We start from the raw sequence: 72,089 nt of genomic DNA on the forward strand, positions 1-72,089 counted from the left end.
ATCCAGTCTAGTTTTATCCTAAGGCTTCATGCTTTGTGTGAAGTAGCTGATCAACACCAACATGTCAATCATGTGGTGGGGGCATGCGTCCAGAAGATTCCTGAAGCGCTCCCAATACTCATAAAGGGTCTCTGACTCGCCTTGGATAATGCAGGAAATCTCCTTCCTCAGTCTATTTGTAACTTCAGCTGGAAAGTATTTTTCCAAGAATTCTCTCCTGAGTGTATCCCAGTTGGTAACAACTGCTTCAGGTTGAGTGTAGAAAACGGGAAGGCGGTTAGCAGAATAGAAGTCTCATCTGCACTATGACGCCTAACAGTAGAACAGGCTGTCTGAAAATTCCTGAGGAGCTTGATAGGCTCCTAAGCATGTAAGCCATGAAACTTAGGCATTAAGTTAATTAGCGCAGTCTTCAGTTCAAAATCTGCAGCCAAATTTGGGTGACGCGCTTGATACGGTTGCAGTGTAAAGTCTGGAGCTCCTGCTTCCTAGAGAGTAATTCTCCTGGGCTCCGCCATGTTACCTGTACGTAAATCAACCGAATTAGTAGAAGAAGAGCTTGTTTCTTCCTCAGATGGCGCTTCAGATTTGCCTTCAGAAGAGACTGCTGAATTGGTAGTAACCACTTCACCACCCTCAGAGGCTAACCAACGCCGAGCTCGCCTAATACGTGAAATAGTTCTTTCAATTTGAAGATCAAACGCGGCTAAGCTCGGATCAGGTAGTGAACGCGTCATTCAATGAAAGAAACATATAGCTCATGATAGTAAAATAAAATAAAAAATATGCAAAAATTAAAAATATGTACACCAACTAATAATTTAGCACGCTATTGCAACTCCCCGGCAACGGCGGCGAAAATTGATGGAGGCAGAAATCAGCCAATTAAGAAATTATAGTAAGAACAACGTTGTAAGTACAGATCTTAATCAACAAAAATCCGCTTATCAATTTAGAAGGGTTGTCACAAAATTAGAATAAAAATACTGGGAGTAGGAATCCCAGATCGTCTCTCAATGAGTTGACAAAAGGGTGCTATTTTATCAGTCAGAAATTTTCCGAGAAATTTTGAGAGTTGGATGACAGAAAAATAAAGGATTATGAATTAAAGCAATGTAAATTAAAAGAGATTTATATAATCAGATAAAAAGCCCTGACCAGGGGAATGATTAATTGGAAGTTCTATCCTTGTTGGATTTCTCTCAAGTGTAGTATCAAGAGGTTGTTGTTTTCACTTAGTTAACCCTTACTAAATAAAGGAAAGTCAAGTGATTGAGCTAACTCTTATTCACAAGTCCTAATCCTCTCCCTTGGGAAGGACTAGCGTTAGTGCCTAGAGAGTTAGCCAACAACTTCCAATTTAACTAATCACTTGAGCATTCCAACTCAAGGGTCTCCTTTTAATCAACCCCCAAGTCAAGTTGGAAGTCTACTCCATTGACATGAATATAACGTTCACAGAAATATAAGAAGAAGACATGATAAATTAAATAAAAGAGGAATTGAAAATTAATTAAAAGTAAAAAGAATTCTTTGCATTAATAAATCCCAAAATACAACATACTTATCTGAACAAGGTTAATAAGTAATCAAAAGAGTAAAGGAATAAGAAAGCAAAGTAGAATAATAGGAACTTCAACGGAGGTAGTGACTCTTCTCAATATCCAAAGCAAAAGCATAAACTATAAAAACTATGAATGTGTAGAAAACCTAGAGGAAGAGTGATTTCTCTCTAAGATTCCAATCTAAAACTAAAAACTATGCGAATGAGAATGTGTGTCGAGTCTCTGCTTGTCCCTTGGCTCTAGTCTGTGTTTTTTGGCCGAAAACTGGGTCCAAACTCAGCCCAAAATCGCCTCCAGCATTTTCTGCGTTTTCTGCAGGTGGCGCACACGCACGCGTCAGGCACACGCACGCGTCGTCGTGCGAACTCCAATTCACGCGCACGCGTCGTCCATGCGTGTGTGTCGCTGCTCGTTGGTTGTCTCCTCTATTTCTTGTGCTCCTTCCATTTTTGCAAGCTTCCTCTCCATCCTCTAAGTCATTCCTGCCCTGATAAGCCTGAAAACACTTAACTCACAGATCACGGCATCAAATGGTTTAAAAGGGGAATTAAAAATACACAATTTAAAGGCTTAGGAAGCAAGATTTCAATTATGGAACAAAACTAGGAAGGAATTGCAAAATCATGCAATCTGTGTGAATAAGTGTGTAAAGACTTGATAAAAACTACTCAATTTAGCACAAGATAAACCATAAAATAGTGGTTTATCAATACTCTATACTCATTGTAAATTTAGATGGAAATTAAATATACTTTAATTTTCACTGTTAAATAGGAGATGAAATTCATTTAGTTTTGTGGGGCAAGTATATTATTATTGAACATCTCATATGATTTAACTTCTGATTAATTATGTGAAGATTTTTTTTATTTAAATATGTATGGAAAAAATCATTATTTTCTAGAATGTACATGGATAAAAAGATTGCACAAAATGCGCATAACCATCTCAGGGGTAGCACCCACGAAATGGAATTACACTCCATTTTAAACCAGGTGCACACGAAATGGAGAGTCCATATCACCTTCATCAGCCACGAAATGGAGCTACCATTCCAGCCAGTGTAGATGCGAACTGGAGCCAGGGCAGATGCGAAATGTCGCATGTCAAGACCCCCTTCCAAGCCGTGGAAGCTACACACGAAATGGGCACCAGATTCTGGTGTACCACACGAAATGAGCCAACTAAGCGTGCACCGCACACGAATTGGAACCAAAGTTAGCCTATATAAACCCTGCTCCAACGAAAGTGATGCCACAACTCCATTCCACCCTTCTTCTACTTTCTCTTTCTCTTCGTGAAGCCCATTTTCATACAACTTGATATAATCAATTTTTGTTGTGGAAATGGCTTCTGAACACATATATGTGATCGTATATCCGAATAGAGAAATTTCTCATACAGCTGAGGGTGTAACATTTATGTGTGATGACCCACTTTGGATAATGATTCTTTTGCAATCATCTTTGCAACAACTGAAAAATCTGATTCTGATGAACACTAGATTGATTGGAAAAAAGGAGATGAGTAACCTGGCTTACAGGATGCCAGTTGCGGTAGTCAGTTCGTTTGCTTATTAGAAAATGCAGATTAAATTGGACCAGCATGTGATGTTTTCGTATCATCGGAGCATTGCAAGCATCTATTCGATGGAACTTTGTGTGAAGCTTCAAGATGTCGGTGGCAGCTCATCTAGTTCGAATAATGTAGAGGAAATTCGAAATTTTGGTACGGCTGAATCCATTTCCTTTCCGAAATTGGTAGGGCTCATAGTCCCACTTTTAACGCCTTCTTGACGCCGGAACAGAATGCAAAAAATCCTCACGGACGTCCCTCCCTCACCACCCATGTTGCATCCCCGGAAGGTATTGCTGACGGATTGGCAGACTTGTCTGATGAAAATGAGATTGAGGATGATGGGGAATAGGGTTATCCCAACACGGGCTAAACTGGTAAGTATGATGGGGGTAGGCGGTGTTTCCAACAGCACTCCTGACCATTTTCTTGCACCGAGTCTTGGTGCAATGAACTCGACAACCGGAGAAGACATACCGAGCAACTATGCTTTGACCGGTGAAATAGAGCTGGAGATTGGCTTGAAGTTACTGAATAGAGAAACAGCGATGCTTGCTGTTAAGAACTACAACATGCGTAGAAGTGCAGAATACAAAGTGGTAGAGTCAGATCAAACTCGGTATGTATGTCGATGCAAACTTTTTGGTGACCAATGTCGTTGGATGGTAAGGGTTGCGAAGACGAAGGCTTCAAGATTTTTGGAAATCCGAAAATACCATGGGCCTCACAGTTGTTTGGAAACTGCGACGTCGCAAGATCATGCTCAACTTGATAGTAATGTCATATGCCAACATATATTTTTCATGGTTCAGGCAGACGCGACCATTTGCGTAAAGGTGTTGCAGGGTTCTGTACAGTCAGTGTACGGATATAAGGTGTCTTTTAAGAAGGTTTGGCTAGCGAAGCAAAATGCAACAGCCAGAATCTATGGAGACTGGGATGACTCATACAACCAGCTGCGGAGATATTTCAATGCGTTGCAAACTTTCATTCCAGGTGTGAAATACACGTGACATTATTCGGTTTTTGACCTTGTTTGCGTTCGTTACTCTGTTTTGATAACTAAGCGTAATCGTGTTAGGTACAATTGTTGATCTACAAACTCGGCCATACTACGTGGGAAACACGCTTGACCGTGACAGTGTCATGTTTCATCAAGTATTCTGATCATTCCCTTCGTGTGTTGAAGCATTCAAGCACTGCAAGCCACTGATTTCAGTTGACGGAACACATTTGTATGGTAAGTACACGGGCACCTTATTAATGGGAATAGAACAAGATGGAAACAACAACATACTGCCCATAGCTTTCGCTCTTGTTGAAAGGAAGAATACAGAGTCGCGGTACTTCTTACCAACCTAAGGAGGTATGTAGCGACAAAGTCGGGGATTCTATTTATCTCTAATAGGCATGCATCTATAAAGGCTGTGTTGGAGCGAGATGGGTGTGGATGGGAACACAGTGTTTATTGTGTCAGACATATTGCCTCTAACTTTGCAACAAACTTCAAGAGTAAGGAAGCCAAAAGGTACCTCGTCAACGCAGCATACTCGAAGACGCAAGAGCAGGCTCAATACTACTTTGAGTTAATCTGTAGCGAGGATCCGGCCACGTCTCTAGCAATGATAGCTTGGATTAGAAGATTAGAGCCGGCTGAAATAGAAAAGGATCGAAACACAATTATTTAAAATAAAGTATCAAAGATAAAATAAAAATAAATTTGCCACTAACATAAGTACTGATCAACAGAAAAACATTCACATGACACCCTAAATTTATACATTTTTCGAGCATAACAATTATTTTTTTATTAATAAAAAAACTAACCTTCAGATGTAAATGCGCAAAAATAAAAAATTCATCCGACCTATTAAGATTTTCTTTCACATTGATTCCTCTATTACTCATTTTAATAAATAATAAATTTTTTTCACCTCAATATAATTTTTTTTTACCACACCAGAAAAACAAAAAAAAAAAAAAACACACTTCTTCTCTCATATTTTCTTACCATCCGAATTGGTCCCCTTCTTTTTACCCATTTTATATTGATGCATCAACAACCCTCCAAGCCATTGCCTCCCAAACCCCCCCCACTGCATGCTCGTACGGAAATTGTCACTACTGAAACTTGCCGCCATTACTGCACCATCCTCATTTTGTGTGCGCTAGTCTAGGAGTGGGTCATTTCGTAGCCGTCGTCATTGAGGTCTCCACTTCGCGTGTGTCAGCCTAGAATTGGTCCATTCGTGGTTGGTGACCTTGGCTTCCTCCATTTTATGTCTGCCTCGCTTGGAATGGAGTGTCAGACAATTAATGGTCATTGCATCTATTTCGTGTGTACTTGGATTAAAATGGAATGTAATTCTATTTCGTGGATACTATTTTTAAAATGGACATGCGCATTTTGTGCAAACTTTTTATCTATGCGCATTCTAAAAAATAAAATTTTTTTTATACATATTTAAATAAAAAGGTCATTACGTGTGTGCAAACAATAATAATAATTTCGTTCTAGAAAACTTATTTGGTAGAATCATTATTAATTCGGTTGGTCAAACTTCAATATATGTGTATGTTCACTAATGTTGTGATGTTTGACAAGAAAAGAAATTATTAATTATATAATTTAAGTTTATTTCAAGCTTTTCATTAAACAAAAATCTTCTACTTGCTCTCAACTATAGATTATTATATTGGATTAGATTGGTCCTTACTGAGATCAATGGATGAGAAAATATATTAGATTATTATCCTTTCCCCTTCTCTCATTTTTTCCTGTTCTTCATAGTCATCTTGGCGGTTCAAATCATAAATGCAATAAAACTATATTCAATACATGGATGTGAATGCATAACTAACTTTGAAATTAACATTCATAAAATTAGGTGTTAAATTTTTTAAACAAATAAAAATAAATTATTTTTATATTTATTATTTAAAAATAATATTTTTTTATTATATAAAAATATAATTAGATATTAGTATAAAAAATTATATTGATAATTATAAAATTAATTTAAAATTAATTTTTTTAAAATAGTTAAATCTTAATTTTAATTTCTAATTATAATATTAATATTCTCTCTAAATTATATATAATAAATATTTAAAACAAGAGAAATAAAAATATTGATTAAAAAGATAAGTGGTAAAAATTTAAAATTAAATAAAAAACTAAAAAAATGTGTATAATAATAATAATAATATTTTTATTTGAATTATATTATTTTGTTAATTTTAATTTTCTGTAGAACAAAAAAATAGAAAAAATAGAGAATGAGACAAAAAAGAGAGAAAGATAAAGATGAAGAATGAGAGTGAGAGTTTGTTAATTTTGAAAGAAAAAATTTTATTTTAATTGTAATAAAAATATCAAATAATATATTTTGATTTGTCAAATTAGTAATATAAAATATAAATTATATATAGAGTGAAAATGATAAAGAAAAATAGAAAAATGGAGAGAGGTAGACGAGTGAATTTAGAAAGTGAGTTTATTAATTTTGAAAAAAAATATTTTTTTAATTTTAATTAAAGAGTGTCATATGACACATTTGGTTATTAAATTAGATAGTAATATATGATACATAATATAGACATATTTCAATTTCAATTTTAATTTCAATATTTTAATTTTAATTTTAATACAATTATATAAAGAATGTCATGTTACACATTTTAATTGTCAAATTCGTAATTAGTCCTTGATAATGATATATAAAAGAGATAGAGTAGTTGAAAGAATGAAAAAGATAGAGAAAGGAAGAGGGAGGAGGGGAGAATTCTTTAATTTTGGAAGAAAAGATTTGATTTCAATTATAATGAGAGAATGACATGTGGTATATTTTGGTTGTAAAATTAGTGAGGGGAGGGGAGAATTTTTTAATTTTAGAGGAAAAGATTTAATTTTAATTATAATAAAAAAGTGATATGTAGCATATTTTAGTTGTAAAATTAGTAATATATAATAAATTATATGTTAAATTTTTTTTAGCTTCTTAGATATTTCTTAATTTGGCAGACTAAAGATTAATTTTTTGTCAATCAAAATTTAATTTAAAAATTTGTAATTAATTAATAAGTTGTTGCATACATAAAAAAAAAATTAATATCAATATTTATTTAAATAGACTAATAAACTAATCATTAAATCAATTAAAATTGGTTAGAAACTAATGTTAGATCTGAATTTGGAAAAAAAAACTTTTAAGTTCCTATAAATAAAATAGATACCCGAGGCCTATTAAAACAAACATGAAACATTAGAAGAGATGAGTTAAGAGAATATACCTAACAATATATTGATTTGGCCAAAACTCGACAAAAATTGAGATTTTCACTATATCACAATGATACAAGATAGTAGTATTTATATGGTTTATTTATTTTATCGGTTTTTACAGTTTTATTAAATTTTTAATTAGATCTTTATATTTTTTTTATTGAATCTGTATACTACATCAGATTTTGTAATTAAGTCTTTATCGTGACAAAAATATTAAAATTAATAAAATATTCTATTAAACAAAACGAATATAACTAACACTTGATTGAATAATCTGTATATATATTTTAACAGAATATTTCGTTAATTATAACATTTTTGTTACGATAAAAACTTAGTTACAAAATCTGATATAATATATAAATCTAATTAAAAAAATATATAAAAACCTAATAAAAAATTTATTAAAACTAGTACTAACAAAATATTTAAACCTATTTATATTAACCTTCTTAGTTATTACAACTAAAATTTATTGATCTAAGATTTTAAAATATTATAAAAATTAAGTCTTTTTAGATTAACCATCGACTCATATCACAAAAATCTAAGAATTTTAGATATGATTACCTCGAATTTTTTTAAAGTAAGTCGTGATCATCACTATTGAATCGGGTTACAACTTTGAGTACAAAACTTTTTTTATAATATAAATAACAGAATTTATAATTCCGAGATATTATCTAATGTGTAATAACTCTCAGTTTTGTTGTTAATTTAGAGTATAAAACGTAAGTCTTAGATTAGAAACAAATACTTTAAATCTTTTCTAAAGTAAGAACAGTTTTTTGAGTTAGAGAAAGAACATTGTCCCAACTAGCAAAGAGTAGTTTAAATTAAATACTTCCTTTGTCCAAAATTTTGAACTTCTTCATAATTTTGTAATATCTACGTTGCATGTATCTATTTTCTACTTCCTTCTTTTATTTTTCTTGATGTGTCTTTATACCACAAATTTGTAAAATTAACTTTATAATCTCACATAGAGTTGGTACCACTTATTTGTCACAGATGAGAGAGACTTCTTTTATGATGATAATAAATAAGTTGAGCAAATTTGTTTTTCGTAGACAAAATATTAACATTTGAGATATTTTTTTAAGAGAAAGTTAAATTAAAATATGTTTCTAATTTTTCAGAATTACGTGATGATTACTTTTAGTTTAAAATTTTTTATGTTTTAAACTTTACAATTTACACTTAAGTAATTAATTATAAGTCATAATAAAATTTTTAAATTAAATAAATCTCATTATATTCACAATTTTAAAAGGCATTTGAATCTAATAATAAATAGACGAAGAAAAAAGTAATAAAGAATACTTTATAATATTGGATGAATATATATCTTTTATATGATAAAAAAAACACAAAATTAACTATAGTATAATCTCAAAGCATCATATTCGATTCTTAAAAACATTGATTATTTATAAAAGACAATTCACATTAATGCTAGGAAATCAACATTATAGTATCATTTAATTTTAACCAATACTATTTTAGGTTGCTAACAAACTCAGAATGAAATCTATTAAAAAGGAAGTTTTTGTTGATTTTGAATTTTAAATTTTTTTAAGTTGAATACTTCTATGAAAATATCTTCATGTAAAAGTTGTATTGTGAATAATTAGATATTCATATATTTTGACTCAATATGTTTAACTAAATTATCTAACGATTTATAATACTATTTTTATATGAAATCATCTTCATGAAATTAAAGTAGCCATTTTTTTAATGAATTTTAAATATTCTTATTTTTAATAGTTTTAAGTTTGTTTTTGCGTTAAATATTGGCTACTATAATATTAGTTGTATAATGTGGATAATATATATATAGTTTAATTATTCTCTTAGTCACTATAATTTTATCAAATATGTAATTAGATTTTTTATATTTTTTTATTGGATCTCTACATTATTTTTAATTTTATAATTAAGTCTTTTTTATATAAAAAATATTAAAATTAATAGAATAATATTTCTCTCAAAAATATATAGTCAAAAATCTAATTAAATTTTTAATTATGAATATTTGCAGAAAAATATTCTATTAACTCTAAGATTTTTTATGGTATAAGAATTCAAATTAAAAAAAAAAGTAGTGATAGGAATTCAAATAAAAAAAATATAAAAATCTAATTATAAATTTAGTAAAATTATAGAAACTAATAATATATATATATATATATATATATATATATATATAGAATTCTGCCGAATCCGGTTATTATTATTTGTAATTGTAACTAAATCATACTTTCATTGTTATGCTTTGCACATAATTGAAAAATTATATAAGTAGCTATATATATCCCCTTCTTAATAAACAGGACAAGTGAAGATCTTGTCAAGAACACACAGTTTTCATGTCTTGATTGATTGTGATCCAAAATTTGTTGATTCCCAATGGCTTCCACTTCCAAGCTTCTTCTTGGCTCATCATTATTTCCTCATCCTACTCCATCATCTCTTTCCATCACAACTGGTACCACTTTTCCTTCTCTAATCGTTATCAGCTATCAATTTTATATAAAAATAACTGCACTTGAGTTTTACTACATATATAATATAAAATTGGGTTGGTTGTTTAGGTTCAATTGCAAGAAGAGCTTTATGGCACAAGAAGAGAAAACTCCAATCCTTGGAGCATAACTGGAACCATTCTTACAAATTCATTCATGGAGGATCCACACCTCATAAACCCAAGACACGAAATTTTCTTATGAAAGCAACTTCTGAACCGTTTGATACACAAACCATTTGGAAGTCTACCAAAGATATCTTGCATACTGTCCAAAAGTTTACTATATCTTATTATTTAATTACTGTGGTTAGTTCACAATCAACCTTAAATAATGCTACTACACACTTGTTAATATTAGTGGTTAGGTTGGAATCGTTGAAAAGATTTTTTTAATCAATATATTTATTTAACAAAAATATTATTCGTACACCAAAATTAATCACTAAAATCAGTCACTAACGTGTGATTTAATTTATTTTCAACGTGTATTTTATATTGATGACTGATTTTAATGACTAATATATTTTAACATAGTTCACAATTTAATTAGCGGGTTGAATGACTCATACACTCATGAGTCTAATAATCTTTTTAAAAATATACATATATATTTAAGGAAATTATCTATCAAGTTTCATATAATTAAATAAATTTCATGATCTAATTAGTATGATAAAATAAATTACGGTAATTTTTTTTATACATTTAAAAGTTTTCATAAATTGATGAAAATATTTATAAATATAAAAAACATTAATAAATATAAAGAGTTGGGTGAGTTTTGTGTTTAAAACCAACCAACCCTAATTAATAGACACTGTACTCCTAACTTCCTCTAAAAAAAAGACAGAAACAAAAAATAATTTTATGTCTTGTGGATGAAGTAACTTTAATTTGTTTATGTCCGGTCAGATAATGTGCATATCTTCGACATCGGTCCTTGCAGTGGAAAATTTATCAGATATATCTCCAAAATTTTTTATTGGCTTATTCAAGGTGAGCTTCATCTTTCTATATTCACAATTGTTTCCAAATTAGATTTATATTTAGGATCTTGTGTACAATAGTCAGCAAAATCTCTTATCACTTGACCCTTCCTATATAGCATAAATAATGTCATCTTGCATCCAGAAATAATTTATTGCCTTTTTTATTAATTCGCACTTATTATCAAATTGTAATTTTTTCAAATTACTTTTTTATATGCCATTGTTGATTTTTTTCTCATATCTTCACATTTCTTTTCATCCCCCGCAGGAGGTGCTATACGGAAAAGCATTTTTAACTTTAAAATAGCAACGTTTTAAAAATCCAACCAATCGTTAAACTAATAGAATTTGAGATAAAAAAATTTTTTAAAATTCAATCGAAATTCAATTGAGATCGAGTCAGATATAAAAAAATTATATTTATTTAGAAAAAAATAATATTTTGTATTTTATTATTTTAAATCGATTAATTGTTAAAAAATTAGACCGATTTAAATAATTAACCAATTCTATACAAGGATGGCCTTGAACGGGTTGAAGGGAGGATCAGAGACCTATCAGCCTTGGTCACAACGTGATCAGACCTCTCGAGCGGTGAGAGATGGTACCTGCAAAAAAATTCTGACGCTCAAATCAAAATGGATCTGAGAGGTATAGATAAGGTTTTGGAATGCGTAACATACCTGAGGGAGCCCCTAGCTCCCCTTATATAATTTGTGTTGTTATATTATCTTATCTTGTTGGCTAAGATAAGAAAAGTATTTAAATTTGAATAGTAGTTAGAGATTTGCGATCTCTTAGCCGGCTTGGGCTGCAATTTAGGTCTAGACCCAAGGATTCAGGTCATGGCGAGGCCGTTTGGGGATCCGGAGGTCAGGTCCGGAACATTTGCCCCCGAAGTAGGAGAGTATCCATGCTTAGTTTCGTTGTTGGGTTAGCTTATTTCTTCGCGGTATCGGGGTCCGTGATCCTCGTGTTGGCAAATGAGACGTTGATTCTTGTCTTCTTGTAGGGTCAGGGTTTCGTGATGTCTGGCGTGTTTGGTCATGTCATCGTCCGTCCATTGCTTTTCTTGGTGATGGGACTTCAACCGTTGTGATTCCCAAGGCGTTATTATGCCGTTTAATGGGAGAGAGAGGTTTGGCATTTTTTCTTTTTTGCCTTTTGCTATTTGAAATGTTTGGGGTTTTGCTTTTCGTTTTTCTTTGTTTTTCCTATTGTAACCGCGCACTTTCCCTTCTCCCTCATTTCCTCTTCTCACACTGTTTTCCCTCTCTTTTGTTGTTGTTGCTGCCGTTCGGACTATTCGTTTCTTCCTCCTTTCTTCGCTTCTGTTTTCCAGCACAGGACAGTGTCTTTCTTCCTTTATACATTTACTGTATCTTGGTGTCTCCTGTTTCTGTGTTTTTGCATGGTTCTGCATTTAATGGTAGAAAAAATGTTGATGAGGGATATCATGTTTAGTGTAGTTTTAAGTGTTTTGGTTGTGGCTTTGGTATAGGTAGGAATTTTTTGTAAGTTTGCGTTTCTAGGTAGTGGACTGATAGTGAAAAATCCTATTTGGATATAGGTATGGTGTGACAGAGGAGTGTAACAATCCGATTTTTGGCAGGTCTGGATCACTGCCAGTCGTCAGGTGTTACTTCCCAGTAGCCCTATAATACTCTAGACTCGGTAATACTTACTACATATGAGCCTTTCGTACTAACGGAATCGCGTATGTTAGCTTATTTTTATCATATGTCTTTCTTAACAAACCTATTAGCGATCTTCAGAGATATACAATATAAAATAAACACCAAACTAACAGCAAATTAAATTAGTAATGAGATTACAGAAAACTCTCATGCATGTATAACATCTCAGGTTAGTTCATACAAACTTGACATATATATATATATATATATATATATATATATATATATATATATATATATACCTGGTTCATATAGAAAATCCCTAAACTGGTACCCAGACTAAAAGAAAAGAAAATATCTAGTTCTATCCCTAAAAAATACTACAGAAGTGAGGGAAAGCAAAATCTATGGAATGAATACCATCTATCGTACATTCTTTCTACCGTCGAGGCACAAGTCTGCAACCATCAGCTCAAGACTAGTTTCGAGCATCTCCTGTAGGGTCTGACAACACGTGAAACTTAGAGTTTTGGCTCTATCATAATAACTCGCTTACTAAGCCTCTCGACTACTTCTGTATCGTGGGCTCTAACATAACTCTTTCTTGGCATCTTTCTTTGGGATCACTGTCGTTCTCACGCTATTCTCTATGACTATAATTCCTAACTTTATTATCTTGTTCTAAGTTTTGGAGAAAGTTAAATCATATAGTTTTAAAAATACAAACAAGAAATAGAGAATAGAAAATTAACAAGAAGCAGATAGCACATAGCAGAAATAATGAACAGTAAACAATCACAATCAAATGCGCAAATAATTTATGATGTATGCCTGTACCTAGTGCAGGTCATGAGCTCATGCGTCGGTTGTCTACCTGCATCCTGACGTTACTCGGGGGGAACCCCGAATATAATTTCTTTACCGTGTCAGTCAGGTACAATTATCTTCATGGGTATGTCAGTTAGGATATCTTGGCATCACGGTAGAAACAAGCTATCAGTTAGGCGAACATTTCCGCATTAGCAATCTCAGGCTATCAGTTACGCGGACACTTTCGCATTAGCAATTCGGCACAAGGCCCATTCAACATACAATATGCTATCAGTTAGGCAGACATTCCTACATTATTAGTAATCTCAGGCTATCAGTTAGGCAGACACGTCCGCATTAGCACTTTGGCACAAAGGCCCATTCAAACAAATAGTTCTCATAATTCATTATCCATTCATGGTTGCTCATTTTCTTTCTTTTCATCATGCCTCCGCATCACCTTATAAATACGCATACCTCTGCATCACCATGTTACTAAACATACTTTCGCATCACCATGTTACTAAACATACCTCCGCATCACCTTTTAACTTTAAACATTCATAGGGACAACTTATGTTCTTATTTATTTTCTTGACTTGTTTAGCCTAATGCCTCCTTGGCGACCAGTATTCTATTTAATAATCTCATATTCGTGCAAACTTTATGTCCACGCATTTGTATCGAACTCAAGTTTCATTTGGTTTAAGTTTCAGAGCATTCTCGTTTCCAGAACAAAAGTTATGCCCATTCTGTTTTGAGAGGTTTCTATTTGGTTAACCAGTGAATTGGTTAACTTCCAAAGTGCACAACTAATTTTCTAGAATAGCTATGGCTTTGAAATTTAAACTAAATGAGATAGACACCATAAGGTTTTATTTGGTTTTAGTCTCATCACAAAATCTTTTCTACATCAGGAGATATTCATTCAGGAAATCACTGCTCTAAGTTTGTAAATCCTATTTAGCCATTAGTAAGCAGTAAAATGTTACAGCCTATCACTTTTAATCCATAGCTTCTAAAATTCTGAACTTTTGAGGAAACAAAATATACATCATGAGGGTTCTATTAAAATGGATTGCACTCAATTTGGAGTTTAGGATCAATACCAGTAATGCAAACAAATCACTGAAATTATCAACGAGTTTCAGAATTGCATATCAATAAAATAGTGAACCTTCCATTTTGTAAATTGCGTATTTAATTCTATAAAAATGGGATTACCCATAATTTCAGACACAATGTTCTTTGCATTCTAATATTTCAATTCTCTTTGGTTGCAACCCAAAAACCCATCAGAATTAAAAGTTGTGTAGGTTGGAAGTTGCTACTAGATTAATTCAAAAATAGATTTTTCAGCAGAAACTATTTACTTTCAAACATTTTTATCTTCCAACCTACTCATCAGAAAATTCTAAAATTTTTAGAGGATGATCTAACCTCATCAAATATTACCAGAAAATTATTACACGATTTTTAAGTGGCCATATTTTTTCCAGATTTTTGCGCAAGTCGCTGCCTAAGTTCAGTAACTATGTCGGCAGAATTTGGCTTAGATTCTAACTAACCATTTTGGTTTCCTAAACTTCTTATCATCTCTTAATTATCTTCATCATTATCAAACACAAACCAACATCATAGATAGCAGAAATTACTCATTTCATCATCAACAGGCATCATTCACATAAACACAAACATATAATTATACTAACCTAACCCCTACCTCGATGGAGTGCACCCTTGTTCAAGAAATCGGTTCTAGCTTTACTTCAATTAACTTTGGCCAACTAGAAAGGAGTTATTGGATGATGGTTGGTGTGAATTTTATTGCTAAATTTTGAAGAAAAAAGCTTGGTGAAGATGGTGAGACTGCTGGTTCCTCCCCCTTCAAGCTTCGGTTAGCTTCCTCTCTCACTCACGTTCTTTAATTTTGATGATCACAAGAAGGATGGAAGGAACTCACCCACACTCATTCCCTTTTCTTTTTCAGTTCAGCTCTCTCTTTCTTTTCTCTCTTATTAAGGCTCAAAAACTGAACTCTAACAAGGCTATTTAAAGGGCAATGGGTAGTGGATTAAAGGATGGTTTGGTGACACCAATGCAAGGAAGTGAACACATGTTTGATTGTATGCTTCCTTCATTATTACTTCTTAATGATTCATTACTCTTGGCCAATATATGGAGGAGGTTCAGCCAGCAAGAAGAGGCGAGAGAGAGTGGTTTAGTAGTGGTTAAGTGGCTAATATAGAGAGAGTGGTTTATTTAGGAAAAAATTCGGTTCGGTTTAAATTCGGTTAGATTTTAATTAGACTAAGTGTTTCGGTTCTTTATTTTTCTTTTAAATAATCTTTCTAGCAGCTTCATTAATTTATTAAAGGTAGCTTCCTTAAAGGTTTGTCCAAATTGCCAAAGAGAGGAAAGAAAACGGTTCAATAACTAAACCGTATCGATTTAAACAACCAGCAACTGAGATATTAACCGTAGAGAGTATCTCAACTTTGAATAAAATTTAGAATATTCTACTAAGCTAAAATTGTTAAGAATGTCTAGTAGCAAAGATTCAATAGATGAATTTAACTCGATGGTCAAATTCATCGTTATCGATACAGTTTTTGGCTTAGGAAACGCTTTTATCTTTCACGGTATATCTATTATTTTCACTTATCAAGTCTAAATCTGCCTTATTATTTTATGATGAGGTGATTCTCATATATTTATTGAATTTTTCATCACAGAATTTTTGAGAATAACTCTGTAGAGAATCGGGATATTATAAGGAGAGTGCAGAGAAATTCAGGTTGTATTTTCTCGGTAAGGAGTGTGCCAAACTGTTACCACTAGGTGACATCTGACGTGTCGAGCATGCCTTCTCGACTAGACGAGGGGGACACCTCTAAAGGCTCTGAAATGAAGGGGCCGTGTTGGGAGCTGGTAAGGAGGAGGGGCGATACGAGCTGGTGCTCGCCAATGAGAATGAGAGGGCCTGTTACCTTAACTTGGATTCTCCTTCAATCCCATATTGGATTTGGGTGCATGAGCCCCTGTTTACCAAATTAGGGATTCAGTTACCCTTTTTCGAGTTTCAGATGGCTCTTTTGAATCGGATTTCGACGGCCATCTCAGCTGGGTGACTATTTGGACCTTTAAGTTGGTGTGTAATTTTTTGGAGGTACCGGCTCAGGTTAAAGTCTTATTATTTTTCTTCTTGTTAACCATTTCACATAAGGAGGGAAAACACAGGAAAGGGAACATCTCTTTCCGAGCCCAGACGAATCGCCAAATTTTTGACTTGTTTGAAGATTCATTTCATGGCTTCAAGGCAGAGTATCAAGGTTCATCCTGCCGAGGGTTGTCATCCCTTTTGGCTTTCGCCAGAGGGAGAGCGCCGGATTTTCCCGTATTGAAATTTCAGGGTTGGGGCTTCCTATCATATGAGGGTGACCTATGAGGGGTAAGAAAATTGCCAACGTCTTGTTGGCACTTTTTGGGGACCGACCTCTGAATCCTTGCGATGTGATGGGGATTCCGAGGTGGGCAGGTCTTATGTTGGAAGGTTATTTTTTGTTTGTTTATCTGTTCCTGTTCTCGTAACATGATTTTTGGTCTTGGTCTTTTTTCTTTTTCTTGTTGTTGGGATGGCTAATCGACTGACGACCTTGCAGCGCTTGAAGGCTGCCTTCGTTCAAGAGCCGGAAGGGGTGGTGGAATCTTCTCAATCGACACCTTCGACGACTTCCATCCCTAGTTCCCAGACGGTTTCACAAGAGATCGTTCAAAAGGGAGTCGCTGGGGATGACGATCTTCAGGAGATCCCAATTCCTGAGCCTGACAGAAAGTGTAAGAGGCCCGAAGGGGGTAATCATGAGGGTGTTAGCACAAGAGTGGTTACTTCTTGCATGATGGATAGGTCTTTTGATGCTCTCGATTTTACTGACAGTCATCTGTTGTTCGGTACTGATATTCTTTTTGAGATTGTGATCTGTCTGGCCAAGCCTAGTTAGTGTATCGTGGTCTCGTTTGCTCTGCTACCATCATCCGAAAAGCCGAGCTTGCGCTTTCGCAAACTTGCCATCTGCGTGGGAAGCTTCGGCAGGCTCAGGTGGATTTGGGGATTTTGAAGGGACAGTTGGAGGCGGCCAAGGTCACCAGGTTGAAACCGGCCAAGGATGCCTAAGATGCGGGTGCCGAGATCCTGACATTGTCAAAGCGGGAAATTGAGCTGTCAATTCAGATGGTTAAGGCCCAGAAGTTGGCTGCTGATGCTGAAAATGCTGTTGCTGCTGCCCGTTCCGAGGCAGAGGTTGCGAAGGCCAAGGTGGAAAGTTTGAAGAAGCAAAATACCGGTCTTCTAGCTGATGCTCATGCAATTGTCGCAGTTACCAAGGAGGCTCTAAAGGCCCAAGCTTAGGTTTTGGCTCCCGATGTGGACATGTCCATTTTGGGAGCTTTTCGGACCGTGGAAGATGGTCAGATCGTGGACTTGGAGTAGTTTGTTTCTATTTTTTTATTTTATTTAATAATTTTGTAAGCCGTCTGTTCGGCGTTTATGTACTTGCTTTTGCAGAACAATTTTTCTTTTCAAGTTTGTAAGCCATTTTCCCGGCTCTTTAAACTGCTTTGGGTAGCCTTTTATTTTTGGTGTGCCGTTTTTCATGAATGGTGGGCCTCCTGGTGGGCCATTTCAAGTACTTTGTTTGTGGATATCCGTTTGTTGGCCTCGAGGGTGATTGGGCCCTAGGGTAACCGTTCAGTTTATTCTATTTGTATCGTTGGCTTCATTAGAACGTGGAAAACATGTTTTTTAGTTCGTACCATTTTGCTCAGATAGGAGTCCATTAAAAGAAAAAATGACTTTTATTAAATGGTAGGCCTCGTTAAAACCTCCTGTTGTTGTTTGGATAGGAAAGAGTGCCCGAAGAAATGAGAATTCATAACAAGGGAGAAAGAAATAAAGATAATAATAAAGAAACTATGACTAAATTGTAAGACAACATGAAGAAAGAAACTTAAAAGTTGCCAAATCGATAGGGCTTTCTTACGAGTAGTAATGCCGTAGGTTTGTGATGCTCTATGATCTCAAGAGCTCAGTCCCTTTGAGTCGTTCCAGCTTGTAGGCTCCTTTTTTGATTACACACTTGATTCAGTAGGGTCCTTCCCAGTTGGCTGAGAGATTTCCTTCTCCCGGGGTAGGGGGCCAATTTCGTTGCATCGCAAGACTAGGTCTCCCTCTTTGAAGTCTCATTTCACTAAGTCTTGGTTGTACCTTAGGCTTACCTTTTGTTTCAAGGCTAGTTCTCGTAGGTGAGCTATGCTTCTAACTTCATTTGCGAGGTCCCGCTCTACGTCCTTGTCACGACCTTCCACAGTCCTTCACAGGCTGGGTTCCACGATCTCAGTCGGGATAATGGTCTTTAGGCCACATGTTAGCCAGAAGTGGGTTTCCCTGGTTGAGGTTTGAGGGGATGTTCAATATTACCTGAGGACGGATCCGAGTTCGTTGGCCCACATGCCTTTGGCCACGTCTAGTTATTTTTTGAGGCCTTTTCACAATGATTTTGTTGGCTGCTTCTACTTAGCCGTTGGTTTATGGGTGCTCTACCGAAATGAACCTCTGAGAGACGTCGAGTCGCTCTAGGAACTCCCTGAAATGTTTACCAACGAACTGGGTTTCTTTGTCCGAGATTACAATTTTAGGGATTTCAAAATGGGTTATAACTTGTCTCCAGAAGAATTTTCAGCACTAGGTAGCCGTGATAGTGGCCAGCACCTCGGCTTCGATCCATTTGGTGTAGTAGTCTATGGCGATTATGAGAAATCGGAGCTGCTCAGGAGTCATGGAGAAGGGGCCGACAATATCGATTTTCCAGGTTCCGAAGGGGCGATTGCTGATATAGCGCTGAGCTTATTAGGGCTTCTTGGTGAAAGTCGGCATGGACTTGGCACCGTTTACAACTTTTTCCTAGTTGAAGAGAGTCTCTGATAATAGTGGGCCAAAAATACCTAGCCCGAATGACCTTTTGTGCTAGGACTTTGCCTCCAACGTGATGGCTATAACACCCTTCATGAATTTCCCGAAGTACGTAATCTGTGTCGTCGGGTTCTATACACTTGAGGAGGGATTGTGACAATCCTCGTTTGTACAACTGCCCTGCTATCATGGTATACTTTGCAGCTTCTCGTTTTATACGTTTTGCATCCTTTGGATCCTTGGGTAGGTTCCCGTCAGCGAGGTACTCGAGGATTGTGAAGGTCTAGGAGTGCTAATTTGACACGGAAAAGTGTGTCGAGCTTGTGGTCATAACGGATGGTGTATTGATGACTTCCTAAATTAGGGATCAGTTTCCGTGACCAACTTGGTACTTGCTAGTTTAGAGAGCAAATCAGCTCTCGCGTTTCGTTCTGTAGGAATGTGCTGGATGGTCACTTCGTTGAATTCAGCAGTTAGTTCCTTGACCTTGGATAAGTATTATTGTAACAGGGGGTCCGGTGTTTGGTAGTTCCCGTTTATTTGGGAGCTGACTATCTGGAAATCGCTACAGACTTCTAGTATTTTTGCCCCGACCTCTTTGGCCAACTCTAATTTCGGCGATGAAGTCTGCCATGACCTGAGCCTTAATTGCATTTTGGGCTCAAATTTGATCTCGTCTTGTGACAGCTCGACCGACCAAGCGAGTATTCATCCTGCCAAGTCTGGCTTCTACAGTACTTGTCTGATAGGCTTCTCTGCTCGAACCGCGATAGGGAGGCTTTGGAAGTACTGCCGAAGGCGTCGAGATGCTGTGAGTAACACGTAGGCGGGCTTTTCGAGTTTGGAGTAGCACGTCCCTATGTTTTGGAGAACCTTACTTATGACGTACACTAGATTCTGTGTTTTTTGCTTGTCCTCCCGGATTAGCACCGCTGCTAGTGCTTCTTCCGTGATGGATAAGTTGAGGTATGATGTCTCTCTTGTTCTGAATTTTGAGAGTATGAGAGGCTCTGCTAGCACTCGAGTTCCCATTTGAAGCTTATACTCTTTTTCATGAGTCTGAAGAAGGGGATGGCCTTTTAGGTCAAGGATCTGAGAAAACGTGAGAGGGCAGCAAGCGTCTAGTTAGCCTTTGGACATCTTTGAGGTTTGTGGGGCTACTCATCTCGAGGACGGCCTTACACTTTTTCGGGTTCACCTCTACTCCTTATTGTGTGATCATGAAACCCAAGAACTTCCCGGCCTCCATCCCGAAGGCGCACTTCGTCGAATTAAAGTGTATTCGGTGCTTCCTCAGAGTATCTAGTATGAGTTTTAGGTAGTCAATGAGCTCCTTGCCTATTTGAGTCTTGGTTAGCATGTCGTCAATATAGACCTCCAATTCGGTCCCTAAGAGGTCTTTGAAGATCTTTGTGACGAGTCTTTGGTAGGTAGCTCCGGTATTTTTTAGCCTGAAGGGCATGACTATGTAGCAGTACGTGCCTTCCGGGATTATGAACGCGGTCTTTACCTCATCTGGTCAGTGCATGGGTATTTGGTTATACCCGGAATAGGCATCCATGAAGCTGAGGTACTGGTGTCCCAAGGCAGCGTCTACCAATCCGTCGATGTTTGGTAAGGAAACGGCATCCTTTGGACAGACTTTGCTTAAGTCTATGTAATTGACGTACATTTTTCATTTACCGTTTGCCTTTTTGACCAACACGATGTTAGCCATCAAGGTCATGTAAGGGAGTCCCGGATGAAGCCTGCTTCCAGCAAGCCTTTTGACTTGCTTTCTGACTTCGGTTGCTCGGTTAGCAGACATTTAGTTTCGCCTCTGGGCTACTGGTTTAGCCTTGGAGTGCACAGCTAATTGATGGGACATCAGTTCTGGGTCTATTTTGGCATGTCGACCAAGGTGAATGCGAACAGGTCCCTATTTTGCTTTAGGAGTTCCACGAGTTTTCCTTTTAGGCTGAAGGGAAGATTTTTGTTGATGAATGTGAATTCATATTTGGTTTTCCCTATCTGTAGCTTTTTCATGTCTCCTTAGGATTTCGGTCTCAACTGGTCATTTGGTCGTGCGTCAAATCGGCTAAGAAGATTCCCGCCACATCCCATGATTGCTTTCGGAGGGCTAGGTTGGTGTTGTCACATTCTACCGCGACTTCTTGGTCACCATGTATTGTTCCTATGATGTTGTTGTCGGCTTAGAACTTCATGATTAGGAACTTGGTGAAGATGATGGTGGATAGATCGTTAATCATTTTCCTTCCAAGAATGATGTTCTAGGCCGTGGAGTCCTTTAGGACCACGAACTCGGAGAGTACGAACTTCCTCTAGCGTCCGGTTTCAATGGTGACTGGCAGCACTATGAAGCCATCTGGTTTGAGGAAGTTATCTCTGAGTTTGGTTACTGCGTTGCGGTGACTTTGTAGGTTCTTGTTTCCGAGTCCTAACTTGTCGAAGGCTCCTCCAAAAATAATGTTAGAGTCGGCTCCGGTATCTACCAGTATTCGTTTTACTAACTCAATTTCGACCCTTGCCGAGATGACAAAGGGGGCATCTTCCCGCTGAAGTGCCGTTCTGGCAATCGTCGGGGGAGAATGTGATAGTTGCCAGGAGGGAAGAGGTTCGTGTTTTGTCTTTCACGACCAGCACCCGAAAATCCTTTTTCAGAGCCGATTTGGATTTTTCCAGTGCATCTTTCCTTGTGATCACATTCACTATTATGGTGGGGTCGATTCTCGGACTTTCCTGGTGCGTATGTGCCACCATCCTGGGATTGTGTCCTTCCCACTCTGGCGATCTTTCTCTTTCAGTTTTCCTGGATTCTCGGATAATTTTGGTGAACTCAGGGAGTTTGCCATCTCAGATGGCTTGTTCGAGAGCGTCTTTTAGATCAAAGCAATCTTGAGTCTTGTTTCCGTATCCTCTGTGATAGTCGCAGTACAAGCTTTTATTACTGCCTGTCCGTGCCTTCAATTGTCGCGCCTTCGGGAGAATGCCTCGTTCGGCTATCTGGTGATAGATCTCCGTGATGGGGCTGATAGGGGTGTAGTTTGTGAACTTTCCCACTCTGGGTGGCCGGTTGATAGCGGTGGATTTGTAGTGCTCCTTCGGAGTATCTTTGGACGGTAGGTTACTTTGAGGTGCTGTATTGCCGTGTTGCCGTTTATTGGCTGTCGCGGCTTTGCTGACCTCTTCGTCGTTTATTTATTCCTTATCAAGGTTTTGGATTTCGTGCATAGTCCAGACTGGTTTAGTGGTGAGGTATTTTCGAAAGTCTTCATCGTGAGATGTTCCTGTGGGTCCTTCGTCTCATCGTACTTCATGTCGGTCGGCTTGTCAAAGCCTTTCGGTAGCTTAGCCTTTATGATTCTCTCAGTGAACGAGATGACTTTCATTGTCACGTGCTCACTCCTTGTCCGTTTGGAGTCCCGTTGGTGCCTTCTGTCTTCGTCATCACGTTGGCACTCCGGTTCCTGGGAAGCGCTACAATTTCGGCATTTTCTGTGGCACCGGTCGAGCGATCTTTTGTTCCTGATTTTTTGCCGTGATCGACTCCTGGAAGTTGCTTGACTTGCATATTCCGGTTGGTATCATTCTTTGGAAGTGACCCAGTCCTCTAGGGTTTGGACACTTTGGTAGAGATCTTGAATTATTTGAATTGCTTTCTTCCTTAGAATTCTAGAACGAGGAACAACTACTATTTTATCACTTAAAAATAATTCATTAAAATAATTAAAATGTTTCAGACTTTCAAATGCCAAATGGTGAGAAGGGTATTTTTTTAAAAAATAATATTTATACTACTTATTGTATATATATTTTTTGTATATATTATTTTTATGGTATAAAAGCTTTTTTTTTTTCATTTCTTAACTATCACTTTTAATATTAAAAACAAACATAAACAAAACAGATATTGTCCTTAGAACTGTGTTCTTCCATTTTTAGTCGTCAAGAGATTATTTAAACGATAAAAGTACCTTGATAGGATGATGAAAAAAAGCCCAAAATAATGGTATGTATGTATTACTTTGTAATATTTCCTAACTTTCTTTCTTTCTTTTCGATCATCCTAGAAGATGAAAGGTATGTTTTCTCTTAGAAGATATGATTATTAATTATAACTTTAGAAGTGTTTTATAAACCTTTTTTTTGTTTTGTTTTCTCAGTTTATCATACCTATCATCTTCATGCATTGGTATACAGTTGGCATTAATCAATTAGTTGATGTTGAAATAGACAAGGTATGAACTTCTTGGCATTGTGAAATTTTAGATTTTGTAATTTCACAAAGGTTGTTTTAATAGAAATCTTTTCTACACCAATGAATTATTCATCACGAATGTGTGCTATTCAAAATGTACGTGTGTTGTGAGCGCCTGTTTTATTATAAGAGTTTTCGAGTCGTTCATGAGTTTTATTATTCATAGTTTTAAGTTTTAACTAATTTGATGGTTAATTTATATATATATAATATGGTTAAAATTTTGTTAACTTTTCGAAATTCTATCTTTCTGATTTTTCCAAATTGAAAGATTTTCATTCTATTTTATTTTAATTAACATTTTTTATTTCTTATGTATTATATATTGTAATACCATTTTTTGTGTGACTATATTGTAATACCATTTATGTATTCATAGATAATTCTTTTAGTAAAAAAAAAATTAAAAGTTAATGATTAAATTAATTCATAAAAGATTAGTCTTTTAAAGATTATCAATTAATTATATTTGTCTTTAATTTTTATCACTCTATCAACAATTTTCATTAAGATTAACAATTCGAAATGTTAACTAACAGCATATATATCGAAATATTTAATTAAATACAATATGTTTATAAAAATTTCTATTAATTTAGTTTCTTTTTTCGATTACTACATGTAATATAATTCTAATATAACATAGGATCTAAATTGATGGATTTTCATAAACATATTTAGTCAGCGTCTAATTATTGAATAGGTTAGTGTTATGTTTATTGTCAATTAACAATTCACATTATTAATTATTGACGGAAAGACAAACTAATTAATTTATAATTTTTAAAAGACTAATTTGATTGATACAATTTTTTAGAGATGAATTTAAAAAATAATTTATCTTTCAAAGACCAGTTAAACCATTACCCCAAAATTTTAAATTGGGTAAAGTATATTTTTTGTCCCTAAAGTTTGACAAAAGTTTCAAAAATACCCCTAAGTTTTATTTTGTTTCAATTTTGTCTCAAAAGTTTTTGATTTGCATCAAATATACCATTGACGGCTAATTTTTCAAAAAATTTAAGACTAATTCAACAACAATTTCATAAGAACAACCCTCAATACAAGCAAATCAAACATAATTTTCATGCATTATTATTAGATTGGTCTTAAATTTTTTTGAAAATTTAGTCGTCGATAGTATATTTGATGCAAATCGAAAATTTTTGGGACAAAATTAAAACAAAATAAAATTTAGGGATATTTTTAAAACTTTTACCAAACTTTAGGGACAAAAAGTATACTTTACCCTTTTAAATTTATACAATAAACTCTCGGTTGGCTGCCTTCTCTAATCTCATTTAGAAACTGTAAAAAAGAACTTTAAACACTACATTAATCACTTTAATTTTTCTTCCTCCTTCTCCAATGCTTTCTCTTTTAATTTCCTTCTGTTGGCAACTTGTAAACACACATAAGTGAATATATATCTGTCTCACACTAATTTTATATACACATTTTAGTTTATTACTTTGTTTATGGTATATGTCTTATTTTTCTATACTAATGTTATTGTTTTATTATTATTGTTATCGTAGATTAACAAGCCATATCGTCCTTTGGTATCTGGAAAAATTTCATACAAAACTGGAGTCATTATCTCTATATCATGTTTATTTATGGTACGCTATAATTGATTTATTACTTTTACCCCGGCATATCAATGCCTCTCATGTCTTCTAAATTAAATTTCAATTTCATTAACATGTGTTAATAACTTAATATAATTTCCGTTTCTTTTTTTAATTCTTGACAAATTATTTGTTAGTTACAGCTCTATTAAAGTATTATTCACTCTAATTCAAATTTATTTTATAAAAGCGTTCAACTTTATGTTATTTATTAACTCCTCAATTTTTTATTTTAATTACTAACTTGTACACTTCATGGCTAAATAAATTTAGGGTTTGATTAGGTGAATTTTTACGAAAAAATCTTTTTTTTTTAATTAATTTTTTTAAAAAAATTTTTAGAAAAATTAAAATATGTTTATATTTAAATATTTTATGTACAAATATCTTTTTATCGAATAATTATGTTTGAGTAAGATAATATAAAAATATTTTTTATTTATTTATAATGTTAAAAATATATCTATTTTTAGTAAAAAAATTTAAAAAAAATATAAATTATAACTTTTTAAAAAAAATATTTTATTTATTTAATATTTTTATTTTTACTACTAACATTAAAAATAAAAAAAATTCTATTAACTTAGTAACATCCAAACAAACTTTTAATCGTGTTCAATTCCTTTAAAGTGGGAATAAACGAAAATCAATCATATATCAACCTTTTTTTTTCAATTTATTACAAATCCTACATGTTTAAATGATGTGGCTTTTAGAAAATTTAAATGAGAAAATTTATTAATATTCATGCATTAAAATATTTTTTTTAAAACTAATTTTTAGAATGAATTAGATTCGTTCTTATGATTTTTTTAGATTTTGAGAAGGGGGCTGAATTAGGATGGTTAATGTAACACCCTACCACACCAAGCTTTACGCTTAAGTCGTAAAACAGAGGTGATGTGGTATTACGACCTCTAAAATAAAATAAGTACATATAATAGCAGAAGAGTTATAATATGCTAGGAGCCTTGAAGGATAGGGAAAATAAAAATCGCGAGATAAAAGCGCAACGCTCAAGGAACGAGTTAACTTGCATGCTAAGAAAACTGTAACTGTCAAACATAAGATAACAGAAGTAGGAATAGAGTGCCAAAGATACAAAATAACAAGCTCCTAACTCAGCCTGCGAAGTCAAGACTGGCCGGAGAATATTTACACATATATACATACATATCCAAAACCCAAAAGTACATACACACAATCCTGCCTCTCCATAAACCTCTAAGAGGATCAAAAAGGACAAGTTATGCGGAGAGAAAGCTAAGTACATATATATACATCACTGTACAACAAAACTATACAACAACACTATCCAGTAACCCCTCCGCTTTAAGAGTCCAGACGCCTAACGAGATGGCTCCCGACCTGCATCTGAAAAACAACAACATAGTATGGAATGAGAACCGGAGGTTCTCAGTATGGTAAAGGTGCCACACACATAATATATAAGGTCCTGGGAATGCCAGAGGCAATCCTAGAACGCCGACACTCAGATTGTAGAGCTTAAAGTATTAAACAGAAACCATAAAAGGTGGTTTACTAAGGATATTTAAACCTAACTTAACTTAACCTTAAATCTAAATCCCATTCTGCCATTCCTCCATACCTCCGACTCCATCATGCATTTTCACAGACAACTAAACAGACAAAGGCAAGCACAAGAAGGTTACAAGTACTGCAGATAACAAATATACATTTAACATGGCAAGTACATTTAGGCACACCCAGTTAATACACAAGCAAGTAATTCAAGTAATATGCATATGATGCATGCCTGTCCTATGGCTGATGAGGCTCATCTGTCGGTTATCCAGCCAACCCGACAAGTCTGAATTGTCCTTAGACTGTCTCCCGACGTGCATCCCCAAGAGTCTATGCATAGATTTTTCTCAAATAATCAATATTGCTCAATGGGGGTAACATTCCCGGGAATTTATATAGTGCCCGGTCACACTTACGTCGTAGGGTCAACAGAGTATCGAGTTTTCAACCTGGTACACGTGGTGGCAAGCCACGGCACTTAATCCAGGGAATCTCGTATCTCAGATTATTCAAATTCATAAGCCATATAAATAATTCAATTATAATTCCTCAACATCCACATCATTCTCAATTGCATCTCATTCATCATCATGCATTAAACATATTCAATCCTTATCCTTCATTATCACACCTCCCATTCCGTCCATCAATAGTTTCAATTCAAAACATAATTCATTCTTTTCTAAGAATCAAACTTCAAACTTAAAACATACTCACTTTCTTAATAACTCAAAATCAAACCATATAACATTTAAATCTAAATCTCTTTTAAATAATCATCTAAACAAAATCTCTAATTTTTTATAAAATTTCGGCAGCATCTCCTCTAAAACTCGGACTTTGCCACCCTTTTCGGGTCCAAACCTGCTTTCTTTTCAATTCAACATACCCTTCCTCATCATCATAACAGTCACCACAATAAATCTACTTCAGATTTACAATTATATTCACACAATATTCAAATCCAACAACCAAAATTCAACTAAGGATCATAGTTCACTAACCCTAGGCTTCTAACACATAATATCTCAAATCAATAATTCACCAAATCATTAGCACTAGACCAACCATGTTCATCAACAATAACATTCACCATCCAAGATTAATAACTAATTATCCAATAAACTTCAACCAAATATATTCATCAACAAATTACTAAACATTAAACATACACCTGCATTCCAACTTATCCTATGGCCGTCTAGCCTAAGTTTTCACAGAACATTATATATTAAATGCAAGAAACCTAAACCATACCTTAGCCGATTTCCACGTAACGACCAAAGCTATTTATTCAAAACCAAGACAGCCCCTCAAAACTCAACTAATCCGCTTCCTCCAAGTTCCAGTATTCACAATTTCAAGCTCCAATTATTTATTTTCAACCTAATACACATTCATAATACATATATACCCAATTTAATACTCAAAGCTCAAATTTAATGAAATTAAAATAGAATTATCGTATCCTCACCTTACCCAAGCTTCACATAAGCAAGAGTGAACGTTTCTCTCAAGCTAATTGGATCCTAAAACATCAGAAATCAAAGAAATTCAATATTCCCACTTAAAATTCGAAAATTGGGGGAAGATGAAGCTGAGAGTGAAATAGCAAGTTACCTATGAAATTGTTCCGGTAGAAATGTAGAGCTCGACGCGGTGAACGCGTGGCCGCAAACGGTGCGGCGATTGGAGCTCGGACGGAGAAGTTACGGGGATCGGAAGTTAACGTAACAATTTTGACGTTCTTCCTTTCTTCTCCCTGATGCTCTTCGACGCTGCCAAAAATGGGGAGAAGAAGAACGTGGGTTCACTTAAAGGGCTGGTCCGGTTGGGCCCGGTTTGGGCCCGGTTCAACCGGTTCGGCCCGTTCGGTCTAATTTTGGACCGATTTCTTCGAAATTGGTGTCAAAATTCTCGTTTCGATGAGCTCTATCCTAATTTAATATAATATTCACATTTCTAATCTTCCTTATTAAAAATTAATTTATTGACTAATTATCTACTAATTTAACCAGGGTTTACAGTTAAGAATTTTACCTTTATTTGTTATAACCGCAATAAAATAGATTATGTAAAAAAAAAATTTATTTTATCTCATACCAAATTGTACAGGTCAAAGAAGAGAATAAAAATTAACACAGTCATGTATCTAAATTTAACTTCTATGTGTAATGAAACTTACATCTAATTTTATCACAACCATAATAGAATTGAATTATAATCATTAACTGATGACAATCTTCAATTCAAAGACAAAACAAAATTAAAGAAATAAAACTAGTTCTAACTCCAAAATAAATGAAGCTTAAAACCCAAGCTTTCATAATGCCAACACAAATCCTCAATCACACACGTCAAGATATAACACAATTACACAAACATGAATTCTAATACTAAGAATAAACTCTAAACCAGAATTCTTTATGCAAAAACACACAATACAAATGAAATTTACTTCATAACTTTTTTTTCCTAGTCTTTTGCAGAGAGAAAAATTCACCTTTAAAGGCTTCATTTTCTTTCTTGTGTAGATTATATTTAGAAAGAAGCTTGCTAAAATTTTCAATCATCATCAATAATTTCATAGAGTTCATTAATGGTAAGAACAAAATTGTTTACCTCCTCAACAGGTTGTTTGTCATTTGCCATTAGACAAATTTATTTCTCCTCTTCATCTGTTTTAGGTTTATTTTCTAAATCTTTCCATGATATCATTAGTATTTTCTTCTTTTCTCTTGTTTTCTTGTACTTCTTCACGAATAGATAGTTTACTTTAAAGTGTTCTAATTTTTTTTAGAGAAAATTACACTCCCCTCCCCTACGAGATGCTAAAATGACACTCCACTCCCCTCTATTTTATAAATGTACATTCCCCTCCCTTCTAACTTTTAAAAAACTTTTTCTTTAATCCATTTTAAACTTCTTGTGTTAACTAATGTTAACTTTATCTATTTTTAAAAAAAAATAAATTATTTCTAAAAAAATACTCATTAGTAAAAATTTTATTTTTTATCGTTAAATTTTACTTACCAAAATATCTTTTAATAAATTATTCTTTTATTGATTAAATTGTATTTTTTAAAAAATTTAATAATTATATAATTTTTTTCTAAAATACCCTTCAATAATTTTTTAATTATTAAATTATAATTTTACCAAAATTTTTGTTAACAATTTTTTTATATTTTACTATTAATTTTTCGATATCTATATATATTATTTTAACATTAAATAAAAAAATTTAGTAAAATTATTTTTCAATATCAATATATATTAATTTTTATATATATTAAGAGTGGTAAGATTTTTTTTTTATTTAATGTTAAAATAATATATATTAATATCAAAAAATTAATAGTAAAATATAAAAATAATTGTTAACAAAAATTTTGGTAAAATCACAATTTAATAATTAAAAAATTATTGAAGGGTAGGTATCTTAAAAAAAAGTAATTTAATTATTAATTTTTTTAAAAGTATTTTAATAAAAATACAATTTAATCAATAAAAAATAATTTATTAAAAGGGTATTTTAGTAAGCAAAAATTAATAATAAAAAATAAAAGTTTTGCTAATGGATATTTTTTCAAAAAAAAATATTTTTCTTAAAAAATAGATAGGTTTAATATTAGTTAACACAAAAAATTTAAAATGGATTAAAGAGGAGGCTTTTTAAAAGTTAGAAGGAAGGAGAATGTACATTTATAAAATAGAAGGGAGGGGAGTGTCATTTTAACATCTCGTAGGAGAGGGGAGTGAAATTTTCTCATTTTTTTACAATAATGACAGATTACTTGGTTCAACTATGTTTTATCTTTTCTAAATTAACCATATTTTTTGTCTTTATTTCATAAATATTCTCAATCTCTTTACAAAGTTGAATCTGATCATCTTTGAACATGTTGTCTTCTGTCTCTTCATTTTTGGTTTCAATTTTGGACTTCAGGTGTAACACACTAACACCCTTGGTATTGGAATGTTACACTTTCGGCTGTGCCACTCTGATAGCGAGGAGATTATGACGACTTCCATATATTTAATAATAAAATAGGAGCTTTAACTCGAAACTGTATCGAATTTTTCTTTGAAAACCAGAAATACTTTTTCATTTATACACACGTACATACAAATTAATCACAACACTTCACATGTACATATATAGATACAAAGATTCTTTATACAAGTAGCTTACAAATATTACATAATACATACATACATATCAATACAATCACGACTCCTATCCTTTTTATAAAAATATAACAGTAATTACGAGAGAAAACAATAATTAAGATATTATAAATAGATACAGTACAATTGAAAATTCAATAAAATCTTCGTTAACTTTTTCATCTATTTCCTGAAAAGATACAGCTGTAGGGGGTGAGAACTAAACCACACGGTCTCACCAGAAGAGTTTAAGAATTGTTATAGAAGGATATATGTATATAATCAAAATCCTTTTAGCAGTAGTGATCATTGCTCGTCTTATAAATTCTTTCTTTAATTCAATTTATTTAAATTCTTAATTCCATCCAATTCTTTACTCATTCATTCACCAAACCTCAATCTCTATTTCCATGTCATGTGATTATCCGTTCAAAACAAAAAATAATCAAATCACACCACCACAAGTCAAAATAGATATCAATTTTCACCAAACTTATTGAGACATATACTTTATCCAATCACGACCTTCGACTCGACATATAATCAATTCACTTACAAGCTACCACACTCCACCATAATTCGAACCAATAAGTCACAAACACAGACAATCAAACAAACAATTAAACAATCACACATAAAAAATAATTATAATAAATAGTACAATTAATAGTTAATAAAATATCAATTAGGTAAACCAAAATAATTATACACACCTAAACAATTATAATAAATGCAGTATGACATGTCTATTCTTTTAATGGACAAATTAGAGAAAGAAATAAAAATTTTTACAGCCATATATTTTAGTTCAATATCTAAAAGTAATAAAATCTACGTTTAGTCTCCACTATAATAATGTTAAAATTTTACTATAATCATCAATTGATTACAATCATTAACTCAAAAGCAAAACAAAAGAATCAAAATTAATTTCAACACCAAAACAAATAATGAACCTTAAAACCAAGCTTCTAGAATGCTAACTTGACTTAAATCTTGAGTCACAAATGCCAGGGCTAAACTCAAACCTGAATTCTAATGTCAAGAATGAACTCTAAACCAATGCACTTTCCATCAAGACACAAAGATACAAATAAAATTTATTTTATGACTTTTTTTCTTAATCTCTTACCTTTTTTTTCTTATGACTTTTGTTGATTTCTCTTTTAATACTATGACTTTTTTCTTTATAGAAATAAGAAAGAAGAAAACTGAATAATCCTAAGACTAGACTCAATGATATTTACAGAATTTTTAGAACTCTTAGAATGAAAATTTGGTCTGCAATATAAACTTAAATATGAAGAGAAATATTGTCACTAAGCTGTGTTTGTTTATAAATATGGGACATTGAAGTAGGAATTAAGATATCTAAAATTATCTTTGACAAATGAGTTACAGACAAAAATATTATATATAGAGATACTAAATTAGTGTATTTTGTATTCTTCCTAATAAAAAGTACATAACGTCACTAACAAAAGACATAACTGATTCTATATTTTTTCTTTCATTATTGTTATCAATTTTTTACAATTATATTTTTTATTATTGTATTTTTTTCTAAATTTTGTGTATGAAAAAAATAAAAGCAAATTGAACTTTCATAATTTATTCTAATTTAACACCAAACAAAATACAATGCAAAAACACTAATTTTTATGACTTATCTTTTGTGTTTTATTCCTAGTGTCTTGTCTTGTCTTGTCATGTTCTTAGAATCAAACGCAGCCTAACTAATGGGGGTGGCAAAGCAGGTAGCCCGCCGCCTCCCCTCGCCACAAATAATGGGGTAGGCTGACCCATCCTGCTATATAAAGTGAGTTCAAAATGCTAGCCTGCTCCATTTTATGACGGGTTGGCAAGTTAACTAGCTTAATTTTTTTAAATAATTAATTAAAATTAAAAAAAAATAATTTAAAAATTAAATACAAATAAAAAATAGTCAAATTACAATATAATTTTTTTATTATATCTTTATTTTTAATTTCAATAGAATTATTCAAAATAATATTAGTCAATAAAATCATCTTTATTTTAAGAAATAAGTCACATAATTTAAGAATGTATATGAAAGTGTAAAATAAAATAAATAAAGCTAATAACTAAAAAAATAAAAAATGAATAAAATATATTTAAAAATTATATAGTTATTAATTTATGTAACACTAATTACTCTTTTCTTTAATAAAAGATAAAATAACATTTGGTCTTGTCCCGCTAAAATTCTAGCTTGACCTGTTCTTTTGGCGGGTTTGACGGATTGACTCGACAAATTCCACCGGATTTACTGTCATTATTAATAGATGATATAACTTTCCTAGTTGTTTTTCCCTTTTTCTTCTTTATAATTCTAAGTCTTTTTCATTTCTACTTAGGTCAACTGTAGGATCATCACATTAATTGTCCTTGTCTCCTTTGTTTTTGTCAAGTGAGCCGCTAGAATTTGCTCAATTTCCTTTCTCATAATTGATACCATGAATTTCTCCAAATCTGTTCTTTCCCTTCAGTCAAAATACAATCGGGATCACTCTAATATCACCTCCATTCATTGTGATCTCTTGGACATTCGCCTTGTCTATGAGTTTGATACCTATCACTCTTAACATACATATTACTATATTAGACACAGAAAAAATATGTTAACTATATTTAAATGACCCAATAATTATATTTATCATAAAAAAAATAACATAAATAATCTTAACTCAACACATTTAAATTTAAAGGTTTTTAATGACTTAAAAAAAAAGAGTTGAATTTAAACTGTCTTTTTAATTTTTAAACTTAGACATTAAAATAAATTTAAAAGCAAATCACAGTTAAATTTGGTTTAACAATTATGTAAAAAATAAAATAATGTTGTCTCATATCAAAGGGAATAAAAAGAGTAGAGAAGAGAAGCTTGCACCACCTGATTTAATCATTTTGTGCAATGTGACCTACATTCAGTCTCGACCACAATTATGGTTGAATTTTCACTATCTTTTTCAAAGATTACAAACACCAATTTCTTATGATTCTTCCTAATCCTATCAAGGAACTCACGAACTTCTAACCAAGCTTGTTTCGGCTATGCTCTCTAATCTAGACTCTCAACACTAAGTACTCACCTAACTTAATAAAAAAAACCTCTCAAGATCATGACACAAAACAGAAAATACATTAAAAGAGATCGATATATTTAATAGCTTTTTCTCCAAGTTCTACTCTCTTTACTTTTTCTCTTACATGACTTTTTTAAATACCTCACCTAATATATTTTACCATAAGGAATCAAAAAAGATAACAGATCAAGAAAAATGTTCAATATAACATCACGAAAGAGGAGATAGAGATAATTTAAAAGCTCTGAAAAATTCGAATTTTCATTCTCACTCAATAGTCTTCAATTTCTGGCGATTACACTCTTTTGTACAAGGATAATGCTTCCAAAAGTTAAAGTTGTTCTTAGTGACAAAATTCTGCACCGTACCACAAGAACAAGATCATGGTTGTCTTGTTCCTTCAAAATCAAAACGCAACAGCAGTGGTTTTGCACAAATGGCATCAGAGGCGTTTTGCAAGATGCAGAGATGGTGGATAAGCAAGTATGGCACGGACATAGGTGATAGTGACAGAGGATCATGGTTAGTTGTGCACTGTGATATAGATATAGCTAGGGTTCTTTGGCTTGTACTGCTAGCATCAGCACCATTGATTTTTTAACTTTAGCTATAAGAAATATCCTTTTTCCTCCATCCATTTGACGAAGAGAAACACATTTTTCATTTTTTTTTTGTCAAGTGGATTGGACAACCCAATCCTAAGCATAGTAGCTAGAATCTCGATTTAACTCTTAAAATCTTCCGATATTACGATTTTAAATGAGTTTATCAATTTTACGAAATTTGTACTAAATCTGACGATTTTACGATTTAAATCTTGTTAAGATCTTACGTTTTACGTTTTTTATTTATTTTTTCGATTTCACGTAAAATCTCGATTTTCTCTACCTTGATCCTAAGTATCACAACACACTCACACAACACACATAAGAGTTCATATTCAATACTTGATGCACTCACCAAAATTTAAATCCAAGTGCAGTATATTAAGAGACATATGATTTAACAAGTTGAGTTAGGCTTCAGCTGCCTAGAAACACATTTTTCTTCTTTACATTTTTTTCTATCCGAACTGGATTTTACCGGTGAGATGAGCCTTGTTGTGTGTCTTTGTTGAACAAAAAGGCATCAACTCTCATCTCAATTCTTTGTACACACAAGACCACCTGAAAATGCTTGGCTCATTTTTGTCAACATCAATACTACTATGGGCCTGTACCAATAAAATATTTATCAAACCAACTTTAGACTATTAGTCCAATTAAATATCTATGTTTGCAATCAACTTGAGTTGGTCAAATGGTCAGCTCACTCGTTTGTTTAAATAAGTGTCAAGGATTTGAATCTCGTTTTGTATATGTAGCAACCCATTGACTAGTGGTAGACCCTTAAATGGAGCTCAAATTCGCGACAGATTAATTTTTAACCTGTCGAATTGGCCAGCAGTATCATGGACAAAAAAAATTATTGTTTCCAAACTCAACAAAATCTAATAAAATTTACAACATTTTATATATTATTTAGCTACACTTTTTAGCTTTTTAGCAAAATGCATTGTGTATTTCAGTTGTCAAGCTGCAACGGGTAGCATTCACTACAATATTGTTGGATCAAAATTTCGTTTGTTTTAGTGATTTGGCAAAAATATCTGCACTCTAATTATAAGACATATAAAGCAACCAATTTGTAAGTGTAAAAAACTAACAATTTTGTTGATGAGAAATATTAGGGACCAACCCTTTTAATCAAATTTTAGTCAATATTTTAGACTAATACTTTATTTTTATACTATTAGATTTTAAAATTTAATCTTTAAAGTTTAAAATTTAAAATTTAAAATTCAGTCTTTAATATTTTGAACTAATCAAATATTAATAAAAATAATATAGCATTTTTTTTAACATGAGAAACAAGAGATATTTAAAGATAATTATAGTTAACAAATAGAAAATGTGGCTTATCCTTTATATATGTTTTTCGCCTTTGTTTTTTTTCCTACAGGGTTTTGGACTTGGGTGGATAACAAAATCAAAGCCATTGCTTTGGTGTCTCGTTATGTATTTTGTGGCAATGACAGGTTATTCAATTAATGTAAGTTCATTATATTCATCGAAATAAAAAAACGTTATGAGGATTTAAAGGTATCGCCTCACATACACTACTTTTTAATGTTCTCATATATGTAATATTAATTTTATGGTGAATACATTATTATTAATATAACTATGTTACATCTAAAAATTTTCAGTTGCCACTTTTAAGATGGAAGAAATTTACAATTCCTACACTATTGTCAACTGTACCACCTATGCTAATAGCAAATAACATTGCACCTTTTCTTCATATGAAGGTATTACTTTACATAATTATACTCTCTTTACATTGCAACTAGCATTTTAGAGATAATTAAAAGGAAGCAATAATGAATCAAGCGTAGACATTTTTAAGTTAACAATAGTATAATCAATTTTCAATATAGCAAATTGGAGTTCAAAGAAGTCTAAGATTTTTTTTTTGTTCAAATGTAATGCTTGATTCTAGATCTATGTTCTCGAGAAGACAACTATATTTCCAAGATCAATAGTCTTTACCATTGTGGTCATGAGCTTTTACTATTTAGTCATCATGTTGTTTAAGGTAAGAAACTTATATATATATATATATATATATATATATATATATATATATATATATTAACACTAATAGGACTTTTGCTTTAATTTCCTGTCCTAATAAATAATAATTTGTGGGATAAAATAGGACATACCTGACATTGAAGGAGACACAGCTGCAGGTTTACAAAATTTGTCCATACGCTTAGGTCCAAAGCGGGTATTTCTAATCTCTTGGAATATCTCATGATTATGTTATACAAATTTAATTTTGATGTAATCTCAAAATAAAAGTAATTTTTAGGGATAAGTATTGTTTTGGTCCTTAACGTTGAGGGTCAGAATCGAAACTGTCTCCGATTTAATTTTTGATCTAGAATCATCCTTAATGTTATTTTTCATATTAAAATTGTCATTTTTAATAAAATTTTTTATATTATTCCTAAACTACCCCTATTTTAATAAAAAATTTATAAAATTTAAAAAAAAATAAAAGAAAACGCGTGGGGAGGGGGGGGAGAAAACGCGTCGGGGGAAAGGGGAAAGGGTATACGAAGCGGGAGGGGAGGGGAGGGGGAAAGGGGAAAGGGGAAAGGAAGAGGGGGAGGGGGAGGGGAAGGGGAAGGGGGGGGGGAGGGGGACGGCGCCGGCGAAGGTTGGAGCTGCCGTCGCCATTGCCGAAAGAAAGGAGAGAGGGGCTGCGACGGGAGAGAAGAGAAGAGGGAAAGGAGACCACGCCGCTAGGGCTCGCCGCCGTTGGCGTCGCCGAAAGAAAGGAGAGAGGGGTTGCGACGGGAGAGAAGAGAAGAGGGAAAGGAGACCACACCCTAGGGCTTGCCGCCGCCGCCGCCGCCGCCGTCTCGTCGTCCTCGGGAGACAACGCCGCTGAGCCGTCGCCGTCGATTCGACCACGCCGCTGCTCCGGTGGTTCTGCTTCTTCTTCTGAATCTGCTTCCTCCTTCTTCTTCATCTGCTTCTTCTTTGATCTCTGCTTTCTGTTTCTGAGCTTCTGCTTGAGTTTCTTCTGCTACTTCTTCTTCTTCTTTTGCATTGTCTTCACATATAATACCTTTCTCCAATTTTGAAGACTTGTTTGTGATGGTTTTTGTTGCTGGTGTTGATACCAATGATGTTTTGGTTTTAGATGGGCATAGTTCTTTCATATGTCCCTTAAGGGCCACGCAGTTTACATTGTGATTCAGGCAAAAATGGCACTTGTGCACTACATCGTTTTGACTGTGTTTATGCTTGCCTCAGTGCTTTGATCTATTCTTCCCAATTTGCACAGTTGAATTGAAGCCAGGTTGAAGAACAATAAACATCGTTTCTACATCGTTTCTTGTATGCATTTTTTAGCATTTTAACTATTGTATATTTTGTATTAGCTTTCTGCACTTGGATGCTATGTCAAATCCTGCAGAAGAACTTATCATGCTCCTTGTGCAATGGATGTTTCAAATGCTCTTTGATTTTATTTCTGATTAAAAGCAAGAAAGCAAAAACAGAAGAAGAATCGGAAAGCAAAAAGTAGAAGCAGCAGAAGCAAAAATTAAAAATCACCGCCGCCGTTCCCCTTCCGCTGTTCCCCTTCCTCCTTCCCCCTTCCCCCTCTCCTTTTTTCCTTCTCCCCTGCCCCTCGTCCTTTCCCTTTTCCCTTCTCCCTTCTCTCCTGCCCCTCCCGTGTTTTTTTTTTTAATTTTATAATGTTTTTATTAATAAGGGTAATTTAGTAATAAAGTAAAAAATTTTATTAAAAAGGACAATTTTAATATGAAAAAAATGTTAAAGATGATTTTAAATCCAAAATTACAATGAGGACGGTTTCGATTCGGACCCTCAACGTCAGGGACCAAAACAATACTTATCCCTAATTTTTATATGTATATTCAGTCATGTAATACAACATTAGTAAAATAACTATTTTTAACATTGATTACGTAAATAATTATCTAATAAACAAATATAATTAAATGATTATAAAATATTTTATACTATTAGTGTATTAAAATTAAACTCTATATCATACTATCATATTTCTAAATTCCTTTTTTATCAATCTTGTTTTAGGTATTCTGGTTGTGTGTTTTACTTCTTGAAATGGGTTATGGAATTGCCATTATCATGGGAGCAACATCTTCCTTCTTATGGAGTAAAATTGTTACGGTAATGTTCTATTCACTTGCTTAACTTATAATTCTGGAGTTCTAATATTCATTTTTCTTTTGAGGTTTATTATTATTATTGTTGTTGCTTTTTTCTTGGAACATAGATTATTGTAATTTTATTCCAATAACTAGAAGTTTAGTTAATGTTGATAATAAGTAAACTTTCATTTTCTTTATTTATTTTATCCACTTTCGATCAACCTTAAAATTTCATATTTTTTTTTCTCATGATTTCAAAATTATCTCCTTAAAGGCTAATGCTTTATTTTCAATTACAATACTAGATATAGATAAATTTCATACTACAACAACTAGTATGACACACTATAATTACAATTTTTGTTTATATACAAAAAAAAAAAAACAAAATTATAACGGAGAAAAAGTTTTTTTTTTTTAAATTATTTTGACTAGAGGACTAATTTTGGAACAAAATGAAATATTTGGGATTAAATAAGACGAAATAAAATATTTGAGATAAAAATAAAATATATATTTCAAACGTTAAGAACTAAAACAGTATTTTATTCTTTATATTTAGTGGCTACTTGAAGTAGAAATTTCAAGAAAAATATTTTATTTTATAATACCTTATAAATAAATAAACTACTCTATGTTAGCTTAAGTGGCCTTCCTCAATCCCCTAATTTTGCTAATTAAATAATAAGATTTCAATTCTTTTTGTTAGTATATTCGGATTTTTTTTATTTAAATTAAATAAATATAATACTTGCAAAAATACATTTAACGTAAAAAAAAATTACAAATATGCATACGGGTTACATATTTTGGATATAGAGACAAAAAATGCGTTAAACCCACAAATTGAAAATTATGTATTCGGGATATACTAAGGGAAAAAAAACAAAAATTGGGTGCACCTAAAATATGATACAACTATACAGTTGTGTATAAATCGGGTGCATTGTAACTAAAATATAGCCAAAATCGAATCCGAGTCACTGTATCCGAGATACGTGTATAAATATATAGGATTTTTTGTATCCTAGATAAGTACATACAAAAAAAGTTCTATATAAGTAGATTCTTGGCTTAACCATTTATCACACTAAATTCATCTTAATTCTATCAATTCCTCCTCTTCTTATTTCTCATACAAATGACTAGTAATAATTTTTGTGTGTGTGGTAGTTTATTCTAATGGGATCATTAGAAACGGTGAAAAGGGAGTGATATTTGAGTGCAATTCAACTGATCTAATGTTGCACACTTGTCGTGTTGATTCTCTAGCTAGATGCGTTTAAGCTGGTCATCTTGAGCAACATAAGGGCCATTGGTTCAAAGGAATTTCGCATAGAAACATATAGATTCCTATCACCACTGTCTGGTGGCGGTTTCATTAATAAGACGTTTTGGGTTGAAGCCTATAAACACGTTAGTATAATGTCTGATGATATGGAGTGGTATGATGAGGTTTATAACATAGGTGTTTGTTCTGGGTTGTCTTCTGCAACACTCGAAGCAGTTCCGGTAGTGGCGAGGCTGATTCACTGCGCTGATCCTCGAGATAATATTGACGTAGACTTGAGTTTGATTTGAATTATGTGGCCGAAACTGGGTCGTCCAATGAGAGTGAGTCCTTTGGAGAGTATGAGTCGGAGACTCCAACTTGTGGGGGTGCTTGGTTTCTTCTTCCCCCCTCCCCCTATTAGCCATTCCACAATTATCAAAAGTTTCAAGCCATTATCACACTCTTAATTTGGATGTGATGCAACTAGAGAACTCTTTCAATCTTGACAACAACAAAGATTACAACACGGATGATGGGGTGAAATTTCAAGTGGACTACAGATTTAGGAGTAGAGATGCTATACTAATGGCAATGAAGAATTACAGTATTCGAAGAAACGCTGAATACATGATTTTAGAGTCGGATAGACTGAAATACCATTTTCGATGCAAGGAATTCTCTGCTAGGTGTCTATGGAGTCTTCGTGTAGCACTACGACAAAATCTAAACTACTAGTAAATATTGTATTTTACTATTTGTAAGCAACCGGCAATGTCCGTTGTATCACGCCAGGTGGCGCTGCACAATGAATGATATGTGTGCGACAACAATGGAGAGCCCCAAGACAATCGTCTAGAAGCATCAAAGTCCTCCAGGAAGGGCAACCATTTGAGGGGGACAAGGTTGGCCGTTTTGTCCGTAAACAAATAACTCCCAATCAACATAAGTAGGTAACATCGGACATACTGACAGAGGGTAGTTGCATCAGCCAAGTCATCCTTTGCCCAAAAACCTATTTCCTGTCCTCTGGCAGGGGTGGTGGCCTATTATCGAGCAAGTCTTCAATCTACTGCCATGTTGAGTACCGGTAGAACTGCTAAAAATCTCTAGTGCAGCTACCTATCAGGTCACTTTTCGTGTGCAAACTAAGATGGTATGTCACATCCTGGAGTGTGATAGTGACCTCTCCCCAAGGCAGATAAAAAGTATGAGTTTTCAGTTTTCACCGCTCCATAAAGTATCGTCGAAGATAAAATTCTTTAGCTTTTCTACATGTCCGAGCGCTGCCTCTCGGATATTCGGTAGTAGCATGTCAGACAGTAGGATACCCAATGTCATCCAACATGATAAGAGCAACCAAAGTGCCTGTATAAATACCATTTTTTAGTCATTTGAAACTTATCGCATATTTCGCATAATTAATTAGTTTCTTTACAACAAATTAGTTAAGAATATAATTTAATTAAATTTAACCAAACTAATTAAATTATTTAATGTGAATTCTCATTATTCATTATACATAACGGAATATATATTATTTAGTTAAAACTAACTATAAAATAATTCAATTATTTAACAATAACCTAACACCATAAAGATTTATGATTAAAAATTATTTCATATATAATTAATCAATTTAGCATGTTCTGCTCTTTTAACACATCTCATCTAAGTAAATTATCATATCAACTAATTATTATTGAACTCAAAAATGTTAAAATAACAAATAATTAATTAAAATAAGGTAAACTAATATGTTACTATTTTACTATATTTTCTGACGATTTAAATTCAACTAGAAGAAATTACACAACTCAAAATACTATAATATATCAACTAATTAAATATTTAAATAAGAGATAGATGAACTAACTTCAAAATTCAGTGTCCTAACTACATGTTATGTTGCATTTAGCTGTTAATATTCTGGTATCGTCGTTGAGCCATCTATGTTTTTCAAACTTTTGAAACTAAAAAAAAAAAAATCAAATGAACAATCACATCTCGGCTAGTCCCACTTTTATAGCCAACGCAAGCATCTCGGGTACACAGTCCAAAATCACACTATGCATGTATCCAGGCTAGGGGTGTGCATGGGCCGGGTGAAACCAGGTTTGATGTGATCCAGATCCGGCCCGAAATATATACCGGGTCTATTTGTTAGACCCGAACCCGACCCTAGACCCGATGAAACCTATACACTTTCGGGCCACGATTATACCGGGTAAAAACCGGGCCGTTAACATTATATTACCTTGATACCTTCTTGTAAGTTAGCATGTAAAAATATCCAAATTTCCAAGACTCCAACCATTATTTGACATGGTAAAATTTACTTAGAAAAATATAATAAGAAGTAACCCTTCTCTAAAATTAAAGTATAACCATAATCAATACTAATATTGCCTAATAACACCAAATATTTAAATCAATACAAATAACATAAAATTATGCATTAGTCTAAAGTCTTATGCATTTTAAACATAAAACATTAATTTATAGTCTTATATATAATGACTAATAACACAAAATATTAAAGTTTACAATACTTAAATTTCACATAATAATAGCCATCATCCATCACTAATAACACAAAATATTAATTGTGTATGATGACCGGGCCACCGGGCCGATTTCGGGTGACCCGAGCTATGGCCCGGACCCGACCCGAAATAATGACCGGGTCAACTTTTGAGACCCATACCCGACCCTAAACCCGATGAAATCACATCAAATTAGCCCCTAAAGTGCTCGGGACCGGACCGGGTCTTCGGGCCGGGCCGGGCCATGCACACCCCTAATCCAGGCCATGTGACTTATCCTGGTGCAGCTGCGATATGGAGCAACGCGCCCATTACTTATTTTGGGTACTACGTAATCAGGATGCGCATTTTATGCGATTTTACCCTATATATCCGAAATATGACACCGTGTCTATTTTCATAATAACTGCAGCATTTAGAATTATAGACCTTTCAATTTGAAAGATAGTATCAAAGTATTGATTTGAAATAATTTAGACCACTTTATAATTTTTTATCAATTTATTTAAGAATTAAATACGATTTTAATCCCTATGGTATAAGTCGAAAATTGTTTTCGTTCCCAACCTTTTTTTATATACAAAATGGTTCTTAAGGTTTTAACTTGATTTTAAAATTATTCATAAGATTTAACTTGATTTTAAAATTTTGGCAATGGAAACGGAGGCAGAGGTGAATCATGAATAGCTTCTTCTTCTTCTTCTTTCTCTTATTTTCTTTTTTTATTTTATTTTATAATTTTTTTGTTATGGGTAATTTGGTCCAAAATTTTAAGATTTAAGTAAAAAAGACAATTTTAAAATTTGGTTTTAAACCATAGAAACGATTTGTATAAAAAAAAAGTTAAAAATTTTCAACCTATATTTTAAAAACCAAAATCGTACTTAATCTTTCGTTTAAATGAAATAAGGAGTTTAAGACACTAGTTTAGTAACCAGTTTTTTTCCCATGCATGTACTTTATATGTACCTCCGTATAATCAAGTTTACTAATATCAAGTGAAAGTAGGATTATTTCATTATTATAACAGTTTTGATTGTATTGTATCATTCAATTTTGTTAGGTGATAGCACATGGCATCATGGCTTTGATCTTTTGGTACCGTGCTAATTCGGTAGATTTAAAGAGCAAAGATGCTTCCCAATCCTTTTATATGTTTATCTTTAAGGTATGCAATTACTACTCTACACTATAAAGTGATATGAAAAATTAGTTTTCTAGGTGAAGCCAAAATATTTCATGATGAAATTTATATGATGAGTTCACCCTGTATTTTTAATACATTAATATTTACAAGATAATAAGATCCTTTTATGTAACCACTCAATCAATTACTTTATTATGTGATTGATGATACTATCCAAAAGAGAACTATGATGCCATTGAAAAGTCAATGTTGGCCAAAGTTATGAATGCTTGTGAATATAAGTTACGTTATTGCTAATAATTCACATATTTCATTTTATTTTATTTGTTCAGCTTCTTTGTGTGGAGAACATCCTTATACTTCTCGTGAGATGAAGATGCAGATGAATTATTCATATAATAAATAGTGCAAACTTTTCTGCTACATATCGTGGTTCAATAAATAATTTTGTAGATATATAGTTATTCAGGTTGATTATATATTTTTATATATATAAACTTGTTAGTAATTATTGTTTTTCGTCAACAACTTTGCTTTAATATCAAATGGAAAATATTTGGATGTATGTTTTACGATTTTGAATAGGAAAACTTCCATCACACATATGCATAAATAACGGAAAAACATCTAAGGACAAAATTCCAAAAATTCATTGCATGAAACTAGCTTTTCAATCAAGAACAAGTACATTTATAATGTGAACTTGAAAAATACTATATAATCATATGGAGTCATGAATTATCAAGAGAGGCACAATTACTAATATATTAAGTAGAAAATAATTGTAAGGACAGAAATCTTTAATATCAATAGAGATCAGATACAATGGAAATTAAAAGTTTCATTGAAAAGTATTAATAAGGGTTAAGTATGATTTTAGTCCTTAAGGTAGGGGCTAAAAATTTTTTTATAGTTTATGCTCCACCAATTATGTTGAACTTGTTTTGACTTTTAAAAAAAAAGGTAGGGGTTAAAAATTTTTTTTGTCCCCAATCTTTTTTTACTTATAAAATTGTCTCTAAAGTTTAATTTAGTTTTAAAATTGGGACTAAAATATCTCTTCACCTTCTTCCCCAAAATCAAGCAGAAGAACCAGAACCAGAACCAAAATTAAAACCAAAACCAAAACCAAAACCAGAAGCAACAACAATGAAACAATGTAATAAATATTAAAAAAAATGGATAATGAATCAACAAATCTATATAATAAAACAATAAAACAATGTAATCAAGCAGAAACAGAAGCAACCAGAAGCAATAATATAAAAGAATCATAATAAAAAATCAACAACATAATAGAAGTAGAAGAAGAATGGAATCAGAATCAACAACATAATAGAAGCAGAAGCGCCTTTTTCTACCCTCTTCACCACCAACCACCCTCACCCACCGAAGCGTTCCCCCCTGTCCGAACCCTATAGTTCCACCAACCAGTCCCGGTCACCACCTCCGTCCACGCCGCCGGCGAGCCACCCAAACCACCCTCCTTTCTCTTTTCTTCTTCCTCTCCTCTTTTCTTCTTCCTCTCCTCTGTTCACTGTCCCATGGCCGATCCGCCATCACAGTGTTGCCACCCTTTTCTTCTTCTCTTTTCGCGCTACCCTAGCGCCACCACCCTCACAGCGTGAAGCCTTCTTCTCCTCCCTCGGCTCACTTCCAGTTCGTGCCATCTTCTTTGAGCTCCACCATCACTGTCAGCCTCTCCTCCACCTACCATCATAAAACCACCGAAGCCTTCTCCTGTTCTGGCCTCGAACCAGAACCCACCGCTATCGAGCACCTCCGCCGAGCCCAGAGGAGCAATGACGAGATCCAGCGACCGAACGACGACGAGCTGCGACGGCAGCAAGGAGCAGCAGTGGTAGATTCCCTTCTCCTTCTCTTCTCCACCTTCCCTTTTCCCTCTTCTTTCCTGAAAAGTGAAACCCTCTAGCGTGATTCTCTTTCTCTGTTTCTCAGCTCTTTAACCTATTTTTTTTTATATTTTTTTAATTAGGGATAATTTGGTAAATAAAATTAAAATTTTAGTAAAAAGCACGATTTTAAAACTAAATTAAATCTTAGAGACGATTTTGTAAGCAAAAAAAAAAAATTGGAAACGAAAAAAATTTTCAACCCCTATCTTAAGGACCAAAATCGTACTTAACCCTATTAACTATATATTCAAGTGTGTAGCTCAAAATTTTTTGTTAGTATGGTGTAATCAGTAAGTTTGTGCACTATCTATTCTTTAAAGAAGAATTTTGTGAATTTGAGCTTTATTTGTGGATTTGTGCAACATCTGAATTTTCAATGGCTTAATTCTTAATTCCTTGATCAACTTATAGCAGCAATGAAAAATACTACATATCAAATTATAAATCTAGACAGAACTAAAATAGTTCAAAAATTTATGAGAAAGAGGGTTAAATCGCCATTTTGAATATTTTTTTATAAAATAAAAACAAACCTAAAAAAAAGTTTATCAAGCCGTTGGCTTACGAGCAATAGAAATTATATGTTAGAGTTGAATTTAGAAAAATTTTAAATTCTTTTGTAGATAAAATAGATATTGGAGGCCTATTAAAATAAATATAAAATTAGTAAATTAAAAAAATGAGTTAAAAGAAGATGTATAATAGGTGACTTCTCTGATGGCACAGCATAGGGTGGTTTACCATGGCTAAGTTTTGACCTGCAAATGGTATCTTTATGTTACAACCCAGTCCAGCTGGGTGCAATTGCCGCCCGGTCCGCGGGTAAACCGATCCGCATGACCGGGTCGACGTGCAACCCGCCCGGTCCACAATTCGGACACGCATCCTGATTGACAGCTGCATGACAGCTGTGGGGAGCGAAGCTTCTTGGAAGGAGGCCTCCCCTCGTGGGGCCTGTCCTACTGACAAGGTATATAAGGGGAGGGTCCGACCCCTCCCCCAAGGTACGTCACCATCACTTTCTCTCTTCACCACCTGTGCTCTAGACTGACTTGATCGTCGGAGTGTCTTTGCAGGTGGCACCCCCTTCACTCGTGAAGAACTTGGGAAGCCGGCTGCTCGCGCTGCTCACTTCCAGGACCTTAGACTGAAGCAGGGACTCACCTTCACACCCAACCAGTTACCCCGAACCGTCTGGTACCCGACCTACCGAACATTGGCGCCATCTGTGGGGACCTGCTTCTATGGACTTTGTTTTGGTTTCTGGTGGGGCTGACGGCAGAGCCGGGCCCCGCGAGGAGAAAACGGATCCCCGAGGTAGTGGAGTAGCTGCCGGAGCTCCCACTCGACAGGGTCCCGGATCTCCCCTGCGACACCCAGAGGGGCGACCCTTTGGAGGAACAGGCAGTGACAGCGCCATGATAATACAAGAGCTGCGCCACAGGGTGCAGAACTTGGAGCGAGAAGTAGCCAACCGTGAAAGTCGTCAAAGCCAGGAAAGCAGGGAGGCGCCAAGAAGACAATGAGACCCCTTGGTCTACACCCGATCACCAACAAGAGACACCAAAGACGAAGACTGGGAAAGCGACAGAGAACGAATAAGACACCACACCTTACTACCAAGCCCGTCTGGATGATGTAGGAAATTTAGAACGTAGCCAGGGAATATATTAATGATGAAGAAGTAAGTTAGGTTGTGGCGGCCAATAAACGGCAGCCCACATACTCTAATGCCCGCCCATCCAGTGGCGGAGAAAGGTCTAAGGAACACTCCAGAGACGGAGGATTGGCCAAGACTTTCAAACCCTTTCCCCGTGTTGGGAAGTTCACTAACTACATCCCCCTAGCGGCTCCAATCGTCGAGGTCTATCAACAGATCACTGACAAAGGCATCTTGTCGAAGCCCCGACAACTCAAGGACAGGACGGGAGGAAACAAGAACCTCTATTGTGATTATCACAAGGGTTATGACCACAAGACCCAAGACTGTTTTGATCTGAAAGACGCCCTGGAGCAGGCCATTCGAGAAGGAAAGTTGGCCGAGTTCTCTCACCTAATAAGGGAACTAAGGAGGAGGGACCGATCAACAGAGGACAAAAGCCGTGCCGTAAGGCGAAGACGGGAACCCGAGGAGGACGCCGAGCGGGGCCTCACCGTGGTAAATGTGGTGATTGGAAGGGATGTCCCCCCCAGATCGAAATCGGCCAGCAAAAATGACGCCAAGGTCCTAGCTATGTCCTTTGGCCCCGCGCCGACCTCCCGAAGGGTACCCTCGATATCTTTCGGTCCCGAGGATCAGTGGTTCGATGAGGTTGTAGAGAATCCGCCGATGGTGATCACGGCCAGGGTGGGAACCGGCCTAGTAAAGCGGATCTTGGTAGACACAGGGGCTGACTCCAATATCATATTCCGTAATGTATTTGATGCCCTGGGCCTGCGGGATACCGACCTGAAAGGCCACCAACACGGCGTGGTAGGCCTAGGCGACAACTTCATCAAGCCAGACAACGTAATTTCTCTCCCGGTCTCCATTGGCAGAGGTAGGGGGAAGAGGTCGCTAATGGCGGAGTTCGTTGTCTTAATGGATTCCACGGCCTACAACCTCATCCTGGGGAGGAAGACCATCAACGAGTTTGGAGCGGTGATCTGCACTAAGCTATTGCTAATGAAGTTTGTTGCTGATGATGGATCACTGGGGACCATCAGGGGAGACCTGGAGACGGTGGTCACATGCGACAACACTAGCCTCTCCCTGAGAAAGAAGTCAAAAGAAGCATCGGGCATTTTTCTTGCCAACTTGGACGCCAGAGTTGATGACAAACCCAGGCCGGAGCTAGAGGGGGACCTGGAAAAGTTCCGGGTCGGTGACTCAGAAGAGAAGTTTACCTTCATAAACAGGAACCTACCCCACAATTTGAAAGAACCCTTGATGGAGATGATCAGAGCCAACGGCGACTTGTTTGCCTGGACCTCGGCCGACATGTCCATCATCTGGCCGTGAAACCGGAGGCAAAGCCGGTGGCTCAAAGGAGGAGAAAAATGTCCCAAGAAAGGGCAGAAGAGGTGGCCAAACAGACGGCCAGCCTACTAGAAGCAAGCTTCATCCTGGAACTCGACTACGTGACTTGGTTGTCGAACGTGGTCTTGGTTAAGAAACCTAGTGGAAAATGGAGAATGTGCATGGATTACTCTGACCTTAACAAAGCATGTCCCAAGGACTCCTTCCCCCTACCCAACATCGATGCTCTTGTTGACGCGGCGGCGGGTTACCGGTATCTGAGCTTCATGGATGCCTATTCTAGGTACAACCAGATACTGATGTACTGGCCAGATAAAGAGAAAACGGCGTTCATAACGCCAGGAGGGACATACTGCTACAAAGTAATGTCGTTCAGACTGAAGAGCGCGGGGGCCACATACCAAAGGTTAATGAACAAGGTCTCCAGAGACCTCATCGGCAAGACGGTAGAGGTATATGTGGACGACATCTTGGTCAAGACCGACACAGCTGACGGCCTCATAGGTGACTTGGAAAAAGTCTTCACCTCTCTTCGTCGGCACGGAATGAGGCTCAATCCGTTGAAGTGTGCCTTCGCTGTCGAAGCTGGAAAATTCTTGAGGTTTATGATAACCCAAAGGGGGGTGGAGGCCAACCCCGAAAAGTGTGAAGCCATCCTACAGATAAAGAGCCCGAGAAGCATGAAAGATGTCCAAAGGTTGGCGGGCAGACTCACCGTACTGTCCCGTTTCCTCAGCGCGTCGGCGGCTAAGGCTTTACCTTTCTTTAACCTGATGAAGAAGGGGATCGCGCTCGAGTGGACCCCGGCATGTGAGGAGGCTTTCCAACAATTCAAAAAGATAATCTCGACCCCGCCCGTCCTAGCAAGGCCTAGAAATGGAGAAACACTGTACCTATATTTGGCTGTAACTGATGAAGCCTTGGCGGCAGTCTTGGTGCGAGAAAAGGGAAAGGACCAACAACCAATATACTTTGTGAGTAAAGCACTACAAGGAGCGGAGCTAAGGTATAGCAAGCTGAAAAAGGTGGCATATGTGCTCCTAACCTTGTCGCGACGGCTACGACAGTACTTTCAGGGTCACCAAGTAGTCGTTAGGACATATCAGACGATCCGACAAGTACACCAGAAGCCCGATCTGGCGAAAGAATGATGACTTGGGCTGTGGAACTCTCCCAATATGATTTCCATTATGAACCTAGGCACGCGATCAAAGCTCAAGCCATGGCTGACTTCCTAGTAGAAGTTACGGAAGATCCGACCGGGGCACCAAACACGCGGTGGAAGCTCCCTGTGGACGGAGCATCCAACCAAACGTTCAGAGGAGCAGGAATCATCTTAGAAAATCCAGCTGGAGTTGTATACGAACAGTCAGTCAATTTTGAGTTCCCAGTATCGAACAACCAGGCAGAATACGAGGCCCTGCTGGGCAGACTAACTCTAGCAAAAGAGGTCAGGGCTACCCGGTTGGAGATATGTAGCGACTCGCAGGTCGTGACCTCTCAGATCAATGGGACCTACCAAGACAGAGACTCGGTGCTACAAAAATATCTGGAGAAAGCCAAAGAATTGAGCAAGAAATTCGAGGAGGTCACGGTCCAACACGTTTCGAGATAAAGGAACACACGGGCAGACCTCCTGTCAAAGCTGGCGAGTACAAAACCAGGAACGGGCAACCGGTCTCTCATCTAGGGTTTGATAAAAGAACCGATAGTGGCTTTACATCTGACCCAGGCAAATCCCTCCTGGATGGACCCGATTGTCGACTTCCTGGAGAAGGCCAAGCTCCCCAGCAACGAGAAGGAGGCCAAGGCAATAAGGCGAGAAGCGGCTAAGTATGCAATCATACAGGGCCAGTTGTTTAAAAAAGGACTAAGCCAACCATTGCTGAAGTGCCTGCGCCCCGACCAAACGGACTACGTCCTTATGGAAGTCCACGAAGGGTGCTGCGGCCATCACATCGGAGGGAAGGCCTTAGCCAGGAAACTCATAAGAGCTGGATATTACTGGCCCTTTATGATGGCGGATTCTAAGGAGTTCGTGAGAAGGTGTAAAAGATGCAAGGAGAATTCCAACTTCCACAAGGCGCCAGCAACTGAACTTAGCCTGCTGACGGCCTCCCGACCTTTCTCACAATGGGGGATCGATCTGTTAGGACCCTTCCCGGTCGGGGCAGGGCAGGTCAAATACCCGATAGTAGCCATTGACTATTATACAAAGTGGATAGAGGTCGAGCCGTTGGCCAGCATATCCTCGGAAAATTGCAGGAAGTTCATGTGGAGACAGGTAATAGTAAGATTCAGTATCCCGAAAGCCGTCATCTCAAATAACGGGACACAGTTCGATGATAAAAAGTTCGGGGAGTTCCTTGCCAGTTTGGGCATAAAGCAAAAGTTCTCGTCTGTTGAGCATCCCCAGACCAACGGGCAAGTTGAAGCTGCAAACAAGGTCATCTTGCAGGGCCTCAAGAAGCGACTCGACCAGAAGAAGGGAGCGTGGGCAGACGAGTTGGCTTCAGTTCTTTGGTCCTACTGCACGACTCAACAGTCGGCCACCGGGAAAACGCCTTTCCGGCTCACCTATGGGGTGGATGCAATTATACCTGTGGAAATCGGTGAGCCGAGCCCACAGCTATTGTTGGGAGGAGTCAAAGAAGCTGTGGAAAAGGACCTGGTGGATGAAGCCAGGGAAAGGGCTCATATGTCAGAAATGGCGCTAAAGCAAAGAATTGCCCTGCGCTACAACACCAAGGTGCTCAAGAGAGAGTTCGAGCGGGACGACCTAGTCCTAAGGCGCAACAATATCAGGATCCCGACTCCTGGAGAAGGAAAGCTAACGGCAAACTGGGAAGGTCCCTATAGAGTTAAAGAGGTGATCGGCAATGGCGCTTACAAGCTGGAACAACTGGACGACAAGGAAATTCCGAGGACGTGGAACACGGGCAATCTGAGAAGATTATATTCCTAGAACAGACTCGTCGGCGTAGTAAGAACCCTCTATGACGAATTGTCTATACTCGCTATCATTTTGCGTTTGAGCCACTTTACTTTTCGACCATTTACTATTACCATTTATAAACTACTTGTCATCTCCTCTTTTACATCGGCATTCATTAATTATTAAACCACCACAACCAGTAAATCAATACGGTAACCCGGGACTGATCACCTCAGGAACCACGAAACTCTACGCCAAAATAAGCGGCCATTGAAAATGAAAGTCACGACCTGGCTTTGCTAATTACCAACTAAATGGTAAAATGTTCGTAAAAAATATTTACTACCAGCAAAACGGTAAAGAACAAAAAGAAAGTTAAACGCCGACGAGGCGGGAAAAGTAAACGGTTTCTCACATGCCGGCCAGGCGGCAAACAGATTCGAACAGTACAAAAAGGTTGCAAAGATTACAAGTTACAAAACACAAGTTACAATGAGGGGTCACTTCTTCGGAATGTCGACGATCTTTCCGTCTTTGAGAGTCTTGAAGACGCTAACTGCCGAGGTGTCAAAGTCGGGAGACAATAGCTTCACTTGAGCCTTGAGAGCTTCCTCGGTCATCAGGATGGCGTTCTTGCCCTACTTGACGGTCTCTTTATACTTCTTCTTAAAATTAGCAGTCTTAGCTTGAGCCGTCTTGACCGAGGAAAGAGCAACATCACGCTCTTTCTCCAATTCAGCAACACAACCTTGAGCAGAGTTAAGTTGACTCTCAAGGATAAGCTCCCGCTCAGTAAGCCGGGCCACGGCAGCGTCAGAGGTTTTCATTTTCTCCTCCGTGGCCTTCAGCTTGTCGTCAGCAGCCTTGGCCTCCTCTTCGGCTGACTTAGCCTTCTCTTCGGCTAACTTAGCCCTGCCCTTGGCGGCTGAAAGCTGCTCCCGCCAATAGCAGATTCAAGCTTCACCTCAAGAGACCGGGCCCCCGCCAAAGCAGACTTAGCCTTTCTAGTTATGACGGCCCCCTGAGCAGAGTCCGGTACATCCACCTCGCCTGCAAAGAGAGATCCCCACCAAAGAAGAAGTCCTCCGTGCCGGGGAATAATGGGAATCAATAAAGTTTTCGGCATCAAAGTTCTTCTCCATCACGGTCAGAACCCCCTCTGGGTTGGAAGACGGTCTCTTTTTCCTTGGCTCCTCAATTATTTCAAACTTAGGACTGGCAGGTGATTTCCTTTTCCTTGGGTTATCGCCTTCTCCCTCGACCCGATCAGGTCGGGACTGATAAACCCATATTTTATGATATTTTTTGTGCTCAATTTAGGTGATTTATTCAATCCTTCACTCACTTATTCATGTTAATTACATGGTTTTACCTTCTCTTCCTTATTATGTGATGTATGTGAAAAACATGTTTTCTATGCTTTAAAAATAATTACTTTAATTACCTTTTATTACCATTCGATGCCATGATTTGTGTGTTGAGTAGTGTCAGATCTTCTAAGGTAGGAATGATTTAAAGGATAGAAAGGAAACATACAAAAATAGAAGGAAAGCACAAAATAGAGTTTTTGAAGAAACTGGCAGCAACGCGAACGCATGGACGACACGGGCGCATGACCAGCGCGAAAAGGCAGTGACGCGGACGCGTGAATGACGCGATCACGCGCCACGAGCAAAACGCAGATGACGCGGACGCATGACCGAAGCGAACGCGTGATAAGGAAAACTCCAGACGACGCGATCGCGTGACCCACGCGGACAGGTGACAGAGGCCACGCAGCAGAAATTACAGAAAACGCTCCCAGCGATTTCTGAAGCCCTTTTTGACCCAGATCCAAGTACAGAAAGCACAGATTAGAGGTTATAAAGTGGGGGAATGCATCCAATCAAGATTGAGTCTCGAATTATTCACTTTTCATGATTTAGATGTAGTTTTTAGAGAGAGGTTCTCTCCTCTCTCTCTTAGGATTAGGATTTAGGATTTTTCTTGCTTTCATGATTGTCCCTTTTTATCAGGTTTAACTTTTTTTTTTATTATCTTCTCAATTTAATTTATGAACTTTTCTATGTTACAGATAATTCTATTAATTAATGTTATTTGAGGTATTCCAGTTTATGATTGCTCTCTTTTGTTTATGTTACCGTTACTTCCAACCTGAAGATATTTTTATTCGAGTAGATTTACTTTTCCCCTTTTGGTCTTGGTTAAGAAATCAGTAACTCAGGAGTTATCAAACTCAACGTGATCGATAATTGTTATCTTTGCTAATTGAATTGAACTTCAATAATTCCAGTCCTTTCTTAGGAATTAACTAGAACCTGAAGATCAGACTAATTAATCCACTTGATCTTCCCGTGCTTTAGTAAAGGCTAACTAAGTGGGATTAAGATTCAATTCTCGCCTCCATTGATAAGGATAACTAGGATAGGACTTCCAATTTCTCATACCTTGCCAAAAGTGTGTTTTACAGTTATTTATTTATTTTACTTGTCATTCAAATTACTTGTTCCTTACTTTCAAAACCCCCAATTTACAATCTTCATAACCAATAGTAAGAACATACCTCCCTGCAGTTCCTTGAGAAGACGACCCGAGGTTTAAATACTTCGGTTATTAATTTTAAAGGGGTTTGTTACTTGTGACAACCAAAACTTTTGTAAGAAAGGTTGATTGCTTGGTTTAGTATTATACTTGCAACGAGAGTTTACTATAACTTCTAAACCATCAATCTTTAGTTCTTCAAAATGGCGCCGTTGCCGGGGAACTGCAAACGTGTACCTTATTATTGGTTATTGTAAATATTTTATTTTTCCTGTTTATCTATTTTTATTTTTGCTTTTTAATTTTTATTAGCTGCTATGAATTCTCACCCCTCTCGCTTTGAGTTTGGTTCTAATATTGTTGAAAGGAACGAAAGCTATAGCAGGAACATGCATCAAGGTCAGAGAAATCAAGGATAGATGGAGCAAAGATGATTTGATCAACCCTTTAGGCAACAACACCTTCCAAGACATCATGGACAAAGACCATTCTACAATGCATACCAAGCTGATAGATATGGTGGACCATCTTGTAACTACCAACAAGCCCCACCGTGTGCTTATAGGCCACCCTCTCAACGTAGCTTTGAACCACCACACCCACAAGTTCCTTTACACCATTCACCACCGTATGATCCTTATTTACCCGAATCTCAATCCAATTATTCCCAAACACAACCACTGCCCTATATACCATGTCCAAAACCATCACCTCCAGAATCACAGGTTCGCCTCAAGGAAACAGTAGATCAACTTCAAACAACCCTTCATCAACTGGAGCAAGCAATAAGTCAATTATCTTCTAGACGTTCGAACATTCAAGGACCTTCCACAACCCCATGTGGACAATCTAATGAAGAGCGTAGCATGAAGGAGATCGTAGAAACACCAGTGGACAGAACAGAGCATGACTTCGTACTGGAACAAGTAGAGGAAGCTGTCATTATAGAAGAAGAAGAGTTGGTTGAAGACTTAGGAGACGCTGAACTTCTATGGGAATCTAGAGTTGTGGAGAATTCTGTCAAGGACGTTACAATTGATGCTACGGAGGATAGTGCACAACCCCCAAGGCAAGTTTTTTATGAAGAACAAGACGAAATAATCCAAGAAGTAGGTTTCCTTGATGATGATAGTCACAAGTCAAGTTCTCCTAGTAATGAACTTGCATCCGCAAGTGAATTCTCTGAGATTGAAGAACCTTATTCAAGTGAATACGAAGAAGATGCGGAGGTAGATTTCTCTCAACCTCCAGCTTATGACTTGAGTGATGAGGAAGACATAGAAGACTTTGATCAGGACGATGTTGCATTTGAAGAATTCTGCAAAGAAGTGGAGAAATTCACAGAAGAGCACAAAGGAGTAGAACCTACAGAACCACTGGAAACACCCATCCCAAGGCCATTACCACCCAATATAAGCTTCAAGTGGGTACAATCCTTAACCTTTAACTTTACTTTTCCACTTGAATATGGTTTGCTTGAAACAGATGGCCAGCTTAGAGCTCTCTGCGGCTTTAAGAGTAAAAGGAAAATGGCTCGCACTCAGAGTTGGTGCACAAGGTTCAATAAGGTTCCACGCTTCAACTCGAAGTGCACGGATTGGCATCATGTTCAATCGAATGGATCTCGGAACACGTTTGGTTATCTTGGTGAGAATCTAATTTCTAAACCGCCCAGATGGAAAAATATAGATCAAGACGAAGGCGAATTTAAAAGCAAAGTTTGGGATCCTAGAATCTATTCTGACATTCGTCACCCCGGGAGCCTGAGAATCTGTTTGAAGCTGCTCAGAAGCTTTACATGCCTAGTTTGGGACCCCGGAGGTTGTTGGCATTCCAAGCATTGGTAGAGATTTCTGAATGAATTTAAGCATAGGCCACCATAACAGGAAGCTCATCCAATGTCCAACTTAAGGACTTTAACTAAAAGTGCTAGGTGGGAGACAACCCACCATGGTATGGTCGTTTCTTTTTCAATTTTATTTCATGTTATTTATTTTTATTCTTTTTTTTAATTGAACCTGAATATTATTTATTAGCATTGCATACTGCATAATTGCATAATTGCATATAAAAAAAATGTGCGACGCGAACGCATCGCTCATGCGTTCGCGCCAATTGCAAAAAACACCTCCCACGCATCCGTGTCATCCACGCGGCCGCGTGATCTGGAGATCGGCGTAAAGATCCAACGCCCAGAAAGTTGGGCAGGAATCGTGCGGCTGTTGTACGTTTCGCACAAAACGACCCACGCGGTCGCGTCTCTGACGCGATCGCATCACTTGCACAACACCCATCCCACGCGATAGCGTGAGCGACGCGACCGCGTCTCACGGATTTCATAGAAACCCTAGTGGAGACAGAGAGTTTGCGCTGAAACGACGTTGGAACTGTGTGTTTCGCACAAATTCCAGCGACGCGGTCGCATGCCTCACGCGACCGCGTCATTCATCCTTTTACCCACTCCATGCGATCGCGCCACCCACTCGATCGCGTCAACCCCATTCCACCCCAGCCACGCGACCGCGTGCCCCACGCGATCACGTGGATTCAAATTCATTAACCCCCCAGTGACGTGAAACCCTACCCTGTCGCAACCCCCCAACCCCTTTTTCTCCCTCTCTTCTCTGCAACCCACCCCCAACCACCACCACCCCTAGCCAACCACCTTCAACCGCCGCACCACCCTCGCCACCCAGCCATAACCGCGACGCCAACCCCCTTTTTTCTCCCTTCCCTCTCTTTCTTCCCTTTCTCTTCTCTTCCCCCCTCCACCACCGCTGCTCCCTCCGCCGCCCAGCCACCACCGCTCCATCACAGCCACACCTCCCACCACCACCCACACCCCCTCCCATCCTTCCCCCTTAACCCCTACCCCTCCCATTACCCCTATCCGAACCCCCTACCACCGGACAGCCACCCCTGCCACGCCAACCGCCTGCACCGCCGCGTCAGTCACCACCACCACCCACCCCCTACCATCTCTCTGCCCCCACTTTCATTCATACGCCTACCAGGTTCCGTCAAACGCCGCTCTTTCAATTCGTAGTTAATTGCATATTGTTTTTCCATTTACGTTCAACATTAGGCTAGTTAGATGTGCATGTTTGTAGTGGATTCTAGGTTGTTAGGTAGCCTAGGATGTGGTTAGTGGATTTAGGCCTGTTTAATTGTGCTGTTCGTGCTTCTTGTTTTATTAATTTCGCAATTCTTATGTTGTTACTGTTCATATGTTGTTCTTTACTGTTGCATACTACTTTTTACACTGCTTTTTCATGTTCATATTCCGTATCTGTATTTGAAGCTGTATTTTAATTCTTATGAACTATTCTGCTTGCTGTTTATTTTCTAGGAACATCCAATTTTAGCCAGAATGCTGCCCAAATTTCTATAAACTGTTATGATTTTCCTTCATATTTTGGTTTTCGCAATTTGCATTCTGGTTTACTCAGCTTTTACCAAACCAATTCATGAATCTAAGGGCAAGCTTTCTTATTCTTTTCGATTTCTTGGTTAATAAATTGTATTTTGGATGATTTAATTCCACTTTTTGCTATTTCATTATCTATATGAATCATCATCAACTTCCTTGTTTGAATATGAGTTGATTGTAGCTTCTAATTGTAAATTCTTGTTACTTAGAAAGTGATCATCATGCCACTTACTCTACCCTTCTTTTTACTAACTCACTGCTTTCAACTTCATAACCAATAGTAAGAACATACCTCCCTGCAGTTCCTTGAGAAGACGACCCGAGGTTTAAATACTTCGGTTATTAATTTTAAAGGAGTTTGTTACTTGTGACAACAAAAACTTTTGTAAGAAAGGTTGATTGCTTGGTTTAGTAACTATACTTGCAATGAGAGTTTACTATAACTTCTAAACCATCAATCTTCAGTTCTTCAAAATTGACGCGGCGGAAATTGGTGAGTTAAGAAATTAATATAAGAGATACGTTGCAAGTACAGTTCTTAACCAACCAGAAATCCGCTTATCAATTTTTGGCGCCGTTGCCGGGGAGTTGCAATAGAGTGCTGAAGTTATTAATTGGAATTTATTTATTTGCATTTTTTTATTTTGCTACTATGAGCTGCATGTTTCTTTCGTTAGATGACGCGTTCACTTCCTGATCCAAGCTTGCCAGTATTCGATCCTGAGATTGAAAGAACTATTTCACGAATAAGGAAAGCTCGACGTCGGTTAGTCCTCTTTGAGGGCGGATCTGAAACGTCACTTGAGGAAGAAACAGGCTCCCTTTCTGCTGATTCGGTTGATTTACGTGCTTGTGACATGGCAGCACCTAGGAGAATTACTATCCAAGAGGCTGGAGCCCCTGATTTTTCAATGCAACCATTTCAAGCGCATCACCCAGCGGTGGCTACAGACTTTGAAATAAAAATAGCACTGCTCAATTTGATGCCCAAGTTTCATGGCTTACCTGCTCAAGAGCCTATCAAGCACCTTAGAGACTTCCAAGCAGCCTGTTCTACTGTCAGGCGTGATGGTGCAGATGAAACTTCAAATTTGTTAAAAGCCTTCCCATTCTCTCTTGAGGGAATGGCGAGAGAGTGGTACTACACTCAACCCGCAGCAACTGTATCCGACTAGGATACACTTAGAAGAGAATTTTTGGAAAAATTCTTACCAGCTGAAGTTACTGATAAAATGAGGAAAGACATTTCCATGATTGTTCAGGACGAATCCGAGACTCTCTATGAATACTGGGAGCGCTTCAACAACCTTCTGGAAGCATGCCCACACCATATGATTGACAAGATAGTGTTGCTCGGCTACGTCACATAGGGCATGAGGCCCCAAGATAAGACCACATTGGAAAGTGCTAGCAATGGGTCTATGAAGAAGTACAAGACCACTGATGAGGCATGGCAATTGATCAACGACTTAGCTGAATCTACTCGGAATCACAGGCAGAAACAAGGCCGTTCAAAAGCTGTTGTAGAAGTATCCTCTAGCAGAGAGACTACTGCTCTAACTCAGAGTATCTGTGAAATGACCAACTTACTGAAGCAGATGCAATTGAATCAACAACAAAGTCAGCAAGCTCAACCTTCTCCACCACAGCAAAGCCAACAGTTAATCCCACAGAGAGTTTGTGGAATCTGTGCGGATTATAGCCACTATACTAATGAATATCCGCAGCTCCAACAGGAAGATAACACCGTGGCAGCCACTCATAACTTCTATGATCGCCCCAAACAATTTCCGCCGCGTCAATTTTTGGACATAATTTGATGAACCCATATTTTATGATATATTTTGTGCTCAATTTAGGTGATTTATTCAATCATTCACTCACTTATTCATATTAATTATATGGTTTTACCTTCCCTTCCTTATTATGTGATGTATGTGAAAAATATGTTTTCTATGCTTTAAAAATAATTACTTTAATTACCCTTTATTACCATTCGATGCCGTGATTTGTGTGTTGAGTAGTTTCAGATCTTCTAAGGCAGGAATGATTTAAAGGATGGAAAGGAAACATATAAAAATGGAAGGAAAGCACAAAATGGAGTTTTTGAAGAAACTGGCAGCGACATGAACGCAGGGACGACACGGCCGGATGACCAGCTCGAAAAGGCAGCGACGCGGACGCGTGAATGACGCGATCACGTGCCAAGAGCAAAACACAGAAGACGCGGACGCATGACCGAAGCGAACGCGTGATAAGGAAAACTCCAGACGATGCGACTGCATGACCCACGCGGACGCGTGACAGAGGCCACGCACCAGAAATTATAGAAAATGCTCCCAGCGATTTCTGAAGCCCTTTTTGGCCCAGATCCAAGTACAGAAAGCACAAATTAGAGGTTATAAAGTAGGGGAATGCATCCATTCAGAGAGAGTCTCGAATTATTCACTTTTCATGATTTAGATGTAGTTTTTAGAGAGAGGTTCTCTCCTCTCTCTCTTAGGATTAGGATTTAGGATTTTTCTTGCTTTCATGATTGTCCCCTTTTTATCAGGTTGAACTTTCTTTTTTATTATCTTCTCAATTTAATTTATGAACTTTTCTATGTTACAGATAATTCTCTTAATTAATGTTATTTGAGGTATTTCAGTTTATGATTGCTCTCTTTTGTTTATGTTACCGTTACTTCCAACCTGAAGATATTTTTATTCGAGTAGATTTACTTTTCCCCTTTTGGTCTTGGTTAAGAAATCAGTAACTCAGGAGTTATCAAACTCAACGTGATCAATAATTGTTATCTTTGCTAATTGAATTGAACTTCAATAATTCTAGTCCTTTCTTAGGAATTGACTAGAACCTAAAGATCAGACTAATTAATCCACTTGATCTCCCCTTGCTTTAGTAAAGGCTAACTAAGTGGGATTAAGATTCAATTCTCGCCTCCATTGATAAGCATAACTAGGATAGGACTTCCAATTTCTCATACCTTGCCAAAAGTGTGTTTTACAGTTATTTATTTATTTTACTTGTCATTCAAATTACTTGTTCCTTACTTTCAAAACCCCTAATTTACAATCTTCATAACTAATAGTAAGAACATACCTCCCTGCAGTTCCTTGAGAAGACGACCCGAGGTTTAAATACTTCAGTTATTAATTTTAAAGGGGTTTGTTACTTGTGACAACCAAAACTTTTGTAAGAAAGGTTGATTGCTTGGTTTAGTACTATACTTGCAACGAGAGTTTACTATAACTTCTAAACCATCAATTTTCAGTTCTTCAAAATGGCACCGTTGCCGGGAAACTGCAAACGTGTGCCTTATTATTGGTTATTGTAAATATTTTATTTTGCCTGTTTATCTATTTTTATTTTTGCTTTTTAATTTTTATTAGCTGCTATGAATTCTCACCCCTCTCGCTTTGAGTTTGGTTCTAATATTGTTGAAAGGAACGAAAGCTATAGCAGGAACATGCATTAAGGTCAGAGAAATCAAGGATGGATGGAGCCAAGAGGATTTGATCAACCCTTTAGGCAACAACACCTTCCAAGACATCATGGACAAAGACCATTCTACAATGCATACCAAGCTGATAGATATGGTGGACCACCTTGTAACTACCAACAAGCCCCATCCTGTGCTTATAGACCACCCTCTCAACGTATCTTTGAACCACCACACCCACAAGTTCCTTTACACCATTCACCACCGTATGATCCTTATTTACCCCAATCCCAATCCAATTACTCCCAAACACAACCACTGCCCTATGTACCATGTCCAAAACCATCACCTCCAGAATAACAGGTTCGCCTCAAGGAAACCGTAGATCAACTTCAAACAACCCTTCATCAACTGGAGCAAGCAATAAGTCAATTATCTTCTAGACGTTCGAACATTCAAGGACCTTCCACAACCCCATGTGGACAATCTAATGAAGAGCGTAGCATGAAGGAGATCCTAGAAACTCCAGTGGACAGAACAGAGCATGACTTCGTACTGGAACAAGTAGAGGAAGCTGTCATTATAGAAGAAGAAGAGTTGGTTGAAGACTTAGGAGATGCTGAACTTCCATGGGAATCCAGAGTTGTGGAGAATTCTGTCAAGGACGTTACAATTGATGCTACGGAGGATAGTGCACAACCCCCAAGGCAAGTTTTTTATGAATAACTAGACAGAATAATCCAAGAAGCAAGTTTCCTTGATGATGATAGTCACAAGTCAAGTTCTCCTAGTAATGAACTTGCATCCGCAAGTGAATTCTCTGAGATTGAAGAACCTTATTCAAGTGAATACGAAGAAGATGCGGAGGTAGATTTCTCTCAACCTCCAGCTTATGACTTGAGTGATGAGAAAGACATAGAAGACTTTGATCAGCACGATGTTGCATTTGAAGAATTCTGCAAAGAAGTGGAGAAATTCACAGAAGATCACAAGGGAGTAGAACTTACAAAACCACTGGAAACACCCATCCCAAGGCCATTACCACCCAATACAAGCTTCAAGTGGGTACAATCCTTAACCTTTAACTTTACTTTTACACTTGAATATGGTTTGCTTGAAACAGATGGCCAACTTAGAGTTCTCTGCAGCTTTAAGAGTAAAAGGGAAATGGCTCGCACTCAGAGCTGGTGCACAAGGTTCAATAAGGTTCCACGCTTCAACTCAAAGTGCACGGATTGGCATCATGTTCAATCGAATGGATCTCGGAAAACGTTTGGTTATCTTGGTGAGAATCTAATTTCTAAACCGCCCAGATGGAAAAATATAGATCAAGACGAAGGCGGATTTAAAAGCAAAGTTTGGGAACCTGGAATCTATTCTGACATTCGTCACCCCGGGAGCCTGAGAATCTGTTTGAAGCTGCTCAGAAGCTTTACATGCCTAGTTTGGGACCCCGGAGGCTGTTGGCATTCCAAGCATTGGTGGAGATTTCTGGATGAATTTAAGCATAGGCCACCATAACAGGAAGCTCATCCAATGTCCAACTTAAGGACTTTAACTAAAAGTGCTAGGTGAGAGACAACCCACCATGGTATGGTCGTTTCTTTTTCAATTTTATTTCATGTTATTTATTTTTATTCTTTTTTTAATTGAACCTGAATATTATTCATTAGCATTGCATACTGCATAATTGCATAATTGCATATAAAAAAAACGTGCGATGCGACCGCATCGCTCATGCGTTCGCGCCAATTGCGAAAAACACCTCCCACGCGTCCGCGTCATCCACGCTGCCGTGTGATCTGGAGATCGGCGTAAAGATCTAACGCCCAGAAAGTTGGGCAGGAATCGTGCGGCTGTTGTGCGTTTCGCACAGATCGACCTCTGACGCGACCGCGTCACTTGCACAACACCCATCCCACGCGATAGCATGAGCGACACGACCGCGTCGCACGAATATCATAGAAACCCCAGTGGAGACAGAGAGTTGCGCTGAAACGACGCTGGAACTGTGCGTTTCGCACAAATTCCAGCGATGTGGTCGCATGTCTCACGCGACCGCGTCATTCATCCTTTTACCCACTCCATGCGATCGCGCCACCTACGCTATCGCGTCAACCCCCATTCCACCCCAGCCACGCGACCGCGTGGATTCAAATTCATTAACCCCCCCAGTGACACGAAACCCTACCCTGTCGCAACCCCCCAACCCCTTCTTCTCCCTCTCTTCTCTACAACCCACCCCCAAGCACCACCACCCCCAGCCATACACCTTCAACCGCCGCACCACCCTCGCCACCCAGCCACAACCGCGACGCCAACCCCTCCTTTTTCTCCATTCCCTCTCTTTCTTCCCTTTCTCTTCTCTTCCCCCCTCCCCCAACACCGCTCCCTCTGCCGCCCAGCCACCGCCACCGCTCCATCACAGTCGCACCTTCCACCACCACCCACACCCCCTCCCATCCTTCCCCTTTTACCCCTACCCCTCCCATTACCCCTATCCGAACCCCCTACCACCGGACAGCGACCCCGCCGCGCCAACCGCCTGCACCGTCGCGTCAGTCACCACCACCACCCACCCCCCTTACCATCTCTCTGCCCCACTTTCATTCATACGCCTACCAGGTTCCGTCAAACGCTGCTCTTTCAATTCGTAGTTAATTGCATTTTTTTTTCCGTTTATGTTCAATATTAGGCTAGTTAGATGTGCATGTTTGTAGTGAATTCTAGGTTGTTAGGTAGCCTAGGATGTGGTTAGTGGATTTAGGCCTGTTTAATTGCGCTGTTCGTGCTTCTTGTTTTATCAATTTCGTAATTCTTATGTTGTTACTGTTCATATGCTGTTCTTTACTGTTGCATACTGCTTTTTACACTGCTTTTTCATGTTCATATTCCGTATCTGTATTTGAAGCTGTATTTTAATTCCTATGAACTGTTCTGCTTGCTGTTTATTTTTCGAGAACATCCAATTTTAGCCGGAATGCTGCCCAAATTTCTGTAAACTGTTCTGATTTTCCTTCATGTTTTGGTTTTGGCAATTTGCATTCTGCTTTACTCAGCTTTTACCAAACTAATTCATGAATCCAAGGGCAAGTTTTCATATTCTTTTCGATTTCCTGGTTAATAAATTTCATTTTGGATGATTCAATTCCACTTTTTGCTATTTCCATATCTATATGAATCATCATCAACTTCCTTGTTTGAATATGAGTTGATTGTAGCTTCTAATTGTAAATTCTTGTTACTTAGAAAATGATCATCATGCCACTTACTCTACCCTTCTTTTTACTAACTTACTGCTTTCAATTTCCTAACCTCTTTTTCATTCCTAACCAGCCTAACTTTCACAACATCTCTTCTTGATTTTTCACTATTCTCTTTAACCTTCTAACCAAGGCATGATGATAATTTTTCCTAATTAACATGAATTCTATTTATATCCCATTTTGGATTGTGAATTTTTCTCAAATTTCTAACTCCTATACAATTCATAATGCACATTTACTCAACTTATTTCATTATTCTACTGCTCCTTTGCCACTATGTGCTTATTTTGTTATTTGCCTACTTGTTTTCCTGTTTTTATTATATCCTAGATTTCTGTTTTTCAGGATGTCTGACACCCAACGAAAAGGAAAAGGAAAGGCAACAACTGGCAAACAGAAAAGAGGAGAATCCTCTATGTCCATCCTGGACATCATGCATGATGACTCCTGGCGGGAGAAACACTTTATCCCGCAGGAGAAGGCTGACCAGCTACTCCCTGCCACTGATCCCACTAAGTTTGCAAACAGATATTGCGAGTTGAAGTATCCGGTGTTTGCAACCTCCAGGAACCTGTACCTAGAGAGGACTCTGAAAATTCCGGAAGAACTCCAGCAATACCCCTCCGATCAAATCAAACAAAGAGGCTGGTTCTTCCTGGAGAGAAACCTGATAGAGGTCAATGCTTCTTGGGTAAGAGAGTTTTACTGCAATTACTTCAAAACTTCCCTAGATGCAGTGAACCTAAGAGGGAAGCAGATACTGGTCACCGAAGAGGCCATTGAGGATATTCTGAAGCTTCAGCCTAAATCCGATCAGCTCGATGGTTACCAAAAGGCTGAGGAGGACATGCGTTTTATGAGGTTTGACTGGGATGTAGTCAAGGCAAGGATAGCCCTTTACCCGACTGTCCCATGGGTCATGGGTCAGAACACCGCCATGCCTAAGGGAATCAAGCGGATATACTTAAATGATGAGGCTCGGCTCTGGCACCAGATCCTGAGCAACTTTGTTATGCCGAGTACTCACGAGACGGAGCTACCTGCCGCTATGATCACTCTCCTCTGGTGTGTGATGGAAGGTAAGGACCTGTACCTGCCACGATTTATCCGGTACTACATGGCCAGGGTCCACGTCAGAGGCACTCTCCCCTTTCCACATCTGATTACCCAGCTCGGCCGTCGAGCTGACGTGCCTTGGGAGGATGCTGATGAGAAGCCACCTGCTGCAGAATGCAAGAAGAATATCCCTCACAGCAGGAACTTTCTGGCTTTGGGCTACAGACCTCCATTCCTCACTGCCCCTGATGAGACAGCCACACCTTCAGCTGGCCCCTCTTCATCTACTGCTACCCCAACTACCACCACTGCACCTCCACCTGCGTCCGAGCCAGTATATCACCTCGTGCACCGCCTATTTCAGCAGCTAGACCAGATGGAGCACCGCAACCGGTGCCGATATGAGAGATCTGAGCGTTGCAGCAAGCGACGCTATGAGCACCTAAAGCTGATGATACGATCTGGCGACATCTCCTCTGAGCCTGACACACCATCAGAGCCATCTGAGGAGGAGGCGGACGAGCACGAGGAGGAGACCCATCCACAGAGAGAGGCTAAGCAGGCTGGCCCGGAGCAGGCTGCATCACAGCAGGAGGAGCTGCATCAGATTCAGGCTGCAGACCCAGAGGTTCCTATTCAGTCAGCACCTCCTCTGCAGCAGACAGACCCTCAGGCCACCACCACAGAGACTCCAGCCACACATCCTTCCAGTGATGACACTCCTTCACACCCTGCTTGAGTGAGCATCGAGGACGATGCTTTATTTTAAGTGTGGGGAGGTCGCCATCTCTGGCGTATTTTTCTTGGTGAACCACTACAGACTCTTTTTATTTTATTTTGTTATTTTTCTGTATTTTTATCTTTATTTTTATTTCTCAGTACTTATACATTACTATTTTCATGTATTTTTACTCTATTTCTGCATTTTGCACTTTAGTTTATATTTTAGCCAGTTATTTTAGTTGCAATTCTAACTTATCAGTTATAGAATATGTGGATTAATTAGTATAGTTTACCCTTTTGGTATATGTTAGTTTGGTTTAAATTGGAAATAAAAAGGAAGTAAACTAGAGACTTTAACATAATAAAAACAATCCACACCTTGTATATATAGCATTACATGTTAGTTAGTTAACAATATTTCATCAAGGAGAAACACTAAAACTTTAAAGCCACCCTAAGGTTTACATTGAGAATAATGGGAACTCTTAATTTTTACTTGCATGACATATATAACTGATATATGATTTTTGAGCTAGAAAACACACAGCCTGTGAATTTTGAGCTTAATTGTATGGTTACATTCAAACCATAATATTTTATTCCTGTGTGTTTTACCCTTCTCTTTTATTCTGATGTTCTTTACTTTGTTTTAATCTATATGTCCGATTATAGAATATAGATACATACCAAGAAAGTGATTGAGGCCATTGTTTGAATTAAATGCTCACTCATCCCAAATTAGCCTACCTTTTACATCACCCTTGTTAGCCCCCTTGAGCTTTTAATCCCCTCTTGTTCTATAAACCACAATACTAGCCTTAAGCAGAAAAACAAAATAAAAATCCCAAGTTGAATCCTTGGTTATCTTAAGATAGAAATTGTGTATTGTTTAAGTGTGGGGAACCTTATGGGAACATGGAGTATGGAAACAAAGGTAGAAAGTTAAAAAAAGAATAAAGACATTTCAAAATAAAAGTTTTGGGAAGCATGCTCATGTGAAATTAAAACAATTGAATTACCATGTGCATTAAAAAAATATATATATAATAAAAATTAAATAAAGGGGACACAAGAAAATTTTCCAATTGCAAAATAAAAAGAATTAATGCACATGGAACAAAGTTAAAGTTAATATATGAGCTTGCAATACAAAGTGGAAAAAATTGGGTAAATAGGTAAAGAAGCTTTGCTTTATAAATATGTATGTTAGGTGAGATCTTAGACTAATCAAGGATTCACTTATTAGCTCACTTAGCCTTATACATATACCCTTACCTTTTACCTTGGCCCCATTACAACCTTAAATAAAGACCTCATGATTTTTGAATGTCTGTATTTTGTAATTGTTGATTGGTTAGATGAAGAACAAAGTTATAGAAATTAAGGATAAAAAGAAGAATAGATTGATTAACCCAATAAACACTGAGTGACTAGAGAGTAAACACAAAATCCAGTGAGGGTTCAATAGCTCATCAACATATATCTCTGCTTAAATTGTTAATTGTCTTGCAAGTCTGTAAAATATTTTTCTTTCCCATCTCAATTGTAAAATTGCTTTAACATTATCTAAGGTTTGGCTATGCATATATGATTCCTTGAGAATGTGAATTAATTCAACTACATGCAAGTTTTATATACAAGTGAATAACAATTAGAATTTCATGATTCATTTAGGTAGTTGCATTTAGAATAGATTGTATTGCATGAGATTCCACCACTTCAACCTTACCTTACTCTTTACCTTGGATTTAGCATGAGGACATGCTATTGTTTAAGTGTGAGGAGGTTGATAAACCCATATTTTATGATATATTTTGTGCTCAATTTAGGTGATTTATTCAATCCTTCACTCACTTATTCATGTTAATTACATGGTTTTACCTTCCCTTCCTTATTATGTGATGTATGTGAAAAACATGTTTTTTATGCTTTAAAAATAATTACTTTAATTACCCTTTATTACCATTCGATGCTGTTATTTGTGTGTTGAGTAGTTTCAGATCTTCTAAGGCAGGAATGATTTAAAGGATGGAAAGGAAACATACAAAAATGGAAGGAAAGAACAAAATGGAGTTTTTGAAGAAACTGGCAGTGACGCGAACGCATGGACGACGCGGCCGCATGACCAGCGCGAAAAGGCAGTGACGCAGACGCGTGAATGACGCGATTGCGTGCCACGAGCAAAACGCAGATGATGCGGACGCATGACCGAAGCGAACGCGTAATAAGGAAAACTCCAGACGACGCGACCGCGTGACCCACGCAGACGCGTGCCAGAGGCCATGCACCAGAAATTACAGAAAACGCTCCCAGCGATTTCTGAAGCCCTTTTTGGCCCAGATCCAAGTACAGAAAGCACAGATCAGAGGTTATAAAGAGGGAAAATACATCCATTCAGAGAGAGTCTCGAATTATTCACTTTTCATGATTTAGATGTAGTTTTTAGAGAGAGGTTCTCTCCTCTCTCTCTTAGGATTAGGATTTAGGATTTTTCTTGCTTTTATGATTGTCCCTTTTTATCAGGTTCAACTTTCTTTTTTATTATCTTCTCAATTTAGTTTATGAACTTTTCTATGTTACAGATAATTCTATTAATTAATGTTATTTGAGGTATTTCAGTTTATGATTGCTCTCTTTTGTTTATGTTACCGTTACTTCCAACCTGAAGATATTTTTATTCGAGTAGATTTACTTTTCCCCTTTTGGTCTTGGTTAAGAAATCAGTAACTCAGGAGTTATCAAACTCAACGTGATCGATAATTGTTATCTTTGCTAATTGAATTGAACTTCAATAATTCCAGTCCTTTCTTAGGAATTGACTAGAACCTGAAGATCAGACTAATTAATCCACTTGATCTTCCTTTGCTTTAGTAAAGGCTAACTAAGTGGGATTAAGATTCAATTCTCGCCTCCATTGATAAGCATAACTAGGATAGGACTTCCAATTTCTCATACCTTGCCAGAAGTGTGTTTTACAGTTATTTATTTATTTTACTTGTCATTCAAATTACTTGTTCCTTACTTTCAAAACCCCCAATTTACAATCTTCATAACCAATAGTAAGTACATACCTCCCTGCAGTTCCTTGAGAAGACGACCCGAGGTTTAAATACTTCGGTTATTAATTTTAAAGGGGTTTGTTACTTGTGACAACCAAAACTTTTGTAAGAAAGGTTGATTGCTTGGTTTAGTACTATACTTGCAACGAGAGTTTACTATAACTTCTAAACCATCAATCTTCAGTTCTTCAGGGACCCCGAGCCATCCCTTGCCTCCAGTTGAGGGTTTGAAGACGCGTTTGCCCCGGGCCCCTGGGCAGGCTGGGACTGAACCTCAGGCTCGATGGCGTCGTCAGCCGGGATCTCCTCAGCGGGGGTAGCAGAGTCGTCGTCACTACCTGTCAGGAAGGTATTGAACAAACCCTCAAGTCTAGCCACCTCGGCAGACATTGACACTGCAGCAAAACACGAAAAAATAGATAACCGTCAAAACGGGCAAACAAACCAAAATAACATGCAAGTTAAAAAAAGCCACTAAACAACTACTCACGTATGTAATTCCTAGCCATATCTCGATCGCCCATAAGGAGATGGGGGTTAACAAGATTTTTCCCAAAAATGGCCAACAACACATCGGCAACCCTCTTATTCTCCGGGGACAACCCCTTATACGTTATTTTCGTGAAGACATTAGCTCCCGCCCCGAAACTCTAGTAGGTCGGTATGCGGCGTTCCCCCTCTAATGTCAACCAGAAGGGATGCCGAACTTCTGCGGGACGGACTTTGAAGTACTTGTCCTTGAAACCATGATAAGAATCTTCGAATACCCAGAAGATCCGCTTGCCTTGGGCCACCCGGAAGGACATATAGCCCTTTTTGGCCCTCCCCTCCTTGGAAGGGTTTGTTAGGTTGAAAAGAAAAAGAAATACTTCGACAGAGACCGGCAGCTCCAAGTACTTGCATACCATCTCGAAACAGCAGATGGATGCCCAGCTGTTCGGATGCAATTGGGATGGCGCTACGTCACATCGGTTCAGCAGCACCATTTGAAAAGGGGAGAAGGGAAGGCGAACTCCCAAGCGAGTGAACATGGCCTTATACAGCCACATCCAGTCGGGGACCTGAGGGGAGTGTAGATTCAATTCATATATTCGTTCATGGTCGACAGGAATAAAGGTCATGTAGTTAGCCTCCTCATCGGTCCCTCCGCAGAGAAAGTCGGCCTGTCGGAACTCCATAAGTTCCTCTAGGGACATCTGATTAGGGGTATCCTTTACATCCGATGTCACCCACGCGTATCGGCCGTACAGAGCCGGCCTCACGACCCTTACGACAGGACGCTGAACCATACCTACAGTGGGGGCACCACTCAAAATCAGTTTATAAGGCCGGGAGGTCGAAAGCACTACCAGAAAACTACCACACTACCAGAAACTACAATTTTCCTATCCATCAACTAGAAATCATGAAAATAAGGCCAGAGAAACAAAAACCCTAGAATGGTAACCCCCCTACAGTATCTACCTAATGCTAAAACATAGGCAAATACACAGGTCACGTCAGACAGTTCATACCAACAGGGCAAACACACATGCAAAGCCAAAAGAATAAACATCAATACTAAGAAAAAGAACAGGAAGCTTACTAGGATGAGGATGATACTTGAGGGGGATCAAAAATTCGAAAGGGATCTAGTAAAAGCAGTGGTCTGCAGGGGAAATTTTTGAAAGAAAGAGGAAGAAGCGAAGAAGATGTAATGAGACTAAAGTGAAACCAAATGAAAACTGCAAAGGAAACCAACTATGTGAAGCGCGAAAGACAGTGGTATAAGGGTCTTTTCTCGTAGGGTTTTGAATTGCCATTAAGGGCATTAAATGCTCAGCGCGATAAACGAGGCGACAAAGGGCGCACCCCTTCGGCGAGCAGGTCCACATGCGCATAGAAGGCGCGTCTTTGTAACGGGCAACCGACTAACCGTACGTGTCACAAAGGGAAAAAGGAACGCGCCACCAACGGCGCTCACGACTGCAGCTGGCGCGTTGGGGAAACTATTACGACCCAGCCCAGCTGGGTGCAATTGCCGCCCGGTCCGCGGGCAAACCGATCCGCACGGCCGGGTCGGCGTGCAACCCGCCCGGTCCACAACCCGGACACGCGTCCTGATTGACAGCTGCATGACAGCTGTGGGGAGCGAAGCTTCCTGGAAGGAGGCCTCCCCTCGTGGGGCCCGTCCTACTGACAAGGTATATAAGGGGAGGGTCGTACTCCTCCCCCAAGGTACGTCACCATCACTTTCTCTCTTCACCACTTGCGCTCTAGACTGACTTGATCGTTGGAGTGTCTTTGCAGGTGGCACCCCCTTCACTCGTGAAGAACTCGGGAAGCCAGCTGCTCGCGCTGCTCACTTTCAGGACCTTAGACTAAAGCAGGGACTCACCTTCACACCCAACCAGTTACCCCGAACCGTCCGGTACCCGACCTACCGAACACTTTATATGTAGCATAAGAAAGTGGCATGTTAATGTGAAACGCAGTAACTTACACTTTTTGACGCAATGGTATTTTAGGAAATTTTCCATTTAATAATTATTGTTTGTAACATGGGTTTAGGTCTTGGTATGAAAAAAAAAGAATAAAACAAAAACTTTAGATTGTCCAAAAAAATTTACACAGGCTTTTTTATATAAAACTCAATAATATCAAAATGGAGCAGACAATAAGAAAGGAAAAAAAAGTTAGTAGGTGTAAATCTAATTAACGTATAGGGCTTATTTAAGTTTGATTCAAAAACAAAGATAAGGTTAAATTAAAAAAATACAACAAACGCAATTCTTTTTTAAAGGATTTTTATATACTATAGTGCGCACGCACATACTGGAGAAAGTCCTCTGCTGGGAGCACTCGCACACTTCGATGCGTACGCACACCAGTGTGCGCATGTACTTCGGTGTGCGCACTCACACTAATGTG

The 72,089-nt window shown here is 37.3% G+C and overlaps 3 protein-coding genes and 1 long non-coding RNA gene across 4 annotated transcripts; 3 read left to right on the plus strand and 1 right to left on the minus strand.

Moving 5' to 3' along the window:
• Positions 1 to 3,466: 3,466 nt before the first annotated feature.
• LOC148575701 (uncharacterized) lies at positions 3,467 to 4,828 on the plus strand. Its single transcript, XM_088502507.1, has 4 exons — positions 3,467 to 4,136; positions 4,222 to 4,298; positions 4,386 to 4,483; positions 4,549 to 4,828. Exons 1-4 carry the CDS (start codon positions 3,467 to 3,469, stop codon positions 4,826 to 4,828), a joined length of 1,125 nt encoding a protein of 374 aa, XP_088358633.1.
• Positions 4,829 to 9,711: 4,883 nt separating this feature from the next.
• LOC148575702 (naringenin 8-dimethylallyltransferase 2, chloroplastic-like) lies at positions 9,712 to 44,236 on the plus strand. The gene is made up of 12 exons (XM_016327299.3): positions 9,712 to 9,919; positions 10,026 to 10,264; positions 10,871 to 10,954; positions 23,526 to 23,600; positions 25,159 to 25,242; positions 36,075 to 36,164; positions 36,322 to 36,423; positions 36,615 to 36,710; positions 36,834 to 36,905; positions 38,753 to 38,848; positions 43,709 to 43,813; positions 44,125 to 44,236. The coding sequence occupies exons 1-12, from the start codon at positions 9,841 to 9,843 to the stop codon at positions 44,164 to 44,166; spliced, it is 1,164 nt and encodes a 387-aa protein (XP_016182785.1). The 5' UTR covers positions 9,712 to 9,840; the 3' UTR covers positions 44,167 to 44,236.
• On the minus strand, positions 26,331 to 28,585 carry LOC148575703 (uncharacterized). Its single transcript, XR_015902230.1, has 4 exons — positions 28,417 to 28,585; positions 28,271 to 28,325; positions 28,054 to 28,182; positions 26,331 to 26,625 (listed from the first exon to the last, which is right to left on the minus strand). It is a non-coding gene; the product is annotated as an uncharacterized LOC148575703 (long non-coding RNA).
• Positions 44,237 to 49,877: 5,641 nt separating the features above from the next.
• LOC148575704 (uncharacterized) lies at positions 49,878 to 50,342 on the plus strand. The gene has a single exon (XM_088502508.1). The coding sequence runs from the start codon at positions 49,878 to 49,880 to the stop codon at positions 50,340 to 50,342; it is 465 nt and encodes a 154-aa protein (XP_088358634.1).
• Positions 50,343 to 72,089: the final 21,747 nt, after the last annotated feature.

Source organism: Arachis ipaensis, chromosome B1 (assembly GCF_059453495.1).
Source record: "Arachis ipaensis isolate K30076 ecotype BB chromosome B1, ASM5945349v1, whole genome shotgun sequence".
Classification (NCBI taxonomy): domain Eukaryota; kingdom Viridiplantae; phylum Streptophyta; class Magnoliopsida; order Fabales; family Fabaceae; genus Arachis; species Arachis ipaensis.

What these genes read in the sequence shown, in the direction of transcription:
- LOC148575701 (XM_088502507.1), top strand. Translation starts at nt 3,467, where the DNA reads ATGAGATTGAGGATGATGGGGAATAGGGTTATCCCAACACGGGCTAAA. An exon ending in GTTGCAAACTTTCATTCCAG is followed by an intron (nt 4,137 to 4,221) that starts GTGTGAAATACA and finishes TAATCGTGTTAG; the next exon opens with GTACAATTGTTGATCTACAA. An exon ending in AGGAAGAATACAGAGTCGCG is followed by an intron (nt 4,484 to 4,548) that starts GTACTTCTTACC and finishes TATCTCTAATAG; the next exon opens with GCATGCATCTATAAAGGCTG.
- LOC148575702 (XM_016327299.3), top strand. Translation starts at nt 9,841, where the DNA reads ATGGCTTCCACTTCCAAGCTTCTTCTTGGCTCATCATTATTTCCTCAT. An exon ending in ATCTCTTTCCATCACAACTG is followed by an intron (nt 9,920 to 10,025) that starts GTACCACTTTTC and finishes TTGGTTGTTTAG; the next exon opens with GTTCAATTGCAAGAAGAGCT. An exon ending in TTGATGTTGAAATAGACAAG is followed by an intron (nt 23,601 to 25,158) that starts GTATGAACTTCT and finishes TTGTTATCGTAG; the next exon opens with ATTAACAAGCCATATCGTCC.
- LOC148575704 (XM_088502508.1), top strand. Translation starts at nt 49,878, where the DNA reads ATGACTTGGGCTGTGGAACTCTCCCAATATGATTTCCATTATGAACCT.